Below are 72,089 nucleotides of genomic sequence, written 5' to 3'. Positions count from 1 at the left end.
ATACTGAAGAGAATAGTCTATCTTTGAATATCATAGGTTGCTTTGAATTTTAAAACAGGATGCTTTCATTATACATGCTGTAGGAAATTAATATTATTTTGAATATTTAATACTGTTCCCACTTTAAAAAATCAATACATGTGACATAATCCTTCCAAACATGCATGCATGTACATTTCTGACCTTGTATTAGAGGTGATTAACTAAGCTCATGCTCTTACAATCACAAATTTGTTGCTTGAAGGACAACTACATGATTTTGAATCAACGATCTAGATTGATGCCAATAATTATGAACGATCTGATAAAGATTTGTACAAGTATGTGATTGTTTTAGCTAATATTTTTCCTCCTAACTATAATACAGATGAGACATGATAGCATATTGCCATCTTACATTGCTCTTACAAATCTTTTTTTTTTTTTTTTAAATTTCAGAAACATTGATTCTCACTAAAAAATGTATTTTTTAAAGTCTTATATTGAATGATCTCGTTTCTTGATCAAAACCTTTAGTCCACCGGCCATGTGAGCCGTCAAGAGTGGCACAAAAATAGGCTTTTCTGATCCGATTGGTTTGATTTCAAACTGTCTCAGTATGGAAGCCACCACATATTTCATCTGAATGAAGGCCATATCTCTTCCAAGACAAATTCTTGGTCCTGCCTGAAAAACTGGAAACTTGTATGGACTTACCTTCTTTAGTGATCCTCCCTGGTGACTTGGTTCAATAAACCACCGGCTCGGTCTGAACTCGATGCAGTCCTTTCCCCACAACGCTTCCATCCTCCCCATTCCATAGGGAAAATAGGTTACCCTATCCCCCGCCTGGACTAAAGTACCATCAGGTAACATATCATCCACCATGGCATGCTTTGAGTTCCAAGCTACCGGCGGGTAGAGCCTCATGGACTCACAAAGAGAAGCTTTCAACAATTTCAGTCCCTCCAATGATTCATAATCCGACAATATTTTATCATTTTTCTGTATCTCTTTCAGCAGTTCTTGCTCTATAACTGGATGGCATGAAAGCAACCAGAAGAGCCATGTCATTGCTGCTGAAGTTGTATCCCTTCCTGCCATGATGAAGTTAATGATCATATCTCTTATCACTTCCTCATCGCAACCAGCCAATATCAACCTCGATAGGAGATCTTCACCGCAATTCTCTTGGCTTTCATCCATCTTTTTCTTCCTGTTACGAATGATTTCCTCAATATATGCATGAACTTCTTCAACAGCATCCCTGAGCTTTTTCTCCGATCCAACTCCGAGCCATTTCTTGACCTTCCAAACCAATAACAAAGGAGCGGCTCCACGTTTGGCGCATATCTCCGATGCCATGTCGAAAGCTTTGTTGGGAGGCGAAACAAGCTGAGAAGGGTCTAAAACACAGTGATCCACCCCTAATGAGACCTTGCAGATCATATTGAACGAAAGTCGTCTCAGCAAGTCCTGTAAGTCTACCACTGCTGATGCCGCAGCCAATGATTCTAACGAAGGTAAAAATCGATTCTCTACCTCTTCTTTCAATGTGCTCATCACGAATTCTCTCAAAGAATTGGTGCTGAAAGCTTGGCTTGCTAACTTGCGTTGAATGCGCCAAAGCTCCCCATCCACATTGAATATCCCATAGCCAAGAAAGTCACCCAGAATTTCAGTGAAAGGCTTGCCTTTAGGGAAGTTATTGAAATTGGTTTTCAGCATGTACTCAACGTTCTCCGAGTTTGCGGTCACAACAGTCCTTCGAGTACTAAGCCGGTTAATCACAATTGTATTGGTGTCCGACTCCGCGATGAGCTCTGTATACCAATCTATCAAACGAGTGCGGTTTTTGTAGAAAGAAATCATGCAGCCGATTATAGGATAAGTTGGGGGGCCATGTCCTGCTAATTCTGAAACTCTGCAGACTTTACATAAGATTGCATGCAACAAAGAGAAAAACACTGATATCAACACAAACTCCAAGGGCACAAGCTTAAAGAAAGACATGAAAATTCCCATATTAGCATAAAAATGGCAGAATTTGATGCTTCTGCAACTTCAACATCAAGGGGGGCTTGCAAAACTAGCTTCCTAGATGGTTGTACGAGAATATATATATATATATTCAGCTACTCGTTTCATTATTTTTAAAACATTATGTTTTTTTCTTGCTATAGTCATTAGTACTTTTATCAAAATAATGAATAGGTATAGTTGACCCACTACCAAGGTGGATTAAGAGAGAAAAATAATATTTCTATAAAATATTTTAAAAAAGGTAGAGATTTATTATGATATTGTGCTCTACCTGAGGTTCACCAACAATAAATCAATGAAATTTGAATCAACTTTTAATGTTGGCTTTATTTTCAAAACTTACTTTGTTAATCTTCGATGTGTTGGATATGGTAAATTTAAAGGTTTTGAAATAAGATATAGATGAGTGTGTTTTCTTTGCCAGGTTTTTCTACAAGCTTGTAATTATTTCATTGTTTACTCTATTTCTCTTCTTTTTCAAGAAGATTCTTTCACAAAGTGATTAAAGAATAGGGCATGTTGGTACAAAGCTCCGGTAAGGAAAAAACTCGAACACACGATCGAAACTCGAAAAGAAAAAGAAGAAATAGGACAGGCTCCAAGGCATGTATCAAGCCACTATCTTTAAGGTTATATTCGCCCCCACTTATCTTCAGTGTGCAAACGAGTTCCAAGCAAATTAACCTCGAGGATACAATGAAGCCAATGACTATTTGCGTTTTGCACTGACGAGGATAGTCCACTATGCACTGAGTAATGTATAACAAAAACTCAATTTCTACAAAGGATTTCTGCAGCAATACTTTATAGAATAATCTAATAATATTAGAAAATGGAGGAAGAGAAGAAATAATATTAGAATTTGTTGATATGGTTTCCAAATGAAATCCCATTCCTATTTATAGGAATTTTCATGTCTCTTCATAGAGACATCTTTCAATAGGTGTCTTTATGAATAAATAAATAATAATAATTATTCATTTAATTTTGTAACTATTCAAATAATATTTTTTGAATAGTTATAATTCTTTTTTAAAAAAATCAAATGATATAACTTTTGACCAATGACCAAAAGTTTTATCTTTTGATTAATTACACCCATTCATTTATAGTTATTGGGATACTATAAATATTTGAAAATATTCCAACAGGGCAGTTAATCTTTGTCCAAAGTATAGAACTATCAAAAGTCATTCTTTATATAAAGATTAATGCAAAACTTTGTCAGGATTCAATTGGCTTTTAGCATAAAACTTATTCATCCTCTTCCAAATATTTTACTCGAGTTTCCCATGGTAGTCAAATTGTGACTACCATGCATGTTTTATTATTTGATGCTTTTTATAAACCCTCTTTCAGCTGCTTTATTTTGCTGGTATCAATTATATAAATATGGTGGATGAGTGACAAAGGACTCATGCTCAAATCTTCCATTAACACCAGTCCTGGATTCAAATGAATTTGGAAACGTGTAATTCATTGTATTAATGTTTGAAAGCTGGAAAAAACAAAAACACCTTGTCTTCATGTCTGTTATGTTAGCAGACACGTTTGGACCTGACTTGACTAAATCCATGGAAATTGATGTCTGAACTTCATTGAAAGGTATTGTATCCAAACCAAACCCTCGTGCCTTTAAGATGTTGCAGTGAAGAAGATAAACATAACTATGACATTGTTTGTTTTATATTATATATATGATCGAAATGAAACAATAAAAGATGACTACCATCATTACTAACCACAAAACATGCCCTGCACTACTAACCACGGCTGCCGATCCGTAATGATTTGCCCTCATTTCTCCTATCATATTCTTTTATCTATCTGATATATATGTTATTGCATTGAAGCAGACACGAGTTAACTACAAAGTCGTATTAACTATGCATGCTCTCGACCACACACTGCCAATCTTTTCTTTTATTTTCTTATTTTCTAGTAAGTAATCTCTTTGTTTTCGCTGTAGCCGACCATAAAATGGCACCCCATGTAAGGAAACGTGACTGAATGTACTAAAGAATCATTAAATCAATGGCTCACTGCACCATTCCAATATATAATAGTGGACTGGATGTGGTTTCTGATGGAATGTGAATGATTGAAATGCTAGTGATTAATATATATATTGTTAGCCTATGAATGAGACAAACAATGGGATGGTATTTAACAAATCACCGAAGTTTTTGTTTCCCATGTCCATATGTTAAAAGTTTTTCCTTGCCTGCCAAAAACAAATAAAAAAAAGTGGAAAAGTTTTTTTGTAGTTGAATGGAAGATTCAAAGGGTTAGCATTATTAATTGGTTCGTAGTGCAAATCCAAGTGTTTGTTTTTTATGGCACGTGGTATGTTAGGACAGAAGCAAACAAGCACAGTGGATTGAAGTACATTTAAGTAGATGACAATGGTTTGGTTGGTTAATTGGTCAAATGTATCTACTCAGACCAGGGGAACTTTGGATGGAACCAGTTGAAGAAAAATACAAAAAAATTATCTATCGAAGAGGGGAAAAAGACAAGTTGAAATAGTTTTTGCGTATTCATCAATTCATTAAATAAATTCTAATTTTACATTTAAAAAATATATATTTAAGGATTTAGGAAAAAATTATGAATAATTTTAATTATTGTACAAAAATATAATAAATAATTTATAATGAAATTAAAATTTAAAAAGTTATTTTTTTATCGGATATTCAAATCTAAGATCTTACTAGAAATTGTGCTCAAAAGGATTGAATAATCATGTATTGCTTGATATGGACTTTCTTCTACATGACCATATTTAATTTTTACACAATTCATCACTTTAAACCTTATACCATTTACAAGGTTACTTGAACCATATTTTGCAATTTGATAGTTCAAACTTAACCAACTTGGTATACAGTAACATTTGTATATTTCAATCAATGCAACACTATACTACATGAATGCATTCAACTATCGTTATGCTTAGAACAAATGACAATACCATTTCTAAGATTTCAAAATAACCGTTTACATTACAAAAATCGACTCAACCTTAGATACATGCCATATATATATTAAAACAAAAAGAAACCACACAAACTTTGCTGAGTCAAGAACTGTTGATTGGATGCTAAAATCATCTATTGAAACTTCGAGATCCACTAAAACCTATGAACGAAATAGACAAACCTATGTTAAGCGATAAAGCTTGGTGGTACTTTCATGATTCAAATCAATAAAACATCAACAATATAAAATGATCACATTGAATTTAAGTTCAATATCAAACCAATACATATTTCATTATGCCATGAAGTTACGTTCCCATTTATATATGTATGCATATAACAATTTGCATACAAGTCATATAACATTGCAAAGAAATTTACCTTACCATACCATTCAACAAATACCAAACTATTTACTGTTCCATTATATAACCATTTACAACATTCAATATCATGTCTTATATTGGTGTGTATACAACAATCCATTTAAGTTTCAAACATGTACATTTAACAATTTAATACTCTAGTTTCTTATTAATCAATGTCATTTCATATATTATTATCAATTCTCAAGTTTATACCATTTCAATTCAAATCATACATTATAACAGCTTACCAAAATTCGTTTTATTTCATTTTCTGATTTCAAGATTTGATTTCAATGTTTCATTTTCTGATTTCAAGATTTGATTTCAATGTTTCGCCTAACGGAACCTTAGTAAAATGGACTCGGATACACGGGTGAACTACACTCTAGATAGCTCATATGAGCTTAAACTACACCACATCAAGATTGAATTGCAAAGCCCGTAGGCATCAAATGTATAAACATTTTCAATTACATCCCTCCACCACACCAAAGTTTCTATAAAGAAAAATAATAATCGATGATCCGCAACAAATGCTGGATCTCAATATAACCTGTCATAATCTTCGTATCATCACATATCTCGTAAAAGTGCACATATGACCCTATTGACATGTCAATCGTATCCTAACCTTTTACTAAGTTCATATGGGCATCAATATTCTTATTTTCATTATCATACCTGTAATCACTCTTATTTGCATTTTCATACCCTGTAATCATTTACATTTTCCCACCGTACCCTGTGTTTGTTCACATTTGTATTTTCGTATCCTGTGTGATGTTCTATTTCTTAACCGATCATTTATCTCATTTCATTTCAATTCAATCCAATTTATATATATAATTTCACACTCAATTTCAGAATCACATTTCAATTCATCATCAATACACAATATCTCATACCATATGGCATCTTTTAATTCATTCTTGTATTACAAACCATGTTCCACTAAATCATACTACTTTCCATTTTATTCAATTCAGTCCACATCTCGCTATTCAAAGTCAATCATAGCAAATCAATTCATATGACATGAATATACAAACTGAAATATTGCGTCACTTGTCAACGACTCCCTCTTTCCCTTTCCCTTTCGAAGACTCGGCATCGTCTTTCGCTGTTATCAATAATTTAATAAATAAACAATATCAGATTTCATTCAATCCACATCCAAATACAAAGTCACACATATTTTGCATTTTATTCAACTTAGTCCCTAAACCCGAGATAAGCATATCTTTCGATATTTAGCTTCAGATCAAAATTTGAATTTATATTCTTTCATTCGGGACCTTGTACTTTCTATTCCCAGCATAATTTCATAACATGTTTTGAATTTATTCAATTTGGTCCCTTATGTAACAAGTTTAACTATCAAGCTTATTAAGCTTTACAATTTAGTTTTTCATCATAATCTAAGCTTAATTTCTATCAATTTCAAGTCTAATTCATCAATTTCTCAACAATGGAAATTTGCTAAAAATTCAAAAATTGAACAAATTGATACATGGACTAACTAAATCAAGCTCCCATGATCATAAATCTATAAAAATTACATGAAAAAAGGCTTGGTTATCTTGGAAATTGGCTTGGCCAAATGCTTGAGCTTCAACTATGGTTTTCTTTTTTTTCTTTTTTTCTTTTTTAACCTTAGACGATGAAAGAAGAAGATGTTTTCATCTTTCCTTCCACTAATGCATCATATATATAATTAACCTTTTATTACTAAAAATTAATTAAATTAATTATATAATTTTATCTTTTAACCAAAACCAAATGAGTATCATCATTACCGTTCACTATTTATTATTTATTATTGGTTTGTTTACCATTTTGGTCCATTAGATAATTGCCTTCTTGGCCCCAAGCCTTTTCTTAGTTAAAACTTAATAGCGATTGAACTTTTATAATTTAGTCTCTGAGCTTTAATTAACTACATTTTCGGTTAAATTTCTTAATCGAACTTCAAAATATTTTCATAATAACTCTATAAATATTTTTATTTTATATTTACAGACTTGGTTTACAAAATGAAGTTCCAATGCCGCATTTTTTGACACCATTGAAATTCGAGTCATTACATGCATAGTAGAAACTCCACATTGAACTAAGTAACTAACTTAATAACTCACTCTCCCCCCTTTTTTTAGACAAAAATCCAAAGACCTTTAAGGTGCACCAGCTTGAATATCATCCTTATAACAAGCAATATGACTTGCCTTTATGAGAAACATGATCTGATTATCTGGATATTTAATTATTATATCCAAATGTTGCAACAATCTAGCACACTCAACTTCAATTTTGCTTGTTGTTGCAACTTGAGTTCCATTTGCCCTAAATCATCATTAGAGTTTGAGTTTGTATCTTCTTCACTAGAGCTAGAAAATTAACTTTATGCTTTCCTTTCAACCACTTGTTGGAAAACTTAAGCTTAGATTGTGGCTTTTCATAGATATCATTCTTTGTGAGCACACTCTTTCCACTCGGCAAACTTTGAAAAATCAGAGATGGAAATGACAGCATATGTCTCTTATTCTTTGTTTTTGCATGCTTAACTATCTCACTAGAAATAAGTGCCTTTCTTTTGTCTATTTTTTGTTAGATAATTTTGTTGTGAAAAATCCGGTTTGCAAATGGTTTTCTTGCACAATAAAAAATTAAAAATTTGAAAATCGACCCGGTTTGTGATGTTTATAGTAATAAACCTTAATCGAAATCATACTTGTGTTTTTGGATAAGAGGGGCATTGATGTTTTCTAGCTTTCAACCAAACGATCTTCTCTGCTATTCATGTACCACGAATTGCTTCAAGTGTAAGCTCGAACCAATTGAATCAAAACACAGAACTAGAAAAAGTTTTCCTTTGAGGTGAAAATGTAAATTCTCTCTTTTATAATAGAAACTGGTAAAATTGTTATCCTAAAAAATATATTTATAAGTTGAGAATAAATTCTCTTTATTTTTCGTGAGAAAAACAATCTCTTAAAAGTTATGTAAATAGCTCTATCGGTGCCATCTATTTATAGGAAAAGAAGGTAGAACCCTTGTAGAGTTGTAGAGGTTTATTTTAAATAGAAAAAAATCCTACTTAGAGTAGGAGCTGGTTGAACAAATCACTCTTGTATTGCTACTAGGGTTGTCACCCCCTTCATGTTATATGAGGGGTTTTGGGTCTCTCTCACATCGAGTCTAATTACGAGTACTTCTTGGGCCTTTTTGTCCGAGTACTCTGCAATATGATCCAACCCGATTCAGTTTTTCTATTTCTCAAAATAAAATTTGATATTTACATATTAAATAATTTTCTCATCCTAATTTCACTCTAGTAAAATTTGATGATTTTATCCCCAATAAAATTTTGAGAAAATTCGTTCAATATGTCACAACTCAACATGTTCACTATGACCAAATGGTTTATTTTCATTTTTGGGCTTCAAAATAGTCCAAAAAAAATAAACTCATTCTTCCACCATTTTTAAGTAATTCTATATAGGACTGGAAATTTTCATTTCAATTTCTATTTCCACTTTTCAAAACCTACATTTTTCTCCAAATGTCTCCATTTCTCCATTTCGGAAAAAATCATAATCATTCTTGAATGTTTTCCATTTCTCTTTTTTTTATTCATTCATTTCATTTTTATTCAAACAAGTAATTCATTTATAGTTTCGACGAGCTAGTGGAGGGACCGATTGGACATATATAGTTGAGGTTCAAATGATTTATAATTAAGTTCTGGCGTTTTGCCTATTAATTATAAACTCATTTAGTCACAAAATCATTCCACTATAGTATCGTAGCTGAGCTCTCCCCAACGACTCAGTGCTACCCTCATAGGATATCCTTGATCTCTTTGGGACAATATATGTTCTCTCAATATGATCATATTTGATCTCATGGTAACCATTACATCTTTCTTTATGAAAAGTCAATAATTATCAAATAGTGATCAAGTCTTCCATTACAAAGATGGACGACCTGTGGTCACATTTACTTTTCATTAACCATGTAATGCCAATGACAGGATATCATTTACCTATGTTTTAGGCTATGAATTCCACTGTTGTGAATGACACTACATACTACAGAAGTCGTACACCTAAGGCACCAGTTTTCAATTCCTTATCTATTTGACCTCAGACTTTTACTTACATCAAAGTGTATGAGTCGCACATACATAGTTTTCCATCCACTCAGGATTTAGATATGTCACACTATGAATGTCACAAGTGAATAAGTCTATAAATGAATTTAGGATCTATTCTAATTGGGTCCAATCTGATGTACTGTCAATCCAGTCAGTCACATCTATGTCTCTATCTTCTAAGAGTCATCCACTCTGATGCCCAAGATAAGACATCTCCCCAATTAGACTTGATAGAAAACATATTAGTTTTTTAATCAGTTTGCTCATTTTCGATTAGACTAAGGATATATTTAGGTTTTTTTACTAATACAAGTTGTTTTTTATACTACGATCCGACTACATAATACTGCTTAGTATTAGTTAAATATTTAGACAACCAATGAGAAACATTTGCTTCTATTTTGCTTTTGCGTGCAAAAACCATGTGAGGAAAATATACAAGTATTAGTATAATTGATGAATAATTTTACTAACCAATCTGTTCAGAAAAATTACAAGTGTACTTAGACGAAAATACTACACTTAGGGCACCATATGTAATAGCCCGTTTTCAGTGAAATCGGAATAGTGGTTTTGGGACCATAAATTTGACGAAATTTTTTTAATATTATTATTTTAGTGTCTACAAAATGTTAGTTGGGTCATATTAAATTTCGTTAAGAAATTTTGACGATTGCATGCTTAATTATGTGAAAAGGACTAAATCGTAAAATGTGCAAAAATAGAGTTCTATTAGTTATAAGTGTCAAACATCTATGGAATTTTAAACTGAAAAGACTTAGATGGTAATTAGACCATTTGTGTGGTTAGTGGACATACATGGAATGTAACGCCCCGTACCCGAGACCGTCGCCAGAGTCGAACACGAGGTGTTAACAGACTTAATTCATTATTTAAACAGCTCAAACAATTTATTTTTAAAATTTTCAGTCAAGCTAGCAATCTGCGTCATAGTCGCTTAAAAATTCATATCTTGAGTTCCAAAACTCGAAATCCAATTCTGTAAATTTTCCCTAAAACTAGACTCATATATATATATTTACTAATTTTTTTATAGAATTTTTGGTCTAGAAAATTAGTACAGTTTATTAGTTAAAGTCTCCCTGTTTCAGGGTTCGACTGCTCTGACCTCTGTGTATTACGAATCAGATATCTCCTTGTACAGAGTTTCAATGACTATGCCATTTGTTTCTAATAAAACTAGACTCAATAAGGAATCTGTACATATAACTCATATACCTATTTTGTTCCATCCATATGAAAATAGACTCATAATTCTTCAATTCCATATTTTATTCATCATCTAATTGTATCTCTACTATTTTTAATGATTTTTCAAACTCACATCACTGTTACTGTCTGAATCTATTTTATTGGTAAATTTTACCTATTTCATGGTTTCCATGGATTAGCTAGCAATTTAGCATACATAACACCAAATATGATCATGATTAGCCATTCCAATGGCTAATCATTACCAAGCATTTCCATACCACTCAATAACCATATCATAAGACCATATATACAAAATGATTATAATGCCATACATGCCATACTCAAAACATACAAGCCATTATGCCAAGATGGTATACGGATAGTGTGAGTGTGCCTCCGACCGTTCCCGATTTCCGAGCTAGCTTGTCAACACTACAAGGAATGAAAAGGAGGGAGTAAGCATAAATGCTTAGTAAGCTCACATGCAAATAGCAAGTAACACAATTATATACGCAAACATAAAACATCATTTGCATAATCATCACCGAGACATTCATATCACATTTTCATTTATCATCTTACCATTTTGTTGTTATATCGAGTTTTCAACCCGAGGGTTAAGTACATACCTGTTCAAAGTATTCATTTCACAACACTTACCAATACATCCCTTTCATCTCGAGTATTCCTCCATTTGAGTAGAATTTTACCCGTTGAACACATCGGAATATAATTCGGATACATGGAAAGTTTGCACATAAGTGCCACATATGTAGCCAAGCTACCATGTAACCCGCCCATAAGTGAACTCGGACTCAACTCAACGAGCTCGGGCGTTCGCATCCATAAGTGAACTCGGACTCAACTCAACGAGCTCGGATGCCTAGTTACATCTCTCGAACTCGGACTCAACTCAACGAGTTCGGACATTCGCATCCATAAGTGAACTCGGACTCAACTCAACGAGTTCGGATGCCCAAATATCCTAGTGACATGTCACTTGTATCCTAATCCATTCCTAAGGTTCAACGGGACCTTTTTCCCAATCATGTGTCTCAACCATCTTCTACGGAATGCCGTTACCGATACTCGGTAGTATTTCACATTTTCCAAGTATATCACATAATTTGACATATTAACAAACAATTATCACAGTATAATATTTCATAATAATTATCATATCATTTAAATAACATTAAAACATTTAAAATAATAACTATGTTACCAACATTTACATATGAACTTACCTCGCATGCGAAAAATGGCTACTTTTACCATTTCGTCCACAACTTGGTATTTTCACCATTTTAGCCCGAATTTTAGTTTTCCTTGCTCTATCATTTAAAATATAGTCTAATTAGGACTCACATTATACAAATTGACCCAAAATCATATTTTGGAAAAATTATAGTTTAGCCCCTAAACTTTCGCATATTTACACTTTTGCCCCAAAGCTCGTAAATTAAACTTCAGCCTATTTTCTTATGTTTTATGACATGCTGATCATTTTTCCCTTCTATGGTAACATCAAATTCTCACTCTACCATGTACTTATGACTATTAGGTGTTTTTACCGATTAAGCCCTTTTGCTCGTTTTCACTTAAAACCGAGTAGTACAAGTTGTCTAACATAATTTAAAACCTCATATTCTATCATAAAACACCAAAATACAAAAATTCCACCTATGGGTATTTTTCCAAATATGAACCCTAGGTTGAATTATTGCTAGCATAAGCTTAATCGAGCTACCGAGACTCCAAAAACGTAAAAATCATTAAAAACGAGGCTAGAACGGACTTACAATCGAGCTTGGAAGCTTGAAAAACCCTAGCCATGGTTTCTCCTTGCTATATTCGGCCATGGGGTTGAAGATGAGCAAAATTGGCTTTTAATTTTGTCTTTTAATTCATTTTACCCCTAAATGACCAAAATGCCCTTACTACTAAACTTTCCAAAAATTCCATCCATGTCCAATTTTTGTCCATAGACTTAAAAATTGGTAAAATTGCTATTTAAGACCTCCTAATTAATATTTCAAAACAATTTCATACTAGAAACTTCTATAATGCAAGTTTTACAAATTATTCGATTTAGTCCCTAATTTCAATTTAAGCACTTTATGCATAAAATTTCTTCACGAAATTTTCACACAATCATGCAACCATATCATAGACCTCAAAATAATCATAAAATAATTATTTATATCTCGAATTTTATGGTCACGAAATCGCTATTCCGACTAGGCCCAAAATCAGGATATTACATGGAATGGTTTTATTGAAATTTTAATAAGTTATAAATGTTAATTTAATAAATAATAAAAGAAAACTAAAACAAAAGAAATGAAAAAGATGTCATCTTTTTTAATTTTCTTTCTCCACTAAAATTGAGCATAGAAAACTCCATTGTTGAAGCTTAAGGTTTGATTGATCTCTTTTGATTGCATGGTATGTAATTTTGTTCTGTTTTTAATGATTTCTATGTTTTCAGGATCGCTGTAGCTTAATTTAGCTAGCTTGGGGATCAATTTGCAAAAATGTTAAAGATTTAGGGTTTTTACATGAATATTCTTGCATGATTATTGATGTTTTATGAAAGACTATGAGTCCTTGTTGATTAATAAACAAGTTTTGTAAAGTAATTTTTGATGAAATTGTCATTTAGGGACTTATTTGTAAAAGTAGTAAAAGTACATGGTGAAATTGTGAAATAATAATTTGTATGGGTTGATATAGGTCCCTTGTGTATTCGGCTAGCATGAAATGAGGATGAAAATGCTTATATTTCAATTTATGAGCTTAAGGACTAAATTGTGAAAATTGAAAATATTAGGGGCAAAATAGTAATTTTGCTAAAATATGATATGTGGACTGATTTGAATAATATAAATATTAAATGAATTTAATTTATCTATTTAGATTAAGATAGACCTCGAACGAATTTAGATTGCAGAAAAGCGAAAGCTTCAGATTAGTCGACTCCGTTTCTACGTCTTTGTTATCCAGGTAAGTTCATGAGATTAAATATCGATTTAATGTTATATTGATCTAAATTTTAATATGTTATTTTCCATATAACTAAATTATGTATATCCAACGATGTCACAATGATTATTGAGCCCTGTTTGAACCTCAAGAATTCGTAGGATACAAATGACATGTCATTAGGGTTTTCATGTTTCAAGTGTTGGTCTTGAATGTCCTATCGATGGCTGAGGTCCTGCATTTGTTGCGGACACTACACAGCTCATGTGAGCATCATCGTGTAGCTTACATTCTGACCCATAGCTCGTGAGAGCATGCCCATTTCATAGCTCGTGTGAGCAACGATGTAAAAGAAAAGGAAAGGCTATATGTTTAGTACATTTCGTGTGAGCTTCCCCGCGTATCTGATGTTATTCTGAATGGTTCAATGGGCATGAAAAGGAAAGGAACGGTAAGTGTTCGAATGAACTACATCATGAATCTATGAAAATGTTTGAAATGGAAATGTTCAATGAAAGCATATCTATGTTCATGAAAAGGATGAATTCAAAAGTGGTATATTCATGTACACGTAGCTTACCTTATGATAATTCAAGTGAATTATGTGTTAATGCACTAACATGTGTTGTTGATGGTGCTTAGGCTTGTGCCAAGCTTATAGTTGGATTATATCATGCTTAATTTTAATGCTATGCTTGAAACAGTAAGTTATGTTCATGTTTTACGAACTTACTAAACATTATATGCTTACGTAGTTTGCTTTCATATGTTTTATAGATAATCGGAAGCTCGATCGGATTAGAAGCTTATCAGAGATTTATCACACTATCCAGCTATTATATAAGTATATTTTAATGTTTTGGCCAAAGTTATAATGGCATGTATAGATGGACTTATGTTTGAATGTTAGTTGATAAGTTTGGCATGTATATGTTATTTTGGATTGATGTACTTTTGGTTCTTTTGATGCCTTGTTGGTATGTGCTATATGACTAAATTTGATGCGAATTTTAATGGCTAATATGGTATATGAGGGAATAGTTTCAAAATTGTCAATATAGGCTATACTTTGGAAAGGTATTGAACTAGATGCGTATGAATGAAATATGGCCAAATGTGCATATGTTTAGGTATGTTGTATGTTTGCTTTTGATGTGCCTTGTATGGCATATTGGTTGTATGGACTTGTTCTTTTGAACTGGTCATTTCATACATGTTTTGGTAAGGTTTCGAAACTTTGAAGTTATGCACAAAATGCTTGTAGGTTCATGTTTGGGATTGTGGTGGAAATGGATTGAATTTGGCCAATTTCATGTCCATACGGCCTGAGATATGGGCGTGTGACTCAGCCATGTGTGACACATAGCCATGCAACACGACCGTGTGTCCCTTGTAGGTTTTAAGGTTTGCAAGTTAGGCAGTTACACAGGTTAGCACATGGCCTGGTACACTGGCATGTGGCTTGGCCGTGTGACTCAATTTTGAAAGTTACACGGGCATAGAAACGAGATGGGACACTGCTGTGTGTCCTTATTTCAATTGTTACACAGCTTGAGACATTGGCGTGTGTCTCAGCTGTGTGACTCACACGGCCTGGCCACATGGTTGTGTGACCCCTGTGGTTCAATTTTGTTTCAACTTTTTCTTAAATGTTCCAAATGTTTTCAATTTAGTCTCGATTTGTTTTTAAAGAGTTTTTAAGGCCCCAAAGGCTCAGTTAAAGGACTATGTGCATGTAAATGAATGGATTATGCTATGTTTATATTAATTTTTGGAAATGTATGTTTTTATGTTACATTTATTCGGTAATGCTTCAAAACCCTATTCCGACGATGGATACGAGTTAAGGGTGTTACACCATATCCAACACATTTTCCAAATATATGTAGTGTTCCAATAATTGCAAATAAAAAGTTGTTAGTAATAAAAAGTTATACTTCTTGGTCAAGATTTGTCACTTTTTATGGTGATAAGTTATATCTTTTGAATATCAAAAGTTACATCACTTAATTGAATAGTTGGGTTTATTTAAGAGACATGTCTATCAACAAAGGTACCTAATGGATAATTAGGTCTTTAGAAAGAGACATGATAACTCGTATTAATAGAAGTGAACTTTCATATACATTACACACCAAAATTGAGAAAAAAAATCTATTCTCCTCCATCTTTTGATATTCAAATATTGTTCTATAAAGAATTACTGAAGAAGTTCTGTATAGAATTTGATACTCTTGTTATGCTCGCTTGGTGCTTAGTGGATTGTTTCCATCAATGCAAAACATAAATAGTATTTAAGTTTCATTGTATCATTGAGGTTCATTTTGCAGTAACTCTTTTGTACACCAAAATATAGGTTAGGGCGAAAACTTAAAGATGATGGCATGGTTACATGCCTTGAAGCCTTCAGTTAATTTCTCATAAATTTATTTATATCTCCATGCACCAATATTTTCTTTTTCTGAGTATTAAGAACAACATGTTCTTTATCTTTTTCAGCAACTTTTTCTAAGCAAAGCTTTTTTAACAACTATGTTTATTGTTGAATGATTTACACATTAAGTTGTAACTTTAGTTGCAACTAAAGTTACAACTTCCTTTAGTTCTTCATACATTGTCTCTATTTTTTCTTTAGCAACTTGATGTTATTGATATTACTATGAGAGACTCCTTCAAAGGATTCTCATGTTTCAATGGCATCAATACCCTAGTGTAATCCTTCAATAATTTGATATATGGCCTAGTCTTAATCAATCAAAGGTCTTGAGCTAGGGCACTATATGCTACTTTTTGGTCATTCAAGATCATTATGTTCGTCACTCACAATATATTTAGAAAGCAAAATAATATTTTGGATAAAAAAATCATCATTTTAGGGTTTTGGTATAATAATGCCCTTACCTTTGGATGAGTTGGGATTAATATTTGTACTACTATGGGAGCTATTGGGTTTCAAGCATAGATAAAAGTTCTTTTCTTGAAGATTTCTCTCACCATTGTAACAATCTTGAAGGAAATATTTGAAAAAGCTTGAATGAAATTTTGGCAGTGAAAGAAAACTTTAAAGAATTTTTTATTTAAGGCTTTGGTACTCGAGGCAAAATCAAACTCAAGTAGTGAGTATCATTTGTTCCTTTAATACAAGATATCTCCTACTGAATCTTTCCCAAAAAAAATTTAAGAGAATGGACTTGGAAATAGTAATCTCTTTAAGATAAAAATAAATAATTTTTTAAAATGTTCATCATAATCAAAATGACACTTAAGATTGGAGTTTTGGTGCAGTTTCCCCCTAACCAAGTCAAATGCAAAATATTCCTACATTGTTCCTTAACCTTTCAAACTAAGATGCATTATGGCAAGCTTGTTAGTTTATTTTCAATTCGAACATGCTACAATTTGATATTTTCAACATCTACCAACTCTTTATGAACTATGTTTGGCTTTAATGTGTTTAGTCCTAGAATGTTGTAACACCCCTTACCCGTATTCGACGCCAGAATAGGGTACGAGGCATTACCGGACTTACCACACAAACAATCATACAATTCTGAGCCATAAATTTGCGTTCAAATTAAAACTATTTGCAATTAACCATAAAGTCCCTATTACGAGCCTACGATGCCCAAAACATGCTTTGAGAGTGGTCCGAGACTAAACCGAGAACTTTAGAAATTTTTTACAAAACTTAGAAATTTTTTCACTAATAGGGTCACACGCCCATGTAGATATGGGACACGCCCGTGTGGTCAGGCCGTGTGGTCACACACGAACAAATTAAGATCACACGGCTAGGTCACACACCAGTGTACTAGGCCGTGTGGAAAATTAATTTTCATGAAATAGGTGCAGACTTCACATAGCTAAGGCACACGCCCGTGTTTGAGGCCGTGCCTTCCACACGGCTGAGACACAACCGTGTCTCTGCCCGTGTGCTCAATTCTGACATTCTGTTTCTCAAAATTAAGGTACATGGGACACACGACCAGAACACATGCCCATGAGGCAGACCATGTGTCACACACGGCCTAGACACATGCCCATGTGTCTAGCCGTGTGGACAAAATGAAGGCTATTTACCAAGCCTTTTGTCACCCTTATTCACACATACACTTACACCATTTCAAAAGCACAAAACATAATATACTTAGGTAACCAAAAGATCCACAAATATGACCAACACATGCCAATAAAATAGCAACATCTATCATACTCACAACATTTATTATGCCCTAAATCAATCATGCAAATTTCACATTCATTAAATATCAATTAACTACTTTCAAGACACCTAAGTGTGCTCAAATTTATCACCTCATTAGTAGATCACATTTCTAAACATTTTACATTCATGCTATGAATCACATTCCATCAATAACCAAGCATGCCGTGACTATATCACCAAAGACATTGGCACATATGTGAATATATTTAAGCTTACAACCATGTTAGCCAAAATAAGCCAATTTACATGGCCAAATATCAAATCAAGCCTTTGATACATTACAAGCCAATACTTTGGATAAAATCATAATGACACATATAACAAAATGACCAAGTTCCTATACATGCCATACTTTCAAAATACTAAGATCATAATTACCCAAAATGAAAGTTTGATAGTGTGATTCGAATCTCCGAAAATCTCTGATCTGAGTTAGCTTGGCAGTACTATAAAACATGGAAAATAAACGAAGTAAGCTATATAGCTTAGTAAGCTCGTATGCAAGAAATAAGCAACCTTACCATACATATAACGTTCAAATAATATAACATGATTAAATGTAAATTTACTATAGTCTCATGATCATAATTCATTCCATCACCAAACTTACCTCATGTTAGCCAAAATAAGCCAATTTACATGGCCAAATATCAAATAAAGCCTTTGATAAATTACAAGCCAATACTTTGGCTAAAATCATAATAACACATATAACAAAATGACCAAGTTCCTATACATGCCATACTTTCAAAATAGTAAGATCATAATTACCCAAAATGAAAGTTTAATAGTGTGATTCGAATCTTCGACAATCTCTAATCTAAGTTAGCTTGGCTGTACTATAAAACATGGAAAATAAACGGAGTAAGCTATATAGCTTAGTAAGCTCGTATGCAAGAAATAAGCAACCTTACCATACATATAACATTCAAATAATATAACATGATTAAATGTAAATTTACTATAGTCTCATGATCATAATTCATTCCATCCCCCATTTTCATCATTTCAAGCATTTATTAAACATGAGCTTTACGTACATACCTGAACCATCTCGAAATGGACTTACATATATTCTCATCTTTGACATATCCATGAACCACTCAGAATAACAATGTCGGATACTCGGGAAATTTGCACACTAAGTGCCACCTATGTAGCCAATGCTACCTCAATCTCATGTCACATAGTTGCTCACTCTTGAGCTATCAACGGGCCTGCTCACACAAGTTGTCAGTCAAGACGTAGCTACGCGATACTGCTCACACTAGCTGTCAAGTATCCGCAACATATGCCAGTATACTCAGCCACCGGTAGGACGTACAAGACCAACACCCGAATCACATAATCACATAACACATAATGACCCTAGTGACATGTCACTCGTATCCTACCCTATTCCTAAGATTCAACGAGACTTCTCACTTGCCGAATCGTTGTCGAACTCATTCGTAGAATTATACTCATTCATATAATCAAACATACAATTCATGCAATATTAAAGCATTTAAGTACAATTATTCTAAAGCTTATTTTTGACATACGAACTTACCTCGGTACAAAATGGCTAATAGTTCAAATTAGTCCACAATGTTGTTCTTTCCCCGGTTTAGGTCACAAACTCATCTTTCTTGATCTATAATACCACATTTAACTCATTCAATTATCACATTATTCAATTTAGTCTCAAAAACACCTTATTGCAAAAATTACATTTTTACCCCTAAGTTTTTAACTTTTTACATTTTAGTCCCTAGGCTCGTAAAATGATTTTCATTCAATTTCATCATACCTAAGCCTAGCCAAACCTATTCCTTGCTCATAACAACCTACATTTTTCATTTATTCGCATTTTTACACACATTTTACAACTTTTACAAATAGGCCCCTATTTGACATTTCTATAAAAAATCACTTGGTAAATGTTGTTTATCTAACACCAAACATGCATTTTCTACTATTAAACATTAAAATACACAAATATTAAACATGGGTAAAATTTTATACTTTGATTTTCTTTCAAATTAGTCCTTGAAATAGCTAAATCAAGTTACAACATTCACAAAAAATGTAAAAATCATTAAAAACGGGACAAAGATAGACTTGCAATCGAGCTTGGAAACTTGGCCAAAAACCTAGCTCTGGAGACCTTTCAATTTTCGACACAAGGAGGATGAAATTGAGAAGATGACATCTTTTATTTATTTTATTTTGTCTTTATTAGCCAAATGACCAAAATGCCCTTAATGTATAATGATCTAATTACCATTTAAGGACCTCCAATTTAAAATTTCATAGCAATTAGACACCTCTAGCTTCTAGAACACATATTTTGCACCTATTGCAATTTAGTCCTATTAGTCAAATTGGACGCTCAATCGATAAATTTTCTTAACAGAATTTTCACATAATCATTCAATCATACTGTAAACCTTAAATAAATAATAAAATAAATATTTCTACTTCATATTTGTGGTCCCAAGACCATTGTTCCAATTTGACCCAAAAACGGGCTGTTACAAATGCAACATAGGATTTTTTTGAGGTATTGGTGGAACTAAGGTTGTCATAATAGTTAGTTGCAACTAGCGAAGCAACTCCAAAGTCCTCTAACCTCTACTTGATCCACAACATATGTGCATAAGAACTTCTTATAGTTATGTACTCTAACTTGGCTATAGATAAGGAGGTTGGATATTGCTTTTAGCTGTACCAAGATACCAAGTTGGTTTCAAGATAAAAATAACCCCCAACGGTACTTTTCCTATCATCTATATTCCATGCCCAATCTGCATCACTAAAGCCTACCAAGACATGTTTGTGTCCTTAATAGCCAAGTTCCAAGATCAAGATTGTAACGACCTGAAAGTCAGTAATGTCGAAAAGTGTGGTTTCGAAACCCCATTTTCATAAACTGAAATCGTAAATATTTTTTATTAAATATTTATAGAGTTAGATTAGTAGTGAATTGAATTTTGGTCCAATAATATTGTTGAAATAATGTTTAATTAGTGTATAGGGACTAAATCATAAAAGTGCCAAAAGTTTAATTTTTATTAAATCATAATGTAAAACATTACTAAGGGACTCATAAGGTAATTAAACCATTAGTTTAATAGTAGTGGACGGTAAATGACCATATTACTTATGTATTTGGTGTTGTATTAGTAAAATAAATAAAAATAAAATAAATATAATAAAACATATATTAAGTTAATAATAAAGGAGATGTTGGAAAGAAAGTGAAACCAAAATTTCTCATTTCTTTCATTTGGCCAAAACTTTAAGGGAGAAGAAAAGGGACAAATGGCTAGGCTCCAAAATTTTCAAGCTTCAATTTGGTTAGTTCAATTTAGTCATTTTCTTGTAATTTTTATGTTTTCGGAATCCCGAGAGCTTAAGCTAGCTGACCCATGTTGAATTTTTTGATACTATTAAAGAATTAGGAAGTTGCCATTGTTAGATAGTTGAAGCTTTTGGTGCTATTTTGATAGATTTTAAGTTTGAAGTTGAAAAAGGACTAAATTGTAAAGTCAATTGATGATTTTGTGCAATAGTTACTAAATTGCACAAATTTCAAATTTTGTGGTAGAAATTAGAAATAGGAAGTTTAATTGGGCCTATAGTGAAATCGACATGAAAAGTTATGGTTTAATCTGAAAGTTATATTAGTCTCGATTTTAGGGACTAAATTGAATAAAATGCAAAAGTTACATAATTTAGCAATTGAATGTGAAAATGGTTAAACATTGATGAAATACCTTGTTTGTTTTAATTCGTAGCTAATGTCGACCCAGATTCCTCGAAAAAGAAAGGAAAAGATAAAGTCGTCGACGGATAGCTCGGAGTTTATGATTTGTGTTTCTAGAATCTGAACTATTTGTAAATTGCTATATGTTGAACTATTGTTGCATACTAAAAACATAAGGTGAGGCAGTTTGATATGATAAGCTGTTTTTAGGTTGATTTGAATTGAATAAGGTTAGGAAGGACTAAATTAAAATTTTATGAAAAATGTATATGTTTATATAAATGTGTAATGAATGCATATAAAGATGATTGATGTTTTCATGAGTATGAATGAATGATGTAATGATGAATCTATATATGAAACGAGATGTTGATTGATAATAAATTAAGTAATGAGTACCCTGTTAATTGTTTGGGCAAAGTCAGATATAGTTGGCAAGCCACAGGATAGGAAGAGTTTAGGGTTACTTCAACTACAAGTCGATAAGGCACTAGGTGCCAATTTGCTTCGGTTATACCAATGAGACATTGGGTGTCAAACTTATTGATAAGCACTGGACGTTATTTGCTTCGAATTTATCTGATGAGGCACTAGGTGCCAAAATGATATGTTGGTTGGATCCGTGTATTCATCTGAGTCTAATTCATGTTAATAGGGAGTTAAATGATAAAAATGAACTGTTTATAATTGAAATGATGATATTAAATAAGTCATCACATCCTTGTGTTTGGAGAGAATCTATATGAGATGTAATTGTTGTTGTAGTGGGCCAAATTTTCCCAGGCCCACTAGAAACCAAAATATATACAAAATAAATAAATAATAAAAAAATAAAAAAATAAAATCAAACCAATACAACAGTCCAGTTTTATAACAGACCCAAACCCAGCTACATAACCCAAGTCCCAAACAAGCCCAATAACTAAACATAGACCCAAACCACAAGCCCGATAAGCCCATTGTTTGGAGGACAGAAACCCTAGGGTTTCTTCCCCACTTTTGCGCCACAACCAGGCAGCCAAGCCCCAGCCCCCACGCCAGCTACCTCCATACCCTCCAACACAGCCCCCGTACCCGCGCCAGCACAGCCCTGTACGCCTCGCGCCAAGGGCCAGCGCATGTCCTCTGCTCCGTACCTGTGAACAAGACAAACACAGCAGCAGCAAAGCAAGGAAATATTGTAATTTTCTATTTTAGTTTCGGCTATAAAGCTAAGAACGCACCGATTGTATTTTTTTTACGAAGGCTTACACATTTACGCATACAAAAAAAAGGAATCAAATAGCAAAGGTGATTTTTTTAGTTCTCCGGAATTGCTTTAGTTTTCTATGAATTGATTCGTTTTCTCCTCGAGCCTTCCATTATTTTTTTTGTTAAGAAATAAAAGAACAAGAAAAGAAGGGCTTACCTGTGCGAATGGGCCATCGAAATCCCTTTCCACTTCGCCGAAATCGAAGCTTGGGGTGGGATTTCTGGGGCTGAAATCGGTGGTCTTTAAGCCGAGGTTCTAGGTGAGGGCGCGCATGTGGTTCTCCACCGTTCGCAGTGGTGGCGGTTGGACTGCGCGGATCCTGGGGTCGGCCGAATGGGAGCAATAGGCTTTTGTTTTTTTTTTTGTTTGTTTACTTTGGTTTTCTGGAAAAAGAAGAAAGGGGAAGGAGTCCCATTTAGGGTTTCGTTTTTGGTCTGTGAGGGTGCACAAAGCGACGACGTTTCAAGCCAAGTTCATTGGCTTTGAAGCGACACCGTTTGCCAAGCCCTATACCTGGGTTCTTGAGGGTTATTTTCGCGTCAGACCCTCCCTTTTCGCATGTATGGTCAATCGCGTCCAATTTGCCTTGTTTCCCTTTTTAAATTTGGACTGGTAATTTGTGCTCATTTGCAATCGGATCCGCGCCTAAACGCAGCACTCTGGGATCTGGTATATTGCCAATTTTAGTCCCCATGCATTCGCGCGCGTTAAGCTTTAGTCCTTCTTCTTATTTCAGCAACTTATTTTATTTATCAATTGTCCTCTTGGTTTTACTTCTGTTTCAATTGAGTTTTTCTTATTTATTCATTATTTTCAGCATTCTTTTTTTGAAACCTTTTTTTTTAAATTTACTTATCAATCACCATTTAATATATTATTTTGGAGTATTTTATTAAGTTTTGCATGGTCTTAATTCGTTAGTCTCACTTTCATTTATATATGTATATATGTCCCTATATATAACTATATATCTATTTATTTATTCTCCTTTAAACTTGTTTGTTTAAAATGTTCTTTTATATACATATATATATACTTTATAATAAGGTCAATTTCATGCATATCATTAATATTATATTATTTTACACATATATTTGCTTTTAAATTTATTCTCATCTCTTATTATATAATTTCACGTGATATACATTTTAAGCTATTATTATTATATATATATTGTTAACCTTATGTTATCTTATTCATATGTTTTCTTAAATTTATTATTGTATTTTATTATATAATCCTATATAACACATCTTCTAAATTATTTTTATATATGTATATGTTTATAGATATCTATATTTGATATACACGTTATTAAACTTATGTATTTTATACACATAGTTTTCTTTATATATGTATACATAGTTAGGTTCTTAAAACTATTATATAATTGGTTATAAAATTAATTTAATCATGTATGTATTTTTATGTTTTTACAAATAATTATTTTTAAAAGTTATTTATATATATATATATACATATAATTTGTAGATCCATTATGTTTTTAAAGATTATATCGTATTATACATTTTTATTATTTTTATTTTTAATATATTTTACACATATTTTAAATTTTTATTATATAAATCCTCATTTTTAAAACCAATATTATTCAACGTTTTGGTATGATATTCGATTTAAACATTCATTTTATAATATGTTTTTTAAATGATTAGATGTATATCCCTAGTTTTTTTTCACAAATAAATTTTAAAGTTAACCAATCCATTAATTCGCATGTCGCATAAATTATTGATTCATTAAATCGTCTTTGATTCGATATCGTCTTATACTACTTTGACTCTTAAATTTAATTTTGTTCTGAATATATTTTGTTGTTTGTTCTATATTGTAGCATATACGTTGTTATTGCATGGTATTCATCTCATTGATGTGATAATTATTCTCCATGCATGATTGAAATTGAATTATATTTCCAAGCTAGTTATGCTTAGTCATTTAAGTTCTCGTTAGTTGGTTAAATAAATTGTATTGCCTCCACTCTTCCGTTGTCACGTTTTATGCATACACATATTACCCCATATCATCGTTTTCCAATCGATTTTTGAAATGTGGTTTTATAAGATCCAAATTTTGTGATTAAATCCGTCTTATTTCAAATCGAATTAATGCTTTTTTAAGCTAGTTTCACAACTATTAAGAATTCTTTAAAATGAAGGCGACATTCGATATTTGGTATTTCGCGGAATCGTGCCCTAACGTGTTGGGTTGCAATTTCTCATTTGCTCAAAGTAATCGAAGGTTCCTTTAGAATTTCACCCATATCTTTTAAAAATTCCTTAAACGAAGGCGATGTGCGATATTTGGCAATTCACGGAATCGTGCCCTAACGTGCTGGGTTGCAATTTCTCGTTTGCTTAAAATAATCAAATATCCCTTCAAAATTTCAGTCATGTCTTCTAAAAAAATCCTTTAAAACGAAGGCAATACTCGGAGTTCGACAATTTGGGAATCATGCCCTATCGTACTGGGTTGTGATTTCTCGTTTGTTCAAAACAATCGAATATTCCTTTAGGTTTTCACTCATGTTTTTTAAGAAAACCCTTTAAAACAAATGCGATGTTCGATGTTTGGCAATTCGAGAATCGTGCCCTATCGTGTTGGGCTGTGCTTTTTCATTTGTTCAAAACGATCGAAGATCCCTTCGGAATTTCACTCGTATTTTCTAAGGTGAGGCAATGGTCATTGTTTGGAAATTCGAGGAATCATGCCCTACTGTGCTGGGTTTCAGTTTTTCGTTGGACTAAATAGTTGAGCATCCTTTTGTGATTTTCTAATTATAAATTTTAGGACGTCGAAACAATAAGATTTTTGGCAACCAACTCGGGTTATTCAAATGTTATTAAAAAAGAACCGCATTTTAAAAACATTTTTAATTTTAGACATAAGGACAGTATTTAATCGATTTGGTACCAATTTTGGGCGTAGTGAGGGTGCTAATCCTTCCTCATGCGTAACTGACTCCCGAACCCGTTTTCTCAAAAGTTCATAGACCAAAATCGTTGTTTTAGTAAACCAAAATGTTTTATTAAAATAACCGAATTCCTAGGTGACCTGATCACACCAAAATAAAAGATCGATGGTGACTCCATGTCTTATTTTCAAAAAGTCGATTCCCCCGTTTTTCATGAAATTTAAAATTTTTCATAAAAAGGATGGTTTCGACACCTGTGTTTGGAGAAAATCTATATGAGATGTAATTGTTGTTATTGAAATGGCAAATGGATGAGAAATAGAAATGAAATGTGAAATGGGATACTCAATTGTGAAATGAGTTGGAGCATTAATAAAAATGTTCATTGAAATTATGGATTTAAAAATTGAGATGGAATGTATCATTATATGAATTGAGATATCTAATTATATGTAAAGATGATTTGCCATGTTATAACATTGGTAAAATGTATTAGATTTAAACAATGAATGTATGAATTGACATAATTGACATTTTAATTGCGTAGCATAATCTAATTTAAACTTGGGCATTTTAAATGTATTATGTTATGTTTTAATGTTTAGATGATAGAAATACCACTGAGTTATAATTAGCACACGGTTTTGTTTTCCGTGCACAAGTTAGGTACTTTACAATTCAATCGTCGACTTAACATCCAACAACAATCTCTGACTCAAGTGTTGGTGATGATTTAATTTTGGTCTCGACATGTACCTAGGGTGTCATTTGGATAAATATATAATGTTCTATGATGGATTTATGTTGGCCATTTTGAGAATTATATATATATATGTGTGTGTGTGTGTGTGTGTATCTTAGCAATGATCGTGATAATGATATTTTGTTAAGTAGTTGGCATGTATGTTATTTGGTTATAAGGTATTTAGGTGATATGTCATAGAGTATATATGGAAGATTGATATCTATGCCTATGCAATGCTTGAAATGATTTGGTAGATTTAGTGCATAAGTTATAAGGTTGATTTGGAGCTAATTGTGAAATGGTTTGAATGGTTAAATGAATGCACATTTGGTTTTTTGTTTTCAAATGACATTGAAGGCATATTGGTATGGTTGAATGTGGTTGTTTGGTTGATTTTGAATTGTTGGTTGAGGTGAAATCGTGGCATATTGGTTAGACACTTAGGGTGATTGTTATAAGTGATATTTTTGGTATGATTTTGATGTTTTTGAATTGGTTGAGATATGGTATAATGGTTGCTTGAGGCATAAATGAATTAAGGTTAGAAAACCTGTAACCTTCCTAACTCCGCTTAGACATTATGGCTAGATTGAGAAGGCTACATTAGCCACATAAATGGCTAAGCTAACTTACATTACTTTTGAAGACTTTAAATAAACTCATTTTAGAGAAAAATCGTATTTGCACTTTGAGTTAGTTTAAAAGAGTTCATTTATTTGATAATCTATGCTTAAGACTCATTTTATTATTGATAGTATTGTTTAAGAAAAAAATCGTTTGCTTGTCACTTTTCTTTGTAAAAACTCGATGTTAAACTAATGCAGCGGAAAAATCATTTTTCAAGTCATTTTGGAAACTTAGTTGCCTTATTGATTTTTTTTAATAAATAGTTCCTTTGTAGTGCAGCGGAAATTAGGGATTAATGTCAAATTTTACTTAAGCTCGATATCATGCATTATCAGGTTATTATGCTTAAGTAATCCATGCATGCGAAAATCCCCAAAAGAAAAGTTACCAAGCCACAGACCAGAAATAATTAAAAATTACTAATCAAAACCAATAAAGACTTAATAATACTTATTAAGAATAGTCCGAGGTTCAAGGTGATTCTCTGAATGCGAGTCCAGTCCTAATTTCGAGGTTTACCTAAAAAGTTAAACACTTTTGGGGGGTGAGCTTATGATAGCTTAGTGTGAGTGGAATAGTTATTTAAACAGACATAAATATCGAATACAGTGAAACATATTAGCTTTAACAAAAGAACATAGAACCATCATTGGAATTTCATATCATTACATAGCCATTATCAAATTGATGTCAAACGGTGTATGAGCATGAGTCATCATTCATTCGAGTAACAATCATTAATTTCGATACCATTCAATACAACTAGAGGTGATCATGGGCCGGGCTGGGCCGGGTTCAGGCCGGGCTCAACTAAAAATTTAGGCCTATTCATTAGGCTCGGGCTGGGCCAGGCCCAAAAAATGGGCTTAAAATTTTGCCCAAGCCCGATCCAAATAAAAATACTAAAACCCAGGCCTGGCCCGGCCCGCCCGTATTTACTTTTATATTATTTTGTATAATTTTTAAATATATATAATACATCAAAAATACTAAAATAAATCAAAATAAATATTTTCCAACAAATTGAAAATAAATTTTAAAAAATATGTAGACTTAAATAACACTAAGATAGATGCAACTTAACAAGTAAATACCTCTAAAATAATAATAAAATTAACAAATTCCTTTAAAATAATAACATAATTAATAATAAAATAATTTTTATACAATATCTAAATAATAACAAAATAGGAGCAACTAATAGTAATATGGTAGCAAAATAGGGAGAAAACAACAAGAAAATAACATTCAAAAACAAAAAAATAGCAGAATTTTTTTGTCATTTAGTGAATTCGGGCCGGGCCGGGTCGGGCCCGGGCCAAAAATACCTTACCCAAGGCCCGACCCATTTTTTAAACGGGCCTCATTTTTTTTCCAAGCCCATTTTTCGGGCCTATATTTTTATTCAAATCCTCCCACATTTCGGGTGGGCCTTCGGGCTAGGCGGGTAGCCCGACCTATGAGCAGGTCTAAATACAACACAATACAATGCGTAGCATAAATCAATGAGCAGGTCTAAATACAACACAATACAATGCGTAGCATAAATCAATAACATTTGAATATGTCGTGAGCATGATGTAATGCAAAAACGTTCCAACCCATACCATCCGCTACACACCACGAGTTCTCCAGAACCCATCTGCCAAACTCCAACAAATGTGAGCATAGCTCGATGTGGTAATACCACTAATAATCAATAATGCAGAAAATCTATCGGATAACAAATAGTGCGATACAATCACCAATAACATATAATATGCAATAAAATCTCCAATCCCTTCGGTACTCCAGGTGCAGTGCACTGACTACATATAAACGCGAACTTAATATGCCGCCAGTACCACAGAACTTATTCGTCAACCACAATATATCCCATCTCAATGCAAATGCTATTTGTCACACTAAATCATACATAATCATATCTTAATACTTTTCACATTTATTTTAGATGTTTAACATGCCCTCAATAATCACATACTTTCAGTAAATGGAAACAGTGTTCCAACTTTCAAATTACCATTAAAATGATATCATTCAACAGTACACAATTTCACATACTTTTACGGTTTTCCAATGAGCATGTATAGCAACCATTCCAATATAACATAACAAACTATCCATGCAATTATATCATGCATAAACTCATATCTCAACAAATCATGCTATATATACAATCAATCTCATACCAAATAACACAATCATGCATCACAATATCATTCACATAGTCACACTGTCAAACTAGTAACTTTGCTAACATATCAATCTTTTAGGGCTCGAAAAGTATTTGGTTCGGCCACTTACAAAATTAATTAATTGGCTATTAAGCCTATCAAAAAAATAAAAAAAGCTAATTCTTCAAATATAACATGATAATTATCAATTTCAAATAAACTTATGAGTTTAGGACCCACACCTTATGTTATGCTCTTTCACAACACACTAGCGAATCTTCCGATTTCTTTAATCAGCTTTAAATTGAACCTTAATTAAAAACCATTATAAATTAAATTAATCCAGCTCTTAAAAATTCCCCTAAAGACCTACTTATGGTTTCAAACCAATCTTCACAATTACAACTATGTTACGAATCCAAACTAGTTAGATTTCTTACACTATTTGTCGTGAATCGTGCGCACAAACATTTTTCAGCTTTACGATTGATTTGGGGTGTTCCAGTCAGCACCTAACACAATTACATACTGGAAAATAAGTAGCTAATATTGATTAAAATCCCTCATTTAATCAATCTATAACCTTTTCCCAACAACTTTGTTGAAACAACAAACTAGTTTACAATTAATCGCACTTACACTTCCCAAAGTGTGAAATTCGAATAGCTAATTGATCAAGAACATCTTTCGTTAATTAATATGTGATAAGGCTGATTAGGAGGGTTCAAGAACTCAAATTAATTCTGGAAAATATGGGCAAGAATTAAGAAAAAAAATAGCCTCCTTTCTTGTACATAGGCGCACACACCACCACCCATGGTGGTGAAATTCAAGGCTAATTTAAAAATAATTTAAAAATCCATTAAAAATATAGAAAAATACCTTTAGAATATTTAAAATTACTCTAAATTCTAGATTTTGAAATTTGGGCTTTTAATTGACAAGATTAATCAAGAAATTAAAGAAAAAAATAGATCTTACACAAGCTACTTGAGAGAAACGATAATGACACTTTCTTGGCAATATTCGGGATAGATCTTAGAGTTCAAGATTTCATACATGGGACTAAATTCAATGAGGAAAAATGATAGCGATGTGGTGGAGAATATGTCAACAAATCTTGAGCCAAAAAGAAAAAGAAAGAGATGATCAAAACTAGGTGTAAGCGACGACAATAATGGAGAAAGAAGAAAAAAAATTAAAGATCAAGGAGGATAGGAGAGGGGAGGAACGGCTAGGGTGAGTAAAAATTGAATAAAGGCTGATTATTTTGTATAAAATTAACATATATTGTAACAACCAGTTTTCAATGATATCGAAACAGTGGTTTCGTGTAACATCTCGATTTCAGGCCTAGTCGGAACAGTAGTTTCGGGACCACCAATCTAAGGTCATAAAAATTATTTTAATATTATTTTGAGGTCTACGGCATGATAAAATGATTGTGTAAAATTTTTGTTAAGAAATTTTACCATTTGAATGCTTAATTTGTGAAAAAGGACCAAATCACATAAAATGCGAAAGTTGTGTTCCATTAGCTAAAGGTGTTAAATAGCTATCGAACTTAAAATTTGAGGTCATTAATGAGTAGTTAGGCCATTATATATGTGTATGGCTGTACATGAAGTGTAATAAATGAAAAGTCAAAAAGTAAAAAATGGAGTATGGGTTGGTATTTGATGACAAAAACAAAAACTAATAAAATAAAAACCAAATGGTCATCTTCTTCTCCATATTTTTCCACTGAAATTTTAGGGATAAAAACCCCATGCAAGCTTGAAATTTTCAACACAACAAACCCTCCACATGTAAGTCATTTTGGTGATAGTTTTTGATTTTTTTGAGATCCTTGAAGCATAATATAACTAATTCTACCATTATTTTGAGCTAGGGTTTATGTTAAAAAATTTACCCATGTGTTTCATGCATGTATTTTGATAATTAATGGAGAATATGGAAGTTTGGTGTTCGATGAACATATTTTTCTAAGCGATTTTTCGTGAAAACACCTAAAAAGGGCTTGTTTGTAAAACATGTAAAAATAGGTGTTAAAAAAGATGGATTATGAATCAGCTATACTTGGGTAACAAAGAAATTCATCATATTTCATTTTACAAGCCTAAGGGCTAAATTGTAATTATGTGAAAGTTTAGGGGAAAAACTATAATTTTGCCAAAATATGATTTATGGCTGTTTTGAATAATGTGGTAATTAAACAAGTGAAATTTTCTATTATAGATCAAGAAAAATGGAGTCCGGGCGTCGACCGGGGAAAGAGCAAGATCTTGGACTAAATCGAATTAGTTGCCCATATTTGTACCGAGGTAAGTTTGTGTGTAATTGGCGTAACATCCTATTATGTATTTAACATTTAATGTTGCATGAATTGTTTATTTTTCTTTGTGAGTATTATTGATATTGTCCGATAAAGAATTGAGGTGATGAAAGCTGGTTGAACCTTAGGAATACTTAAGGTACAAATATCACGACATTCGGGTTAACAAGATCCCGTATAAGACCATATCTGGGATATGGCATCGGTATCGATATGTGTTATCCTGTAAGACCATATCTGGGGTATGGCGTTGATATGAGATCCCATGTAAGACCATGTCTGGGACATGGCATTGGCATCGAGTGGTGATCTCATGTAAGACCATATTTGGGATATGACGTTGGCATCTTATTATGTGAGCGGGGTCTATCGGGTATCTGTTAGTATTCCAAATGGTTCAACGGGCAGCCCGAGGATGTGTCAGAGAAATGACGAGGTAGAATCATGTTGAAAGAGTACAAGGATGTACGCTAAGCTCGTAGTATTGAGATTACTAAATGATAAAACTTTGGTAAGAGGAGAGTAAAGAAATTATGATATTGAGAATGAGACGAGTCAAGCTATGTTATGTATGTGAATGGAAATGAATATTCTTATTACTTATTAATTACATACAAGCTTACTAAGCTTTATGCTTACCCTCTCTCTTTTCCATTTTCTTATAGTATAGTCAAGCTAGCTCGGGAATCAGAATACGTCGGAGGCACGTTCACACTATCAATTGGATTATTTGGGTATAGTTAATCTCAACGTTTTGAGTATGGCATGTAGAGGGACTTGGTCTTTTTGTTATATGTCATATTGGTTTAGCCAAATGTGTTGGCTTATGATGATAGTTGATTTATTTTGTGTATGGCCATGAGATATGGCTTAAAATGAATATTAGGTTGTAAATCTATTCATCTATGTATGTATGTGCCAATTCCATTATGATATGGCCTATGGTTATTGATGATTGAATATGGAGGAATGTCATGTGTGTGTATAAAATGTTATGAAAACGCATGTATGCAAGTCTAAGAAATATTACTTTTTTGTTTACGTGTGTTTGAACAAATAAGGATGGCATTTGGCTTGGAAAATAGCCTTGTCCACACGGGTAGACACACGGGCGTGTGTCTAGACCGTGTGTGACACACAATATACCCCACGGGCGTGTGCCCAGGCCGTGTGAAGTCTGCAACTGAATTTGGAATTTAATTTGCCATACGGCCTAAAGACATGGGCGTGTGCCCTGGCCGTGTGACCTTAATTGGTTGATGACATCATAGTTAGAAAGTTACAGGAGCTGAAGGCACAGTCATGTCCCAAGCCACAAGGGCGTGTGTGTCCACACGGCCTACCTACACTGGCGTATGACTCTCCAAAACATGAAAATTTTCTAAGTGTTGTAAAAGCTCCAAAAATTTTCGGTTGAGTCCCACATCTTTCCTAATGTATGTTTTGGGCCTTGTAGGCTCGTATAGGGGATGTTAAGTATATGTTTGAATGACCTTAATTGGAACAAAATTCTATGGTCCGATTTTTAGGTATTTGATTGCATTCAAGTATAGTAATGCCTCGTACCCTGTTCCGGCATTGAGTACGGGTAAGGGGTGTTACATTTCAGGATAAAAAATTTGACGAATAAATTTTTATTTTATTATTTTATTATTATTTTAATGTTTATGGGATATTAGTAAGGTCATATTAAAATTTCATTAAGAAATTTTAATGTTTGCATGATTAATTAAGTGAAAAGGACTAAATTGTAAAAAGTGGAGTTCTATTAGTTAAAAACGGCTAAAAGACTATGGAAAGGAAATCTAAGGGAATTAAATGGTAAATAAACCATTTAAATAAGACAGTGAATATGCATGGCATGGTTTTGATGAAATTATTAAAGTTTTTAAAGGTTAAAATGGTAATTAGGTAATTAAGGTTAAAACAAAAGAAAAGAAATTAGTATCATCTTCTTTAGTTTGTTTCTCCACTGAAATTAAGGATAGGAAACTCCATATTTGAAGTTTTAAGGTTCGGTCAAGCTTCTTTGCTTGCATGGTATGGTTTACAACCCCGTTTTTAATGATTTCTATGTTTTTGAAGTAGTTTAGCTTAATTTAGCTAGTTTAAAGATTTAATGTTATACCATGAATGTTCTTGAGTGGCTCTTATTGTTAAATGCTAGATTATAAACCTTTGTTGATAAATAAATAAGTTTTACAAAATGATTTTTGATGAATTTTGGAAATTAGGAACTAAATTGTTAAAGGTATGAATTCTAGGGTTTTAATGTAAAATGGTGATAAACATGAGTTGTTTCAAAGTCCCTTGCATGTTTGGTTAACATGGATTTTGATTAAAATGGCTAGATTTTAAGTTATTAGTCTAAAGACTAAATTGTAAAAAGTTAAAATGTTAGGGGTAAAATAGTAATTTTACATAAGTATTAAATGGATTGTAATTATCTATTTAGCTCAAGAAAGACCACGTACGGACCTAGATTAAGGCAAAACAAAAGCTTTGAAATAGTTCAATTTAACTTTTACGCCCTAATAGTTAAGGTAAGTTCGTATGGACAGTTATCATATTAATTCTATTTAAATTACATGTAATTGTGTTACTTATAATGTTAATTGAACGATCAATGCTATGATGGTTATCGAGTCCTTGTTGAACCTTAGGAATTTGTAGGATACAAATGACATGTCTTAGGGATTTCATGTTTCAGGTGTTGGTCTTGAATGTCTTATCGATGACTGAGGACCTGCATTTGTTGTGGATATTCCACAGCTCGTGTGAGTAGCATCGTGTAGCTTACATTCCAACCCACAGCTCATGTGAGTAGGCCTATTTCACAGCTCATGTGAACAATTATGTAAAGGAAAGGTTACGATTATGTAAAGGCACATTTCGTGTGAGCTTTCCCGAGTATCCGATGTAATTTTTGATGGTTCAACGGGAGTGAAAAGGAAATGAAATGGTAAGTGTTCAAATGATATGTATCATGAACTTATGAAAAAGAAATGGTGATCTAGATGATGAGAATACATGTGTAAATTACTTGTTATGGATGAATTCATTTAAACCATGTACAAATGTACTAACTTGTGAAGTTTGTGATGTTGTATAGGCATTATGCCAAGCTTATGCATTAGTTGGTATTACATTTATGCTATTTACATTATGCAAATGAAATGGTAAGTTGTGTTTAAGTTATACGAGCTTACTAAGCATTAATTGCTTATGTAGTTTTTTTCCTATGTTTTATAGATTATTGGAAGCTCGATCGTTTTGGAAACTTGTCAGAGATCCATCACACTATCCAGTATAAATATCGATAGTTTTTGAATGTTTTGTCCAAGGTTATAATGGCATGTATAGGTGGACTTGTAATGGTATTTAGTTGAATGTTTAGTTGATGATTTGGTATGTATAATTTGTTGAAGTTAGCTTGGTTGGTACCATTTGATATCTTGCTAGATTGTGTCATTTTGGTTAACTTACGATGCATGTTTTGAATAACTTCTATGGTATATTTGAAATGGTATGGTAATGGTCAAGTTGTGGCATGTTTGGTAAGTTTTGAACTAGAATTGAATGATTAAAATGTGGTAAAATTTGCATGTTTAGGTAAGTGGTGATGAATGCATTTGAGGTGCCTTTGAATGGCTGATTGGTTAGTTGTGTTAGGACTTTGAAATGGTATTTTGATGTATGTTTAGGTTCTTTTAATGTATGCGTGAATGGTTTGAGAAGTTAAGCATGATATGGTATGAAAATGGTTTGATTCTAGGTGAATTTTAGGTCCACACAGCCTGAGACACGGGCATGTGACTTAGCCGTGTGTGGCACACAGCCTAGCGACATAGCCGTGTGTCATTTGGGAGTTCCTTTGTATGCAAGTCAGTGAGTTACATGGCCTAACACACGGCCCTACACACGGGCATGTGGGGCAACTCAGAGAGTTACATGGCCTGGCGCATGAGCATGTGACATGGCCGTGTGACCCTACTCAGAGAGTTACACAAGTGAGGACACAAGCTGAAACATGGCCTTGTGCCACTAATTTTAAGGTTACACAGCCTAAGACACGGGCTTGTGTCTCAGCCGTGTGAGGCACACGGCCATGTGACACCAATTTCTAAAATTTTTTAACTTTTTCCTAAACTTTCCAAATGATTTCAAATTGGTCCCAAATCGTTTCTAAGTTATTTCTAGGGCCTCGAGGGCTCGATTCAAGGACAGTATGTATATGTATGATTAGTTTATGATATGTTCATGTTATTGAATGAAATTATGTTTAAATGTTTTGATTGTATAGTAATGCTCCGTAACCCTATTCTAGCGACGGGTACGGGTTAGGGGTGTTACATTTATACCTAGGTTTACAAGGGTATTCATGGCACACACATTAAAAACATGGGAATTTGTAAAAAAAAACATAGTTATTTTACATAAGAAAATATTCGAACTTGGGACCTTAATTTAATTTCCATGCCTTTGCATTTATCAATTAACCACTAAACTATTTCCTTATTTTTGAAAAAATTTTGCAATATTTATTCTAAAAACAAGGCATGTCACATCCTAGGATTAGAGGCAAAACTAGCAAAATAATAAAAATGATAAGAGAGAAGGGATTTGAATTTCGGTTTCAAGGAATGTTTCACTAACACTTATCTAACAAACCAATACCTCATTTATTCCTAAAAATGCATAAATAATCTCAAAAATTAGGGCATGACCACACTCTCTCGATTCCCAAACCCGATTCTACTAACCCCCAATTTTTGGGAAGTTATAAAACTTGTATTAAAAGGTATTTTTAGGTACACACGACCTGGCACACAACCGTGTGCCATGCACGACATATGGCACGACTGTGTGATTTTTGTGTTTTGAGTGATTTTTTGCACACACTACCACAGTCTGTTACACGATCTAGCGACACGACCATGTGACATCTTTTGAATATTTACACTTTTGACCCATACGACATCTGTGAGTTACACAGTTTGTTCGCATGGCTGTGTGACTCCAAACCTACACGGGCTTAGGCTGTTACACAAATTGTCCACATGGCTATGTGATCCACCCCACATGGCCTTAGCTTTCTACACGGTCAGGTGACACGGTCGTGTGACTCCTATTTACAAATTTTTCTTATATATATATTTTTTTGTTTCAAATTGATCTCTGTTTGATATCAGGTTGGTTTTAAGCTTTCGTAAGCTCGATATAAACTCAAAATTGATTGAATTACATGTTATACTTTTTCATATATGATGTAATGATATTTAATTGAGATTTTTATTAATAAATTACAAGTAATTGATTTGCAAATTGTTTGTAACATCCTATTACTCGAGTTTGGCAATTTTGGCAACCGGACTGAGTAAGGGGTGTTACAAAGAATTCCATTAACTTATCTAATAATGTATGTAACAACTTTTAAATATTACTTCTTAAGGCTTAGATTGATGCTTGGCATACATACCTACACTATAGTACAAATTTGGCTTACTTGTAGTGAGATAACAAAAAAACTACCTATCAATATGGTAGTTGGTAGAGTCAATTGCAACTCCTACTAAATTTGTGCTTTGTTTTATGAACTCCCATTGGTGTCTTCTCTACCTTTGGTATCTCAAAACCAAAATTCTTAACCAAGTTATAAACATACTTTTCTTGGGATAGAAATGTTTCATCTTGAAGCTGCTTGATCTAGAAACCCAAGAAATAAGATTATTCTTCTATTGTACTCATTTCAAATTCAAGTTGCATCATTATAAAAAAAGGTTTCTTTAGCTTGATGGGATGTTAAGCCTAATATAATATTGTCTACATATATATATATTTGCAACAATCATTTCAGTATTCTTTTTTTTATAACCATAGTTTTATCTACATTGCCCCCATGTAAACTTACTATAATAGAAACTTCGAAAGCCTCTCGGACTATGCCCTTAGTGCTCGCTTCAGGCCGTACAAGACTTTAATAAGCTTATAAACAAGGTTGGGATGTTCCAAATCTTCAAAACCTTTACGTTGCTCAACAAAGACTGCTCCATGTGCAAAATTCTCATCAAAGTAATCTTCCTCCACTTGAGCACACCCATACGTTTAAGCTTAAATTTATTCCTTTTAATATTGCCATGTTTATTTATTTTACTATTAAAAATTCACTTTGTCCTAATCACATGCCACCTTCTAGTATGGGAACTAATTGTCATATGCCATTCTTCTTGAATGGGTTCAATTATTCTTACATGTCCTAAATCCAATGTTCATCTTTAAGAGTTTCGCCCACTTTATATGGATTAATGAGGGATGTGTAATAAGCTATCCTAACCATGTCATATTAGTTTGGTCTAGTCTCATCCTTGGTCTTTATGCGACTATCAAAACCACCAATAACATCATCAAAAGAGTAATTTTTACATACCTTGAAGGATAGTTGAGGCTAAGATAGTTCATCCACATGTTGACTTCCATTGTCATTCGATTCAATTGCTTATTCTATTGCAACTTTTTCTGCAATTGTCTCTATTAGTTAATCGTCAGGATATTCATTTGTTGAGGGGTTTACTGGTTCGTTTCTAACCACCATAGAACTCCATCACAAATTCAATGCATTTTCTATAAATTTTATAAGCCTTTTTATTTGTGGAATAACCAAGGAATATGCATTTAGCCTTTATTATTGCGAGCCTCAAAATTCCCTTTTGTACTCTTTGTTTAAAATTATGTAGCATACACTCCTAAATACATGAAAGTACCCAAGGTTTGCTTTCTTTTTCCCAAATCTCATAAGATTTCATCATAGTCTTTTTTACCTCAACAAAGATAAATTAATTACATGGAAAGTTTTATTAACAACTTTTACTCAGGACATCTGAGAAATCCCATTGCCATTTAAAATGACTCAAGCTATATTCCAAATGATCCTATTCTTCTTCTCAACAATTCCATTCTACTATATATTTTTTGGAGTGAAAAAAATCTTGTTGAATGCCTACTTCATTACAAAAATCTTCTTAATGAGCTACCATTTTTCATTCATTAATTTCTTGCATAATTTCTTAAAGGAATCAAATGTGTTATATTCTTTACACAACCCAAGTATACTTAGAATAACCATCTACACATACAAGCATATAAATATTTACCCCCAAGTTCTTGATATGCAATAGCTCCGTCAAATTCATGTGCAAAAGTTTTAAAGGGTTAGTTTTTTGAATAAGTTGTAATTAAGGATGTAACTCATGTTGTTGTCTACCTTTCAAGCACTTACCTTACAACTTGGGTAATACTCTCCTGAATTTGGTAGTCCATACCTTACTAGTATTTACAAACCTTTGAAGTGTATGTGGCAAAAGCCTATTGTGCCATAACTTCATCTTTGAAAATTTGTCTCCATTGTGAGTGAATGGTTCCACTAGCCTATAAAAAAATTTCAAATGTCCTTACACCCTTCAAAATTAGTTCATTTTACTTTTTAGTCACCTTATAGCTATCTTTGGTAAAGTTTACTAACTTGTCCTGATCTTTGGTAAATCAGGGTGGCTTTCAAGCCCTTACCAAGGAACAAATTCTGGAGTTCAAGCATCCATTTATCATAACAAAAAAGTATTATACCTTCTGGTTTTCTTGAAACTCTTTTAGATGTCTCTACTTCTAGTCATATGCTTGGAATATTTGCTACCAAAATATTAAATATGCTTTATGGATGCTTTAAAAGATACGTGAACAACCAAAAAACACTTTTGGTATTTTCTTCTTCAGAATTTTTTTTATTATGTTTTCTATCAATTGTAACGCTAGTTGCAACTATAGATTAACTAACTACTTTCTTCTAAGATCTTTTAGTAGTTTGTAACATTTGGACCTAATATTTCTTGTAAATCTACAATAATGGCACATTACTTTTCCTAGTGTGAACAACTTTGATCTTCTTGGAGCTTTCAGGTTTGTTAGCATTCTTCTTGACTTTCATAAAGACTATTGAGGTTACTATTTCATCACATGTGTCAACATACACCAAGCCTCCATGACCAGGTTTCCTTTTTGCAACAACAAGATTCCATCCAACTTCTTTTGTAACTTTTCGACATCTTTTTTAAAATAAATTGATCTGCAATCAACTTCTTCACAATCTTCACCAAGTTTAGATCCTTTTTGTCAATAAGGAGCCTTTATCTTCAAAATTTTCAAAAGCATTTAGTTTTATTGTTTTATAATAGAATTTACAAGCCTAGACTCACTTATCAAGCATAGCATTCTAGGTATCTATAAAATCTTCAATGGATTCAACACTACTATCACTACTGTTCTCAGAGTCATTTGCAAGTTCAATTACCAACTTAAATGTAAAGGAAACATAATTATTGATATTCTCCTCATCTTCATCTTTCTTATTGGTTGAGTCATCATCACTCCATGTCACAATTAAGGTTTCTTCTTTTTCAACATATTGACACACTCAACTTGTATGTGTTATACCCTCACATTTGTGACATTGTATTATTTTTTCCCTTTTGTGTAAGGATTTCCTCATTGGCTACTTCTTTTCCTCTTTTTTTTTCCTTTATTGAAGCTTCAATCTCCTTCATAATTTGTGCTCTTTTTTGATAAAATTTTAAATGTTTTGTTAAAAATTTTAATAAGTAAAGCTAATTGCTTTTACATATCTTCAGTGGTAGCTTCTTCATTGATTACAACTAAAGAAGCAACTTGCAAAGTAATGTTCTTTTTTGTCTTTACTTTTCTCCTTTTGGCATCTTTCAAATTCATCTCAAATTTTTTTTATGGACACAATCAACTAATCAATGCTCATCATGTGATGTTCGTAGCCTCCTCTATGGTTATCACCTTGATTAAGAAATGTCTTGAGAGAGATATTAAGAAATTATGCACCAACTTAGCATTTGAGTACTCTTCTACAATAGAAAATGCTTGGTTAGAGATATCATATAATTTAGTATGAAAATCATATAAAGTTTCATCTTCTTGTATTATTAGATTCACAATCTAATTGTTGACATCTAGAGTTTGGATTATTTCACACTTGTAGTTCCCTCATTTTTTTTTTCAAGAATAGTCCAAGCCTCACGAGCATTGGTGTATTTTGAGATTCTCTTGAATTCCTAGGGATCTATGAAAGTTTTCAAGAGAGCTTTTAATAAAACTGTTCTCTATTATTAACTAAAGAACTGAACTTAAATAGAGAAAAGAGTCCTAATCCTAATTGGGAAGATAGTTCCCTTATTCTAATAAACTACTAAAACATAAAAGAAAATAGTTCCCTTATTCTAATAAACTACTAAAAGATAAAATAAAAATATTCCTAGAATATGAATAAAACTTATCTACCTAAATAAGATTTATCTACCTAAATAAATTTAAAATATATACATATTTCAACACCCTCCCTCAAGTTGATGCATATATATCAATCATGCCCAACTTCCTTACAAGAAAATCAAAGCTTGTCTTAGAGAGTCCTTTGGTAAGTATGTCAGCAGTCTGTTGTTTTGAAGGAACAAATGGCATGCACACTTGGCCTTCTTCAATCTTCTCCTTGATAAAGTGTCTATCAATCTCAACATGTTTAGTTTTGTCTTGTTGGACTGGGTTGTGAGCAATACTAGTGGCAGCTTTACTATCGCTGTACAACTTTATTGGTGAAGTTATTGGTTTCCTCAGCTCTTTCATAATTCTTTTTAACCACATTAATTCACAAATTCCTTAAGCCATTGATCTAAACTCAGCCTCTACACTACTTCTTGCTACAACACTTTGTTTTTTGCTTTGCCAAGTCACAAGGTTTCCCCAAAAAAATGTATAGTATCCTGATGTAGATCTTCTATCTGTTATTGAGCCTGCCCAATTTGCATCTATATAAGCTTCAATTCCTCTTTGTTTGGATTTCTTGAAGAATAAGCCCTTTCCAGGTGAACTCTTCAAGTATCTTAGAATTCAAAACACTGCTTCTTCATGTTCCTCCATTGGGGAGTACATAAATTGACTCACTAAGCTCACTGCAAAAGCTAGGTCTGGCCTTGTATGTGATAAGTAAATTAACTTACCAACTAATCTTTGGTACTGACCTTTATCAACTAATCAACCTTCTTTATTTCCATATTTTACATTTGGATCAATTGTTGTGTTAGCTGGGCGACAACCACTCATCCCAGCCTCTTTTAAAAGATCAATAACATATTTTTTCTGATAGACCACAAAACCCTTCATTGATCGAGCAACTTCCATTCCAAGAAAGTATTTCAAAGGACCCAAGTCTTTGATCTCAAACTCCAATGCTAGATGCTCCTTGAGATGCCTTATTTCATCCACATCATCTCCTGTAAGAATGATATCATCGACAAAAACTATAATAACTGCTATTCTACCTTTTTGTGAATGTCGATAGAACATTGTGTGATCAGCTTGCCCTTGTGAGTAACCTTGTTTTTAACAACTTGAGTAAATCATTCAAACCAAGCTCGAGGAGACTGCTTTAGACCATACAAAGATTTCTTGAGTTTACATACTCGAGTTCTAATTTTTTCTTCAAAACCTGAAAGAGGATCCATGTAAACTTCTTCTTCAAGTTTCCCATTTAGGAAAACATTCTTCACATCTAGCTGTTGTAAAGACTAATCAAGATTAACAACAATTGATAAAAGAACTCTAACGGAATTTAATTTGGCCACTTGAGCAAACGTTTCAAGATAATCTATCCCGTATGTTTGAGTGTACCCTTTAGCCACCAACTGGGTTTTGTATCTATCTAAAGATCCATCTGGTTTGAATTTGGTTGTGAACACCCATTTACAGCCCACTGTTTTTTTCCCTACAAGTAATTCTATTTTTCCCATGTACCTGTTTTTTTAAGAGCACACATCTCCTCTAAAATAACCTCCTTCCACTTAGGAACCTGTAAAACATCTTTCACATTTTTGGGTATTTTTGCAGTATCGAGACACGAAACAAAGGTTGAGAATGTCGAAGACAAGACTTTAGAGGATACAAAGTTAGACATGGAATATTTTACAATATTTCTAACACCTTTTCTTTTGGCAATTGGAATATCTAAATCAGAAAAATCATTGGCTGGATTATGAGCATTACCTGGACTTTTGACAGGATCTTGTAGGTCGGATTCTTGGTGATGAATCTAGTGGATTCCACTTTCTTAATTTTGATTTCTTCTTTAGTAAACAATTAACTCCTTTGTCTGTTCTTTATTCTCATGATTAGACTCTACACCTTCATACTCCTTTTCATTAACATTAACATTATTAATTTCTATGTTAATCATAAATTCACCTTCCCTATTATTAGAATCCCTATGTTGTATATTTCTAGTCTTTTCTTGATCAATTATAGAATCTTCCTTAGTATAATTCCCTCCCTGAAGATTAGAATCAAAATAAGATTGCGTGTCATTAAATGTGACATCCATGGTAACAATAATCTTACTATCAATTGGATCATAACATTTATAACCCTTTTTATTAGAAGCGTAACCAACAAAGACATTTTTTTTTGCTCTAAGATCTAGTTTACCTTGGTTGTTAAGATGAACAAAAACACTACACCTAAAAACTCGGAGGGATAAATCTATGATCAATTTAGAGTTAGGAAAGTTATCTTTAAAGAGACAAAAATGAGTTCTATAATTTAGAGTTTTTCTGGGCATTCTATTAATAAGATATGTAGTTGTTAACAAAGATAACGTGGTACCTGACTAGTGAACATCAAGGCTCTAGTTACTTCCAAAAGATGTCGATTTTTTCTTTCTGCAATCCCATTTTGTTATTGTGTATTTGTACAAGAACTTTGGTGGACTATTCCATGTTTGGTTAAGAAAACACTTAATTGGTCGCTAAAAAATTCCCTACCATTATCAGTCTGAAATACTTCTATTTTCACACCAAATTGTGTTTTCACTATAGTATAAAAGGACTGAAACACATTTTTAACTTCAGATTTAATCTTTTAATAAAAACACCCAACAAATACGAATATGATCATCAATAAATGTGACAAACCAACGTTTTCCCGAAAAAGTGGAGACTCTTGAAGGTCCCCAAACATCACTATGAATTAACGAAAAAGGTTTGGAGGCCTTATATTTTTGAGATGGAAAGAATGATCGGTGATGTTTAGCCAATTCACAAAATTCACAATGATATGAATAAGGACTTTTATTTTTAAATAGATTAGGTAACAAATATCTTAAATAGTAAAATGTCCAAGCCTATAATACCAAATCATAACCTTATCAAAATCAGAACCAGAATTTAAACATAAAGTAGTTGTTAGTTGACTTAGATGGTAGTCTTCAAGAAAGTAAATTCCACCAAATTCTTTAGCATTGCCAATCATCGTCCCCGAGACCATGTCCTGAAACTTACACATAGAGGAGTCAAATATAACATGACAATTTAAGGACTGGGATAATTTACTGACCAATATGAGATTACAAGCTAGATTTGGCACATGTAAAACATCTTGTAAAACCAAGGAAGATGAAATTTTAACAGTGCCTTTCCCGGCTATTGCCGAGAAGGACCCATCTGCTACTTTGATCTTTTTGTTTCCTGCGCAAGGTGTGTAAGTTGAAAAAAGAAAATGACTACTAGCCATGTGATCACTAGCTCCAGAATCAACGATCCATTTGTTTGTTTTACAAGGCTTGACACTGAAAAAAATAGAAAAATCAGTACCTGATTGGGCAAAAGAGGAAGAAGGATTATTGGATGAGTTAGGAATAGAAGAATTTATTCGAAATTGTGGTGATTGAAAAAACTTGTGTAGATGCTCTAATTGTTCCTTAGTGAATGGAGACCCTTCCAGAAAACTTTAGCCCTCATAATTTCCATTAGTTGTTTGAAAAGCTCTGCTATCTCCTAATTGTGAACCACAACCATTGCCACTCTTTTTCCTTCCATTTGTCAGTTTTCCATGGAGCTTCCAACACGTTTCTCGAGTGTGCCAATATTTTTTACAGTGATCGCACCAAGGTTTTTTCTTTTTTCCACTATCATCATTATTTTTAATAGTTACAAGAGCAGAATTATCATCATTGGCTTCAAACCCTAGCTTTAACATTACTTTTCTCCTTGTCTCCTCTTTTTTAACCTCAGAATAAATCTCGCTAAGTTTTGGAAGCATTTTTTTCCTAGGATCCGAGATCTCACTTCATAAAATTCTTTATTTATACCAGCTAGAAATAAATAAGCTCTTTCATTCTCTTCTTTTTTCATAGCTTTTACACCATCTCTAGGACATTCCCATTCATCATTATAACACTGATCCAATTCTTGCCAAAGAGACATCATCTCGTTACAATAAAGAGTAACTTCTTTTTTCCCTTGCCTAGCTTTCCAAAGTTTTATTTTTAACTCAAAAATCTGTGAAGCATTTTTTAAATCTGAATAGGTGTCTTTCACAGCTTCTCAAACATCTTTACCCGTTGGGAGAAAAAGAAAAGGTTTACCTACGGATGCTTCCATGGAATTAATAAGCCACACAATTATCATAGAATTTTCTGACCTCCACTTGCTCATCTTTGGATAACCTACCTGTGGTTGCTCGACTTCTCCATTTAAATGACCTAGCTTGCCGCGCCCATCAATTGCTAATTTTACGGACTATGACCATTCCAGATAATTCTTGCCATTCAACTTGTGAGATGTCAGTTGAAAAGAAAGGTGAGAGGCTTCTGTCCCTTGAGTTATTGTACTCTCAGTAGTTGTTTCAACGGTAGAACTTTCTTCCTCTGTTTGATTGCTGGACCTCTTATCTCCAGTGAAGGCTATTTTAACCATGATGTTACTAGAGATTTAACCTAACTCAGATGCCATGAAAGTTTTCAAGAGAGCTTTTAATAAAACTGTTCTCTATTATTAACTAAAGAACTGAACTTAAATAGAGAAAATGGTCATAATCCTAATTGGGAAGATAGTTCTCTTATTCTAATAAACTACTAAAACATAAAAGAAAATAGTTCCCTTACTCTAATAAACTACTAAAAGATAAAATAAAAATATTCCTAGAATATGAATAAAACTTATCTACCTAAATAAGATTTATCTACCTAAATAAATTTAAAATATATACATATTCCTAGAATATATACTATTAAAAATTACATTTTAAGATCCTTAGTGGTCCAAGTATTATTTGGTTTAAGAGCACTGACACCATTAACAATATCAAGTAGTGGTTCCTAACCTGTAAGAACAACTCTCTACACTCTCTTGCCTATTGACTTGATAAATGCCCTTATATATATTTTTCAATAGGTGTAATATGAGCCAATGAGCATGGGTGTCTTGGAGATCGTGTTTCCTTCCATGTTTTAGAAAATCAAAAGCAATATCATAACCAAATTCGTTGGTATCTAGCTCTAATATCAATTGAAAGTGTTGAGTTGTGGATTTAGTTGTTATTTAAGTTGTAACTAATTGAACAATTAAAGACTGAGAATGTAAATAGGGACCATAGTAAATTGATTATGCAATTCGGATCCAATTTTACGTGTGTCAGCTTTGCTACAGAGTATCCACTATAATATCAATAGTACAATAAATGATTTAAGCTCTACCTCACTCATACTAATTATAACCTCACTCCTGTACAATTATAAAAGATTTAACTCTCTCACTAGTACTTTCCCTTGTGAAAGCTTAGTCCAAATTGATAGAACAATTTCTTTACAACATAAAAACACTTGCAAATGTTTAGAGTAAAAAATAAAGTAAGTTCTTTAATTTTCACACACAAAACGTAAAAAGTCTCTTTTATATAAGCATTTTGTAGACTTGTAAACCAAACTAGTGTAATTAGAATTAACCAATGTGATTTCGTCTCAATCAAAATTTTCATTATGGAATGAGATAAAGTAAAGATCCCTTACAATTGAACTTTTTTGATTGCATATCTTTATAAATAAAGTTAGCCAATCACATTAGATTACTTTGAATTGTACGTGGTTGACTGAATTTCTTCCTCAGTATTAATCATGAAATTTGCTACATGAGATTCCTTAAAAAGATGCACAAAAAGAAACGCTTTAATTCAGTCAATTATGCAAACAAAATAAACAAATTATAACTTGTTCAGTTGCAATGTGAATTGATACTAAATATTGCAATTGGCAGCATCAATAAGTTTTTTTTTTTGTATATTTGGAAACATCATTTATCTATTGTTAGAGTTGTGTGACCCAAATTCCTATTAACTAATATAAGAGATTGCTTGCAAGTTAAGTTAAACAAAATATATTTTCTTTCTACAAGATTTAGTATTTATTAGTATAATATATTAAGCATTTATTAGCATAATTTATTTGACATATAAATTTAGCTTATAAATAAGCTCTTTTACAACATTAGAAAACACACCCATTAAAAGATTATAACTCATAACACTTTTAGAGAATTTTGTGATTACGTTTTGAGGGTTTTTTTTTCGGGTTTTGAGATTTAATTTTTATCTCCATCTTTTGTACTATTCGTTCTTTTGCCATTATATTAAAATTATCTTTATCCGTAGTTTTTTATTCTCTTTGGAGGAATTTTTTCACGTTAAATTTGTGTGTTTAATTTTTCAATTTCTTCCACTATTTTTATTAGTTTGTTGCTTAATTGGGTAGATTCCAATCGTTATACTCATGTTTGGATATAAGTTAGGTACCATAGTCGAATTTTAATGCTTCGAGAACAATAAAAGGTTGAGGCAACATAGGTAGATTGCATACATGTCATCCGAGTGGGGGACAATAATAGTGGGGGGGAGAGACCTGGCCACAGATGCAGCTTTCTATACAACAGTCAGCAATTTAGCTACTTGACTACTTGGCTAAGACAAGGAAATCCCATTATCATACCAATGACCCTAGAGTAGAGCTGATCATGGGCTGGGCGGCCCAGCCCGGCCCGAAGGCCCGCCCGAAAAATGGGAGAGTTTGGGTAAAAATATAGGCCCGAAAAATGGGCTTAGGCAAAAAAACGAGGCCCGTTTAGAAAACAGGCTAGGCCTCGGGTAAGGGTTTTTTGGCCCGAGCCCGGCCCGAATTATATATTAATATATATATTATTTTTAATTATTTTAAATTTTTAATATAACTATTTTTTATTATATTTTTAATTTGTGTATTGTTTTAAGAATTGTTTTAGTATTATTTTTATTTGTTTTAATATTTGTTTTTATGTTTTTAAATATATTTGATTTATTATATTTTTAAACTTTTTTTATTTAATGAAATAAAAAAAATTTAATATGGGCCGGGCCGGGCCGGGCTCGGACTTAGTAATTTTATTTCGAGCCGGGCTTGGGCAAAATTTTAGGCCCATATTTCGGGCCGGGCCGGGCCCGAGTCTAATAGATGGGCCTGAAAATTTATATGGGCTCGGCCCAAACCCGGCCCGGTCCGGCCCATGATCACCTCTACCCTAGAGCTGCTTGAGAGAGTTTTTTTTTTTTTTTCAGCAGATGCCATTATTGTAGGATGGCACAATATGAGCCTCAAAAACAGCATTAAATTAGCAATACTAGGGAACAGTGACGGTCACATGATCTTAACACAGAATATGAAAGCGACCAAGATGCAAAGTTTTCAACCACTCAATTTTCTTCCATAGATTACATAAGAAACCACTAAAACAGCATTACCGGGACTACGTAATACTGTTCTTTGCACAATCAGGAAAGTTAGCCACATACTTGAGGATGCTAGCCAAGTTATTTATCTGTTCCTAGTGCCCCACGCGAACATGAACTCAGTCCCATCGAGTGTTTGGAAATGGCTCTTAGGTTCCACAAATATCTAGCACCTGTTCAAGTTGGACATATGCAGCTGAATCCATCTGCAATTCAATGAAAAAAAACAAAGAGAGACATAAAAACAGCTACCCAATATACATGGATGGGCAATTGGACACTTTGTTGTCATAGCCTCATAGGTGTTCCATATTAGTAAGATCTGAGGGTTAGGGTCCTACATTTATCTTTCTCTAATATCAAAAGAGTTCCAACGAAATTCTTATACTAAAGGCAGTATCTAAATCTAAGGCCTAACAAGCTAACAGCTATGGAATTCTTTATGTGAAGGGCCTGTGTCCATCCTTGAAAAAGGCTTCAAGAGATGGCCTTGTAAAATGCAACTAAATCTAGGGGCAAATCTGGTAAAATACTTCCTTCGTCTGAAATATCCCCTACGTTGTCGTTTCTAGGTGACGGTGTAGGCCGAGGAAAAAAATTTAAAATCCCTTCTTTTTTTCTTTGGTTTCTAGCTGTTTCGAAGTACAAAAATTTCTCCAATTTCCTCACAAATTTTCATTTCTATTTTGAGAGATTTAATTTAACATCATGTAAGTAAATTTCTTGTTTTTTTTTTCTTCAATTTAACTAAATCATAATCAAAATCGAATCTTTAATTTTTTTTTTTAAAATCCCTCAACAGGAAACATTCAGTAAATCGGCCTCCAACCCCTGATGGTGCAGAAGATCAAGGGAATGAACCCATCCTTCAAGAAATTATTAATATCAAGGTTCTTTTCCCTTCTTTTTATTATTTCATATTTTCTTTTTTCTTTTTTTTTTGGGGGGGGGTGGGGAGGTTCTTATTTATTTACTATGATTTAATTGAATTTGGTAGTTAATTGAAAGCGGGGAAAAAGAGAGATTAATGGAAATGTTAAGAGAAAGACTTATAGAATGTGGATGGAAGGATGAGATGAAAGCTCTTTGCAGGTTTTTTTTCTTTTCCCCACTATTTTTACTGTCTCCTTTGTATCCAGTTATTGTTTAAACTTTGAACTGCCTTGCTTCAAATATTAATTTGTGTATTTATCTGCAATTGATCTTCTTTCTAATCGTTTAACCTATCATTTTTTGTGTTGGCTTAGTTATAATTAATCTAAGGATTAAAATTCATAGTATCCGAAAATTAAGAGAATTTTCAAGTTCTTCTTAGATAAGGAAATTAGAATTAAGTCATGGCTTGTTTAATACTTTATAAATAGTTTCTTTTTTTAGAAAAAGTGGATCAAATTAAGTAGTTGATCAATGGGGAAAAAATTTGTCATGGGGTTCTTAAGACTTCACTTGTTGCTTCCTACTTTGTATTGATGTGGAAGTGGATAATCTTAGAGCCAGATTGTGATGCCAGTGCCCGGTCCCAAATATAAGTGATATGCTGAGTTTTTCTTACTTTTATGTTTTCTGTTACGACAATGGCTAAAAGATGTTTAGGATGGTGATGCGTCAAATTGTGTCTAGCGATGTGTTGTGGTGTTTTAGATAATGACTAATCAATGCCGCAATAAGTTTCTTTATAGTTATGTAAAGCTGTATAGCTTTTGTGGGCTATTTATTTTCATGGAAAGAAAACCAGGGGGATGAAGTGCCGTGAGATAGAGAAATTAGTTCTTTATCCAAGAATCGATTTGTTTTGCTTGGCATTTAAGTTGATTGCAACGTATTCAATTTCCTTTTATGCATCATCTCTATGTGAAATCTTTATGATACTTTATAGAAATCTCTTCCATTTTGATGAATGACAGAGCATATGTTAAGAAGAAAGGAAGAAATAATGTCACTGTGGATGACCTTGTTCATTTGATCACCCCAAAAGGCAGAGGTAAGAATTAGTATTTTTTTTTTCCCTCTATTGTTATACTTGCCCTTATCAGCATTCCATAAGTTGAAGCAATGGATCAATTAGAGTAGAGAGAATTAGTTCATACCAAAGAAAGATCCTCGATTTTGTTCTTGGTATATGCTTCCTCATGCTATGATGTTCCACAGTCCTAGCTGGTGGTTGATAATAAATTGGATTATGTCTGATTTACCCATTTTTAAGCTCATGATTTTTGTCTCTTATACTATTTGCATTTTATTTCCTTATCACCACAGTTAAATCATTGTTTATGCAGCTTCTGTCCCAGACTCCGTAAAGGCTGAGCTATTGCAAAGAATTCGTTCTTTTCTCACGTCCGCTGCTCTTTGACCATCACCATGCATTGATTAGCAAAGAGGGGGGAAAGTTAGAGAGCTTTCAACTGTCGCTATATGGACTTCAATGAAGCCTCAATAGGGTTCGTCTTTAGCATCTTGTTGAATGATTACACCAATGGAATGAATAGGGTTTGTAGCCGTGAGGATGTAATTTCATTTAACCATTCTTGCTGTGATAGGATCAACAAATTACAGATGGTTTCGGTTGTCTACAAACATTTCTATTGCTGGGTTTAAGGGAGGAAAACTGTGCATTAGATCAACATATTTGACCTTGTAAATCCTCTGATTGAAGCTATACTTCTTTCCATGATGAGTATCCTCTTTTTAAGCTATTGCTACACAAATGGCAAGTCAAATGAAGTCATGGTTCAATTATTTTAGCTTGTTCTCTTAGGTGATTGGAATGAGAGATTGAACAAACCTTATTTGGAATTTGCATATTTGCATGCACTTAGAACTTCACTTTGAAAATGAGATTGAAGAATAAGACAGGAGAAAGTTCATATTATAAGCACAAAAATAGACATCAAAGCCTTCAGTTGTTGAGGACTTGAACATTACACGTAGTTGCCATTTTCTTTTGACATCTTGCAAATATATCTTTGATAGGATTTTAATTCATAGCATATTAATGCAAAAGTTTTACAATGCATCTTTCACATGACATGAACGCATTTATTCATATGTGGCTAATGCCATTTCCTACTTTTTCCCCAACTGGATTTAACACCCACCACAGCTTGCGCTCTATGGAAAAATCTCCGGAAACGTGCATCACAAACCCTACTGCTACTACATTTGCACTCGGCTAGCATTTTGTTTATGGGGAGCCTGCTTGTTCACAAAGGTCCATTAGATCCAAAGTCTGCAAAAGTATGATATGGAACTCGTGAGCCACGGCTACAAGAATTTGATTAGCGAAAAAAAAGAAAAAGAACTTGCATAAAATAGAACAATTCCGATACCTCAGGAACTGAGAGCTCGAGACGGAACTTGGGACCGTCATAGTGGTGCAAGACTGGCCTAAAAGCATCCTCTTCCAATGCCTTGCATACCTTCCTTATACGGATTCTCACCTATTTATATGGGGGTAAAAAAAACATAAGAATTAAGAGTTAATGGTGTCTTCTATGACAAGGAACAATATGTACAGTTCTAACAAACCATAAACTCTTATCTTTACCTGAGCAGGAAACCTCGACTCGCCTTTACACTTTTTGTCTTCCCAAGCAGTTGGATCAATGTTAGAACCCCCAAAACTTGCTGCCTGTAAATATGGAAGAAAACATCAACAATACAAGAGACGCTAACTGACACTGCCTGATCAACCATTAGACTCAGGTGAACTTACCTCAAAAATACCATGCAATTGATGAGTGGTGTAGTTATAGAGAAACAATGGCAGGCCAGGTGTGATTGCCCGAACAGAGTCCCTGTATCTTGGCGGTAAACCTAGCAAATGAGATAACAGCAGCAAGTAAAAATTCTCAACTACTAAGGTTCATAATATAAACTAATTACGTGACAATTACATTTATGAGAATGGAAGTCTTCAAAAAGAACAACAATTACCAAATAGCTGACGCTTAAGATCTTCTTGCATTGTGTCATTATTGCAAACAAAGATGTATCCACCAAGCACCTCATTTCTAGGGAGTGTCTCGGTGGCAGGCAAAGTCTTGAACCTTTTATCGACAGCATTGTTTGCATTGCTGTTCTCGTTGTTGTTGGAGTTGGTGTTGCTGTTATTATTAATATCTTTGTTGCTATGGTTGTTGCCGCTATATTTGTTGGCAGACAGGTTCCCAATGTTGTGGCTGTTATTTTTCTGGTAAACAGCATCGGTGTTGTAAATACCATTTCGGAAGGTACTTTTGCTTACACTATCTCCGATCTTGGAGTCCAAGTTCAACATATTGAAGTTAAGGTTCTCGAATTTGTTGTCTTCATGGAACCCAAATTTATCCCTTGTCCTTACTTCAGCTGGACCCTTTGAAAGATCGAGATTGTTCATTCGCTCACCCTTTATCCTCGTCTGTTCAGCCAGTTTGGAGGCAACCATCAACCATTTGTGATCCTCTGAGGCTTTAGATTGTCCCCGGAGATCATCTCCTAACTGCCAAAAGCTATTCATGCTTTCCATCTTGCAGATCCTAATAAGAGAGGATAACAGAATTTGAAAAGATTTGTCAATTACAAAACAAGACATAGGAGAAAATTGGAGACAATTAAGTCACCAATTGATAAGCAAATCTTAAGCATCAATGAAGGAGATTCAATTTCTACCAACAGCCACAATAACCCAAAGAAAAGAAAACCAAGAATCAGCACATGAAATCCAAGCAAACGCTGGAAAATTCCCCATTTCCTTTCCCACCATTTTCTCAGCACACAAACAAAGCCCAGAAATCCTAAAACTCTTGAAGTCAACTTCACATGACACAAACAACAACCAAATTTTATCCCAATAAGAACACCCCCCCCCAAAAAAAAAGAAAGAAAAGAAAAGAAAACCCAAAAATATAATCACCTTTAAAACAATACCCAAAAATTCAAAATCATCCATCAATAAAAATCAAACAAATAGTACGGCATTTAACAAAGAACCAAAGAAATAGATGCAGACTTTACCAACTAAGCAAAATACAATTTCAATGTTTAGCATTAAAGATGCAGATTTAAAAGTATTTTAGAAGCTAAGAACTCCAGATTTGGGATCCAAAAGAGAAACAAAGAGAGTCCCTTTTTTTTCTTTCTTTCTTTTTATCTTTTTTACCTTTGCTAGCTGTGAAGTGAAACCCGCAAGACACGGCACAGAGGGGGACAGCGAGAAATTATGTAAGAAGGGATTTTCATTGTATTTATAGAATTATGTGACGAGAATGCCCCTCATTACTTGAGTATTTACTGTCTTTTGCCAGTTTGGTTTTTACCGTTTTTCTTACGAACTTTGTGTCAGTGTCTTAAAATTAAGGAAGTGCAGTGCTGGTGAAGTTCTCGTTTCCTACGCGCCTCAGTGTCCGCGTGTAAAAACATTTTATGTTTTTAAAAATATAATAATCGTAAAAATATTTACTTCCAAGTAAATTTTCTTATCCGATCTATCTCGAATTTTGTCAAAAAAATATATTTTTCTCGTATTATTTCTATTGATTATTTATTTAATAAAAAATATTTTAAATGTTTTATGTATGATATATAAATTTTTAATTAAAAAAAATCATGTGAGTGTTTGAGATTAATGTCTCTCAAAATAATTCAAAAGTTTACAAATATTTATTAGAAAATATGAAGTTCGCTTTTAAGTGTTAAGGAAGTGCATGCTTCTCTAGTATTAGAGCTGTTGAGTGATAATTTTCATATTAAGTATTGATAATTTATTGAACAGTTTGAATAAGATATGATGAACATATAGACAACATCTAGTCTGTCAATGAATATCATATTACTTAATAAACTCATATTGAAAATTAGATCGAATTAAATCATTCAAGTTAATCCCTTACAACATGGACATTTGGATTGGATTGGAACTCTATGTGATTAGTTGCCAAGAGCCCACATTTGTTTTATTGTTATTATATTGTAAATTCTTTATTGTATTATTATTGTAATGGGGTTATTATAAATCTTCTATGTTAGCAAGTCTCGAACATAATCTATTTAAGGAAGAGACTTGTATAGCTTTTTGTAACTGGAATTAAGAGCACTAAATCTGTTCAAGTGAGGAACTTTTCTATGAGTGCATATTGATAATAAAACCTTTTGTGTTGTGATTTTATTTGCTGAACTCACAAGGGTGAATTTAGTGGTGAGAGTATCAGTCTTCAAGGTGCAAGGGTGAGAAAAATTATCATGAGGTGTGTGATAGATTAAGTTCACTTGTGTGTTTGTTTTGTTGGAAAAAATCTAGATTGAAAATGATTTTCTTGCACAGCGGAAAATTTAAAATTTGAAAACCGATTCAGTTTGTGATATTTATAGCAATAAACCTTGAACCGAAATCATACATATTTTTTCAGATAAAGGGATCCTTGATGTTTTCTAGCTTTTAACCAATCGATCTTCTTCACTACTCTCATACCACGATTTGCTTCAAGTGTGGGCTCGAACCAATTGAATCAAAACATAGAACTAGAAAAAGTTCTTTTTTACTTTTGGATGAAAAGGAAAATTCTTTCTTCAAAATAGAAACTGACAAAATTGTTATTTCGAATATATATAATAGTAAAGAATAAATTCTCTCTATTTTTTGACAGAGTAATAATATCTTGAAGTTGTGTAAATAAATTTATCGATTCCATCTATTTATAGGGAGAGAAGATAGAACCCTTGTTGAATTGTGGAAGTTTATTTCAAATAAAAAAACAACTTTCAGTCCAACTAGAAGAGGCAGAGGGGCTAATAAGGTGTGTTTCCCCTCATATGTATTATGATGTAGATTCAAGCCTCTCATTTTATTAAGCCCAATTATATGTGTTTTTTGGCCTTTTAACCCAACACTTCATAATTTAGTCCAACCCAATACATAATTTTCTATTTTCCAAAATAAACATTATTTTTCCAATTAAATAATTTTCTCATCCCAATTTTACACATTGTAAAATTATGACAATTTAACCCCTGTTAAAATTTACAAGAAAACATATTCAATATTTCACAACTCAACTTGTTCACTATGAGCAAATGGTTTATTTTTATTTTCAGGCTTTAAAACTACTAAAAAACATAAAATCATTCTTCTGGTCATTTCTGAGTAATCCATATATATATTTTCAAATAGATCATTTCTTATGTCCATTTCCATTTCCATATTTTGAGAAACCTACATTCATTTTCAAATGATTTCTTTTCTTCATTTTGGAGAAAACCATAACTATTTCTGAATGTTTTCCATTTCTCTATTTCTATTCATTCTGTTCATTTTCGGTTCAATACGCAATTCATTTTTGATTTCAACGAGCTTGTAGAGGGTCAGATTGGATATATATAATTAGAGCTCAAATGATTTATAATTAAGTTCTAGCTTTTTTCCTATTAATTATAAAATCATTTATTCATAAAGTCATTCTACTATAGTATCATGACTAAGCTCTCCCTAATGACACGCCATTACGAAATCAACTACTCAGTGCTCAACCAGTGACCTTGTCATAAGTGTGTTACCCTCATAGGATATCTTTAATCTCTCTGGGATTATATCAGTTCTCCCTATATAATCTTATTTAATCTCATGATAACCATTACATCTTCCTTCGTGAAAAGTCAATTACTATCAAATAGTAATTAAGTCATTCATCACAAAGACGAACGACTCATAACTATGTTTACTTCTAATCAGCCATGTAATGCCAATGAGAGGATATCATTTACTTATGTTTTGGGCTATGAATTCCACTATTGTGAATGGCGCTACATATTATAGAAGTCGTACACCCCACATACCAGCTTTTGATTCCTTTTTTATTCAAACTCAGACTTTTATTTACATCAAAGTGTACGAGTCACGCATACATAATCCGCCATCCATTCAAGATTTAAGTATGCCACACTATGAATGTCATAAGAGAATAAATCCATAAACAGATTCAGGATCTATTCTGCTTGGGTCCTGTCCAACTGCCAGTCCAGTCAGTCACATCTTTGTCTCTATCTTCTAGGAGTCATCCGCTCTAATGCTCAAGACAAGGCATCTCCCAAATTGGACTTGATAGACCATATATTAGTCTTTTAATCGATTTTCTCATTTTTTATTAGACTAAGGACATGTTTAGGTTCATCTACTAATATAAGATGTCTTTTTGTATCATGGTCTGACCACGTAATACTACTTAGTATTAGTTAAACATTAGACAACCAATAAGCAACATTTGCTTCCATCTTACTTTACGTGCAAAACCATTTGAGGACAATTTATACAAAGTATATTAATTTAATTAAAGAATTTATTTTATTGAAGAAAATACTACACTTAGGGCACCAAATCCAACATGTTTTTGTTTTTTTTTTCTAGATTTGGTGCCAAAGAAGTGCCTGTGCCCATTTTTTATTACTCATTCCAAGAATTTTGTCTAGTTTCTTAGTAATAATATTAAAACTTCAATTGGTATTAGAGTCTACCACTTAAAGTAGCTTGTGGAGATCCATGGTGTTGCTAGATTCAAGCTATGAAAGGTCATTCTACTTCAAGACCCCCTATGCTTGAGGTTGATAATTATGCTTATTGGAAAGCATGCATGAGTGCCTATATTAAGTTAATTGATGAGAAAGCATGGTGTGTTGTGTTGACTGGTTGGGAGTCATCCACGATGGACTCTAAGAATGGTAAAGTTACCAGGCTAGAAGCACAGTTAACTTTCGTAAAAGAAAGGTTTGTAAATGCAAACTCCAAGGCCTTATATGTAATATTTTGTAGAGTGGATATACAAGAGTTTAAGAGAATTACTAAATGCACAGTTACAAAGGTTGCTTTGGATATATTAAAGGCTGCTTATAAAGGTGCCTCTATTGTTCAACAATCAAAGATGCAAATGCTAACATCTAGATTTAAGAGCTTGAGAATGCAATAATCAAAAACTATTAGTGAGTACTATGCAAAGTTATATGATATTCCCAGTTAGGCATTTGCATTGGGAGAGGAATATTCAAACACCAAGCTGGTTAGAAATGGGTTGAGATCTCTCCCTGAGAGATTTTCTACTAAGGTTACTATTATTAAAGAGGCTAAAGATTTTGAGAGTTTGACAATTGATGAATTTATATGTTCTGTGCAAACTTTTGAGATGAACCTTGTGGATTTCAAACACAACAAGACAAACGGTGAAAGAAACATTGCTTTCCAAGTAGGCGAAGGAGTGTCAACTTTCCAAAATGTTGCAATTGATAAAATCCAAGAACAAATTGCCTTACTCACACAGAACTTCAAGAAAACATTCAAGAAGAAGTTGAGGAGAATAAAAAAGTTTGAAACCAGTACAAATGTTCCAAGAAATGAATCCAAAGGGGTGGTAATCAAAGAGGAATCTTACAAAGCTAGGAAGAAAAAAGTCCAATTCTATAAGTGCCAAGGATATGATCATATCCAATTTGAGTGTGTTAACACTCTAAAGAAGAAGATGAAAAATTCACTTTGTGTATATTGGAGTGATGGGGACTCATCTAGTGGATCTAAATTAGATGAGGATCATTACAATTGTCATTTTTGTTATTGGTACTGTTGATGATGGCGATTTTGATCTTGGTTCAGATGAAGAATTTTTGAAAACCTACAAGGAGATGTTGGGCAAATAAGGGAAAGTGTATGAAATCAATTCTCAATTATTATGGAAAAATAACTAGTTGAAGGATGAGAATGTTATGTTGGTTAAACAAGTAGAGGCTAAGGAATTTCTTCTTGTAGAGGAGCTTGAGAGTTTTGTGAAGGTGAAGAAGGAACTTGCTAATACAAATTTTATTCTTGAAAAGTTTAATACCAGAAACAACCAACTCAATGAAATCTTAGTAGCTAGAAAGAGCGATATAGGAAAATGAGGAATAAAGGTAGAGTTGTTATTTCTAGTTCTACAGTTTTTGAGAAAGTTTTTCGTTTGAAGGAAGTTGGTGAAAGTTCAAAGCTTGTGATACTCGAGTCATCCAAGAAGAATGTTTATTCCCACAAGGTGATTTGTCACTATTGTGGTGCCCTTGATTGTAGCAACCCATTTATTAGTGAAATCGGAATATTGGTTTCCGGACCACAAATCCGATCAGAAAATAAAATTTATTTTTATTTCATTACATGGTCTTTAATATGTTAAAAATGTCCTGTGAAAATTTTGATAAGAAAACTTTATTGATTATGTGCTTAATTACGAGAAGGACTAAATTGCATAAAATGAAAAAGTTGAATTCTAGTAGCTAGAAAGATTAAATAGCTATGGAATTCAAAAATTGAGGTCTTTATATGGTAATTAGACCATTAAAGAAAAGTATGTAGATATTTTAGTGACTTATCCATGGAAATTTAGAAAAAAAGGGTAAAGACTAAATTGGAATTTGAAATAATTTAATTAATTAAAAGATGAAAAAAGAAAATATAACCTTATTTTCTCATATTCTTCCCCAAAAATACATGGAAACCCTAGGAGAGAGAGAAAAAACTTTCATGGCTTAATCAGGTAAGTTTCCTTGTTCCGTTTTTAGTAATTTTGATATTTTTGAAACCGGAATAGCTTAATCTATCTATTTGGGGGATCAATTTGAAGAGTTATCAAAGTATGGAAATTCGTTCATGGATGTATATGCTAAAAATTAGAAATTTATGGTAGAAAATGAAGGTTGTTGATAGATAAACAACTTTTACAAAGTGATTTTTTATGAAAACATGATTTAGGGACCAAAATGTAAAGTTGTGAAAATTGATGAAAAATTCTAAAATTTATAGAAAGTATGTGCTGTAAATTTTATGTTGAAATTTTGGTTAGGCTTGGAATAGGGAGTAAATTGCATAAATTTCATTTTTCGAGCCTAGGGACGAAATTGGAATTTATGGAAAAGATAGGGGAAAAATGGTAAATTTTCCTGGGACGTAAATTTAGTCCAAATGAATATGAAATGTGTGAAATTAATGATTAAAGTTATTTATATAGATCCAGACAACAAAAATTCGAGGTTAGATCGAGGAAAAGAAAATGTTTCGGATTAGTAGATTTTATATGCGAACCAGTGTCGAGGTAAGTTCGTGTAACTTAATCAAGTATGTAAATATGTTAACTTGAGTGTTATGATTGTATGCAATATGATTTATATTTATGTGAATATTATAAATGTGTGAAATGATTACATGTTCAGAAAAGTCGAAAAAAGGGTAAAGTCTCGTTTGAATATTGGATTTCGATGGATAAATGTGATTGCCTTATAAAATGAGGTCCTGCATTTGTTGCTGACAGGATTTAGCTCGGACGAGTAATCCTATTGATCTCATTATAGAAAGGATTTAGCCCGGACGGGTAGTCCTGATATAATCTCTCTCGAGCATATGTTACAATTAGGATTTAGCCTGGACAGGTAATCCTAATTGAGCTTTTTCTGAGCATATGTTAGATGAAAGATTTAGCCTGGACTAGTAATCCTGTAATACGATATGTGGCTCGATATTGTGTTCTTTGATTAAATGTCCTAAAGGGTACTCTTGAATAAGAATTTACGGGTTATTGAATTGTACACCTTGAGTGTACTACTTGAGTGTCCATCGGAATTTCAATGATTCAACGAACAAAACTCTTGGCATGATGAGAGAATTATAAGATGAAATGATAATGTCTTGAAAGAATATTGCATGATGAGCTCATCTATGTTTACTTGATGTATATGAAATTTTTGTCACTAACATGTTTGATTGAATGCATGTGTTTAGGCAATTTTTCCAAATGGATGGAAAACATGATATTGTATGCTTAGATTTAATAAACGGGATTGGTAAGTTTAGTTTCTGTTATACGAACTTACTGAGCATGTAATGCTTACTCCGTTTTATTTTCCCCTATTTTATAGTGCTCGGAAGCTCGCGAAGGTTGGAGATCATTGGAGCATCATCACAGTATCCACTAGCTTATTTTGTGTATATATAGTAAAATCATTTTGGTATAATAACATGTATAGGCTAGCTTGGCCATAGATGACCAATATATGTGGTTTGTAATCTAGCCATTGGAATAGCTAGTAATAGTTGTTTTTGATATATTTGTAATGTCATACTATGGTAGCTACATACATGTTAATGGTTGTTCAAATAATGCCTAACATATGGAATATGTGAAGGTAAGATTATAAACATGTATGCATGTAATGATATGCCATGTGGAATGATAGAGTTTGCTTAATTTGAATGCTCGAAATGGTTGGTATTTGGATATGAGTTTAAGTACAGGTCATTGGTGTGATTTTGGGTGAGAAATGAAGCTAGAAATGGATTCAATTTGTCTACACGAGCAGACACATGGGCATGTGTCTAGACCATGTATGACACACAGCCTGGTATATAGGCATGTGGTTAGGCCGTGTGTCCCCTGCACCTCAAAAATTGAGAAATAGAATGCTTAGAATTGAGCACACGGGCAAAGACATGGGCATGTATCTCAGTCGCGTGTGCTACATGGGTGTGTGTCTTGGCCGTGTGAAACCTGCACCTAATTTCAAAAGAATTTAATTAACCACATGACCTAGCACACGGACGTGTGGCATGGCTGTGTGCACAAGTCAGAGAGTTACATAGGGTCGAACACGACCTACAGCACGGGCGTGTCCCAGGGTCACACAAGCGTGTGAGCTCTGTAACTTAAAATTTTTTTGTAATTTCACGAAAAATTCTTAGAGTTTTCGATTAAGTCCCGACTTGATTCTAATGCTCGTATTGGGTCTCGATGGTCCATTTAAGGGAAAATAAGAATAAACTCGGTTAATAAATAGTAAATTTTGTGAATTATCTAAAAAAATATTCTCAAAGTTTCGGTAATGCTTCGTAACCTTGTTCCGGCGATGAATACGGGTTAAAGGGTGTTACACTGATCATAAAATACCACATTGCTTTAAGATGTTGCATGATCTGAGATGGAGGAATTCAGTGCCTAAGGTAGTGCCCACTTCCTGTAGCACTTCGGTAGGGAAAGAGAAAAAAGAGTATGGGTGAAGAATGAGATTAATTGCCTATAACACCCCTCACGCGACCCGATTGCCAGGTCCAAGCTATAGGATACTACATTTGTTTCTATAACAACTATAATGAATTTACAGTAAAATATTCATACGCACATGTAAATCAATGTTAATCATACTCATTTCATGTTAAACAATCAAATTTGAGTCTTAATCGAGCTTATGAAAGCTCTTTATCAACCCAAGTATGAAACAGAACCAAATTGCAAAATTTTAAAAGTTTAGGGTTGATGTCGGGATGTCACCTCTTCCACATCGTGACATCACCAAAAAGTTTGTCACGTTGTGACTTTAGGCCACTCAACATTGCGACGTGACTCACTATCGGATGTTGCGACGAAGTAAATTGCTCGTCAGAATATGGACCCTGTTTTTGGTAATAATAAAAAAGAACCATTTGGTACTTATTTCAAAGATTCCAACAACAACCATTCATTACGTACACAAACCATCATACTTACTTGATTCAAAAGTTACCAATTCATCCGAAACAAGCTCAGACATTCAAATTCAACATCTTAACAAGATAAACAACATTTATTCATCAATTAAACCTAAACATTTTAGTGCCATTTCAACCTAATATTCAAATCATGAAACTTCCAAACTATACCTATGTCATTCCGTTTGAAACTTACCTTTCCACTTCATTTACCTAAACTTATGAAACTTATGCACATATATGGCATATAAACTTCAAGTTCAACCATTATTCATAACAACTAGCCACATTTTTACAAGCATATTTCAAGATGCAAATGTTCAAATGCATTTCCATTTCATTCACCTATCAAATAAACTACCATCTCTATCTCATTTCATACCATTCCATAATTCATACACATAGATATAGAATATCACATCTTCAACGTAGGAGCACATATAAGTCCAACACCATATGTAATCCAACACCAATTCAAACATGTTAAGCAATGGTTCAAACAAACTTGCCACAAGTAAACACATTCACATATCAATATATACACTTTATGTCACATATATACATGCCACAAACTCTGATTCAAAATGACGATTCAATTATAGGATCGTGTAAGTTTCGAAACGATCCAGCCTGACGCATTCCATAAGGTGATAATCTACAAGAAAAAGGGAAAACCAATGAGGTAAGCATATAATATGCTTAGTAAACTCATATGGTAACTAAAACTTACATTGATCATTTAAGCACAAACAATTATTCTATTTGGCTACCAAATTAACTTTCCTTAGCACATTAACACATATCTCTACACGCAACATCATCATAAATTGAATACATTAGTTACACTCTCGAATCGTAAATATTATCATATAAAATAGAATCATATAGTAACGTATATGTCAAGTATCATCAATACCATTTCATTTTCAATTCATGATTTAAATTTCATTTCCAATCAATTGAACATCGTCTAGTGGAACTATAGAAAAACAAACTTGGATACACAGGAATGTAATGCTCACACAAGCTGACAATATTTCAAGTTTTTTCACACAAGTTGAGATTTTAACAGAATTACTCACACAAGATTTTATCATATCGAGGTTACCTATCCGGAATATGTAACACCCTATACCCGACCCAATCATCGGGTCCAGGTGCCAAGTTTTACAAGAAACTTGAGTCACTTAACAAAATTCTACCCAATTACCTACCGCCTTAATCTATATCAGGTGATACATCTATTACTACTCATTAGCATTTCTCAATTCCATATATAACATTAGATTAAGATTTAAATCTCAATTACATTTGATATTGTACAAGTTTTTAATCCTTACAATTGTCCTACTTTATTTAATAAGAATAATTATTTATAATGATTTAAATATTAATATTTTATTACAATAAACTCAATTAATCCCCGAGGAGTGGCCTTTAAGGGCACCCTTCTATATACACGAAATAATTACCATGCCCATCACTTGGATCTGGTGGTGTCTGGTTTGGGTTCTTCACTTGAATCTCGAGTCTTCATCTATCTTGCAAACAAGTGGTAAATTTAATAATTAGAACTTAGTGAGGTACTATACATTGATATTTATAAAAGACTTCTTAAATTTTGGGAAAAAGAGATTTTATGTACAAATGCAAAACTTACTGAATTTCGTAAGAACATTTCTAAATTTCGCTGGCATAGCTAATGCCTTGTTTTCTCTAAGCTAACTGTCAATGTTCATAACCACTAGCCATAACTATGTTTTATCAAGAATGCTTTCTTATGTGTTTTGACCCTGTGTATTGTTATTCTAGACTTTCCTTATACCCTTTATGATATGTCTCACCATTGATGCCCATATTTGCCAACACGAGTTGACAACATCTATTGGCGTTTTAACCTAGACTTTGTCATAACTACAAATCCCTTCCTTGACCCCTTAATCCATATTAAACTTCATATAGATTTGCCATACTATTTCGACAGAAATTTGTTTTTCAACCTAGCCTATGCTTGGTCCTTTTCTTAAATAAGGTCCATTTCTTGAATAAGGTCCCTTTCTAGTACCCTCATTCGAGGACTTGGATATGATACTTGGCTGAATAAATCAACACCCCCTATTTTTCTTGGCAGACATGTACCTGTAGTGTAATCCCAAGGTATTCATTCATCTTAGTTTGATCTTTTAAGATACTTCAACTAATATGTTGTTCTCCACGAACTATCTCCCATTCAAGTATCATTTGGCGGTCTCCATCTTTGATAGTCTCACATGGTCATCCCCGTGCTATATAGCCTTGATAGACTTCTGTTTCTTTTGCTACTTTCTAGTGGACTTTCCACCCAAGGTAGTCTTCAGCGGACTCCCTCATGTGATAGTTCCTATAGGCTATCCCACTTTACTTAGTCTTATTCAGACATCCTTTTTCTCTGTAATTCTCTGGTGGACCTTTCTAATTGAATCGTTTGGGTAAATTCTCGCCTTAAAGTGATCCTTGGTAGATTTACCCATTTTTGGTAGCTTTTTTATACACAGAACCTTAAGGTTAGATTTTGTTTGATTGTCTCACAATCATACCCGATGCCGGTTTACTTTGCCACACACTAGTGGACACATGTTGTTTGATACTTAAATGCCTTGGAGAAAGTATTCCTTCCATAACATCTATCGCGTTAAACTGTTTCTACCAATTTATCTTATTATCCCATTTGCCTGCATTCCCAGACGTAACAAGTCCATTTTCTCTTGTAACTTTTCATACAAGTCACACCGTGACTTCTTCTTAAAACCTTGACAGGTCTCCTGGTTTATTGATTTACAGACTCTACATGCTAACATAGCCAAGCTATGGTCTTACACACATAACCCCATGTTTAATGTCCTGGCGGACTCCACACATTGCCATAGTCGAGCTAAGGTCTTACACATGTACCCCATGTTTAATGTCCTGGTGGACTCCACTCGTTGCCATAGTCGAGCTAAAGGCTTACACATGTACCCAATCTTTAATGTCCTAGCGAACTCCACATGTTGCCATAGCCAAGTTCATGTCTTAACATGTAACCTCTTTTGAGGTCGCCCCGAAAGACCTTATTGTCATCATAGTGTCACTCCATAGAGTCAATAGATCGTAGTTACAATGTCACTGTAGCGAGCCAGTCGATACCATCTCATGATGCCACCCAAAATCCCCTTGGATTCCTATTGTAGTTCGCCCATTCCTCCATTACGCTAGTTTTTCCTATCTTCAACTAACCCCTCACAGTAATTCATTCCTTCCTCTGCATAAGATAAACATGAATATCATTCAAGTTCTTGCACTTATTACTATGTCATACAATACGCCATTGATTACTTAGCCTATTCATATTCATATAACATCCAGTGTACATAGTTACACGACATGATTCATACTTAGCGTGCTCATGCACCATTTCCAAACACAACCAATAGATTCAGACAAACTGAGAACAACTCAAACACAGACCATTAAAATAATGCAATATTAACAAACACCCAGGGTAGTGCATAGAAACTTACTTGAACTTCTTCATCCTCATCAACTTAGCCTTTCCAAGTGCCTAAGCCTCCATCGTCCTACCAACTAAGCAAGACAACCACATATATCGATTAAATCAAAGGTATTCTAACCTTAAAACCTAAAACCCTTTTATACAGAAACTTATTAAGAAACCCTTACTCTTATTCATCGTTTAATTCCATGAGTACAGAAGGACAAAAAAGCTTACCAGTTTCTCAAATTCACTACTTTCAGACTTCAAATCTCACGACTACTGCTCTATGTAGAGCTCTTCCAAATTTTCCTCTTCTTCAGAACAACCGAAGAAGACGAGGAAGAGGAGAAGAAATTTGCAAACATAGTTGAGAAGAATTCCTTTTGCAGGAATATCCTTTCTCACCCAAATTTATAGCTCTTATTGCACGGTCTTCGGCGCTCAAATAACCATCCATCGACAATCATTATGTCTCCTATTATGGAATCAGTCAGTTCCATTTTAACCAAACCAGATTTGAAACTCAACTAATTGCTCAAAAGTCACAAAATTTCCAAAATTCCTCAACAAGGCCAGTAAGAATCTATTTTTATTTGATTTTTTCTCGTCTCTTCTTTAAATTCGGTGTTAGAGAAAAATTCGATTTGAAAAATATTTTCTTGCACAACAAAAAATTAAAATTTTGAAAATCAACCTATTTGTGATATTTATAGCAAAAAACCCTAACTGAATTCATACCTGTGTTTTTGGCTTAGTGGACGTTCATTGTTCCCACTTTTCAACCAAACAATTTTCTTCACTATTCTTGCACTATGAATTCCTTCGAGTGTGGGCTCAAACCAATTGAATCGAAACACAGGACTAGAAAAAGTTCTATCTATTTTATTTGGGGTGAAAATGGATATTTTCTCTTCTTTGTTAGAAACTTATAGAATTGTTATTCTTGAAAAATATATTTAATAGTTGAGAATAAATTCTCTCTATTTTTTGGTGGAGTAACAATCTATCAAAGTTGTGTCTAATGCCCTACCAGTGCCATCTATTTATAACAAGAGAAGGTAGAACCCTTGTTAAGCTGTAGTGGTTTATTTCAAATAGAAAAACAACTTTCCACTTAGAGTACGAGTGGGGTGGATGGCACACCCTAGTATTCCTACTAGTGTTGCTGCCAGGGGCGAAGCTAGAACAATTTTTTAGGAGGGCCGAATGAAGTTTTAATTTTTTGTAATCTATATCTTTATAATTTTTAAAGGATTAAATTGAACTTTTATAATTTTAGGAGGGGCCAAAGTGCAATCTTACTTTTATTAATTTTAAATTTTAAAAAAATTTAGAGGGCCTAAATAACAATTTTCCATTTTATGAGGGGCCGGGGCCCATGCCAGCCACCTAGATTCGCCTCTGGTTGCTGCCCCCTTCATGTTATATGAGTGGTTTTGGGCATCTCTCATATCAGATCTAATTATGAGTACTTCTTGGCCCTTTTAACCTAGTACTCTGTAATGTGATCCAACCCAATTTGGTTTTTCTATTTCCCAAAATAAAGTTTAATATTCTATATTATACAATTTTCTCATCCCTATTTTACCCTAAATAAAATTTTTACAATTTTACCCATAGTAAAATTTGAGAAAATATGTTTAATATTTCACAACTCAACATGTTCATTGTGACTGAATGGTTTATTTTCATTTTCATGCTTCAAAAATAGCTCAAAAACATAAACTCATTCTTCCAATCATTTTAAGTAATCCGTAGAATTGCAAATGAATCATTTCCATTTTGAAAAACTACATTCATTTCCAAATGATTCTATTTTTCCATTTTGGAAAAAAGTATAACCATTTCCGAGTATTTCTCATTTATCTTTTCCTATTCATTACGTTCATTTCTATTCAAACACGTAATTCGTTTCTGGTTTCAATAAGCTAGTGGAGGGATCGACTGGGCATATGTAATTAAGGCTCAAATGATTTATAATTAAGTTCCAGCTTTTCGCCTATTAATTATAAACTCATATAGTCACGAAGCCATTCCACTATAGTATTATGATTGAGCGCTCCCTAATGACATACCATTACAAAAGTATCTACTCAATGCTCGTCCAATAACCTTGTCATAAGTGTGTTACCCTCAAAAGATATTATTGATCTCTTTGGGATAATATCCACTCTCCCAATATGATTCTATTTTATCTCATAGTAACCATTACCTCTTCCTTCATGAAAAGTCAATCACTATCAAATAGTGATCAAGTCATTCATCACAAAGATGAAGAACCCGTGGCCACATTTACTTTTCATCAACCATGTAATGCCAATGAGAGGATATGATTTAACCATGTCTTGGGAAATGAATTCCACTATTTTGAATGACGCTAAGTACTACAAAATTTGTACACCCAATGTATCAAATTTTGGTTCCTTATCTATTCGAACTTGGGATTTTACTTACATCAAAGTGTACTAGTCACACAAACATAGACCACCATCCACTTAGGATTTAGGTATGCCACACTATGAACGTCACAAGTGAATAGATCCATAAACGGATTTAGGATCTATTCTACTTGATTCCAATCCGATGTATTTTCGATCCAGTCAGTCACTCTATGTCTCTATCTTCTGGGAGTCATCCGCTTTCATACCCAAGACAAAACATCTCCCCAATTGGACTTGATAGCCAACATAATATTCTTTCAATCGGTTTGCTCATTTTTTATACTAAGGATATGTTTAGGTTCATCTACTAATACAAGTTGTCTTACTGTATTATGATCCCACCATGTAATACCGCTAAATATTAGTTAAACAATAGACAACTAGTGAACAACATTTGCTTCCATTTTGCTTTGCGTCCAAAAACATGTGAAGACAATATAAAAAGTATTTATGTAATTCAAGAATAGTTTTATTAACTAATTTGTTCGAAAAATTACAAGTGTACTTAGACGAAAATACTACACTTAGGGCACTAAATCCAACATTCGGGCCTTTAATAGGAACCGAGTGTAACAGGATAAACCAATGATACGTATAGTATGAGAATCTACAACAAATTCTAGATCTCGTAACATAATGTAAATTCCTAATCAATTACATATATAACCCTAATGGCATGCTATACATATCCTAACCTTTTACAAAGTTCACTTGGGAATCATTCCCGAATAATGACATTATCAATTCTTGTATTCAGTTTTATTTCTCATATGAGAAAAATATTCAGTCAACAATCCCGTTTACATCTGGTTCTATTTCCATATAACTAATATTCTCAAGAATTTTACACTTAAGTCTATTTTGAGCTATAAGTTCCAAATTTACTAATTCATTCCAATGTAACATATAAATGAAATAGAACACAAATTAACATAACATAAAAATGAATAGTAAGTTCCATATGAACTTACCTAACCAAAACAACAAAAAACTTGAATCTTCAAGGACTAATCGACAATTTTGGCTTTTCCTCGATTATCATCGGTTTGATTCAATTTTTAACCTATACAATTATTCCATTCAATTCATCAATACCAAAAATGTATTCACTATTTCATGATATGAATGAACCTATGAAACTTTATTTTTTGATACCCCTAAATTTTTACGTTTTATTCGATTTAGTCCTTAAGATAGAAATAGTTATAACTTTTAATTTTTAGCTTCAGTTTAAAAATCGGATTCTATTACATCCCTTAAGGACTCTCTAATTTATATTATTACCGAAATTTTACATCAATTTTACAATTTATTCACTTTAATCCTTAAGTACAAAACTAATAATTAAACATTATATTCTAGTCCTTTTTCACTTCTAAGCTTAAAATCTATCAATTTAACACCAATTTCTTCAAGAAATCATCAATGGAAACTTTCAAAAAATTTAATAATTTTACGAATTGGTACATGGGCTAGCTAAATCAAGCTCTTATCGCCTCAAAAACATAAAAATTACAACAAAAAGACTTGAATACCTTAATTTCACCATGGTCAAATGTTAAAAGCTTTGAAAACCTTATTCTCTTTTGTTTCTTATGAAAGAACAGTGGAGAAGAAAAAAATGACAAATTTCTCTTATAAAAGCCTATTATACTCTAATTAAGTCTTAATCACTTAATTAATTCAATTTAATCAAAATTTATTAACTTGATCCTTTATTAAGAATCCTAAGTGGAAACTTACATCATATCCCCATAAGATATGTTATAAAATGGTTTAATTTCCATTTTGTACCTTTGGTTAATTATAATTCAAGTCCCTAAGTCTTTGGCCAATTAAAAACTTATAGTTATTAGACTTTTACAATTTAGTCAATGTACACTAGTTAAGCAATTAATAGACAAAATTGGAAGACGAAACTTTGATAAAATTTTATAAAACCTTCATAAATATTTTTAGTTAATATTTACGGACTCATTTTACGGAAATGGGATTCTGAAACCACTTTTTTTGGCACCATTGTAAATCAGGTTGTTACATTGCTTGCTTGTTTATCATCGTTCTTTGAAGTCCATTGTTGATAGGATTTGGTATTTTGAAAATGGTTGTTTTCAACACAAAATAGGTAACCTATTTGACTAATTTTGAAGATTCTCCTATTGAAAATGTTACTTTTGAAGATAGGAAGAAAGGTCAGATACTTGGTAAAGTCACCTAAAACATTCCAGGCATGGCTCGTTTGAAGAATGTTCTATTGGTGGATGATCTTAAAGCCAATTTCGTAAGAATCGGTCAATTATGTGACCAAGTTATACTTTTAAATTTCAATAAAATCAAGTGTATTGTTACTAAAGATGCAACGTCCAAATTTTTAGTGGTACCGGAAAATGCAATTTCAGAATCTCATTTTTGTAAACCGAGTTCATAAATATTAAATAAGGATAATATAAAGATATATTAAAGATTGGTCTAGTAATTTTGCCTAGTTAATATTTAGTTAAAGCCTAAGAATCGCTATAGTTTTTTAATTGAAAAAAGGCGTAGGGATTAAAATAACAATTAGCCAAAGGGTTAAAATGGTAAATAAACCATTTTTCAAGAAGAATTGGCAAATGATGATGTCATCTCCATTAAGTTATTAATAATATTAAATTATCTTAATTAACTAAATTAAATTAATTAAGTTAAGTTAAACTAAATTAATAAAGTTAATCTAAAGTATAAATAGAAAGTAAGTGGGAAAAGATGGCAAAACATTGTCATCATCTTCTTCTCACTGTCTCTTTTTTCTAAAGAAAACCTAAACCTTAGCTTGATATTTGAACATTGATTTTAAGGTAAATTCAAGTCATTTTCTTGTAATTTTTATAAATTTGGGGTCATGGGAGATTGATTTAGCTAGCTCATGTACAAATTTGTAAAACTGTTAAATCTTTAGAAAGTTACCATTGTTGATTTCTTGGAAAGTTACCATTGTTGATTTCTTGAAGAATTAGGCTTGAAATTGACAGATTTTAAGCTTAGAATATGGAAAGGACTAGATTGTAAAGTTAATTTAGCTTATTGTTAACATTGTTACAATAAGGACCAAATTGAATAAGTGTAAAACTTGACATGAAATTATGATAGAAATAGAAAGTATAATGTCCTTAATGAAAATATATGAAATCGAATTTAATCCGAAGCTAGGAATCAAAAGTTAAGTTTTTCCCGAGTTTAGGGACTAAATTGAATAAAATAAAAAATTTAGGGGAAATTGAAAACTTAATTTCTATAGGATTATGCATATCATAGTGTAGTATGAGAATGTTTGGTATTGATTAGTGATATAAAATAATTGTTTAGATCAAGATTTGGATTAAAGTGGAGTAAATCAAGGAAAAATAAAATTAGTGGATTAGTCCCTAAAGTATCCTCTCTTTTAACATTTTAAACAAGTAAGTTCATATTGAACTTACTACCTTATTTATATTAGTTATGATTTATATATATATGTTTAAACATACTGAATTGTAATATTTTATGATTGGTTATTACGTAATAGCTCAGGGTATCAATGTGAAAATTGATTGATTACGGGGCAAGTAAATGAAATATGTGATAATGTACATGGTACGTGTTAAATTATGGATATTTATAGAGATTGATAATGATATACATACATATATATATATAGAAATGATGCTCGTATGAACTTAGTAAAATGTTAATATAAGTTTGACAAGCCAATAGGGTCATACACAGGATAGAACATGGATTTTACATGTTATAAAGAGTTCTAGCATTTTTTTTGTAGATTCTCAGAGTTATATTTACCATAGGTTTAACCGAGATGGGCAACCTCGATATAACATTAGCTTGTGTGAGCAACTTATTTACCCATGTATTTGGGTCCATTTTACTATAATTCCACCGGAAGATAATGTGAATTTTAAATGAGATATTATATGTTCGATATGATAGGTGTGTGATTTCATTAATATAGTGACATTACTCATGATATGAAAACATGACTAACATACTTGATTGGTAATGTTGATATGTCACTAGTTATGCCATTATGTGCCAAGGATAGCCATGTTGAGTGCCAAAATGATTAGTTTAATTATGCTTATAACGATCAAGCTAAGTATGGTAATTCCATTTGAAATTACTAAGAATTTGTATGCTTACTTTGGTTGTTTCATTTCCCTGTAAATTGTCACCTTGTGGAACTTG

General features: G+C 33.0%; 3 protein-coding genes and 1 long non-coding RNA gene across 5 annotated transcripts; 1 reads left to right on the top strand and 3 right to left on the bottom strand.

The window, feature by feature from the left end:
* Positions 1-139: 139 nt before the first annotated feature.
* On the bottom strand, positions 140-2,354 carry LOC107960454 (cytochrome P450 94B3). Its single transcript, XM_016896802.2, has one exon. The coding sequence runs from the start codon at positions 2,002-2,004 to the stop codon at positions 478-480; it is 1,527 nt and encodes a 508-aa protein (XP_016752291.2). The 5' UTR covers positions 2,005-2,354; the 3' UTR covers positions 140-477.
* A 20,010-nt stretch (positions 2,355-22,364) lies between these two features.
* On the bottom strand, positions 22,365-23,692 carry LOC107956988 (uncharacterized). Its single transcript, XR_001700312.2, has 2 exons — positions 23,109-23,692; positions 22,365-22,836 (listed from the first exon to the last, which is right to left on the bottom strand). It is a non-coding gene; the product is annotated as an uncharacterized lncRNA (long non-coding RNA).
* A 24,691-nt stretch (positions 23,693-48,383) lies between these two features.
* LOC107956987 (transcription and mRNA export factor ENY2) lies at positions 48,384-51,092 on the top strand. The gene is made up of 5 exons (XM_016892413.2): positions 48,384-49,131; positions 49,224-49,311; positions 49,419-49,513; positions 50,326-50,402; positions 50,698-51,092. Coding segments are annotated over exons 1-5 (336 nt in total). The 5' UTR covers positions 48,384-49,129; the 3' UTR covers positions 50,772-51,092.
* A 166-nt stretch (positions 51,093-51,258) lies between these two features.
* LOC107956986 (B2 protein) lies at positions 51,259-53,725 on the bottom strand. Of its 2 annotated transcripts, none has more exons than XM_016892412.2 (6): positions 53,559-53,725; positions 52,355-52,935; positions 52,134-52,234; positions 51,966-52,049; positions 51,748-51,858; positions 51,259-51,647 (listed from the first exon to the last, which is right to left on the bottom strand). In XM_016892412.2, exons 2-6 carry the CDS (start codon positions 52,923-52,925, stop codon positions 51,603-51,605), a joined length of 912 nt encoding a protein of 303 aa, XP_016747901.2. In that variant the 5' UTR covers positions 52,926-52,935; positions 53,559-53,725; the 3' UTR covers positions 51,259-51,602. The 2 variants fall into 2 exon arrangements, with proteins under 2 accessions (XP_016747901.2, XP_016747900.2); XM_016892411.2 differs by lacking the exon at positions 53,559-53,725 and adding an exon at positions 53,414-53,552.
* Between the last annotated feature and the right edge of the window lie 18,364 nt (positions 53,726-72,089).

Source organism: Gossypium hirsutum, chromosome A05 (assembly GCF_007990345.1).
Source record: "Gossypium hirsutum isolate 1008001.06 chromosome A05, Gossypium_hirsutum_v2.1, whole genome shotgun sequence".
In the NCBI taxonomy this organism is placed as follows: domain Eukaryota; kingdom Viridiplantae; phylum Streptophyta; class Magnoliopsida; order Malvales; family Malvaceae; genus Gossypium; species Gossypium hirsutum.
Note: the sequence above shows the minus strand (reverse complement) of the source record. Positions and strands in the feature narration are given on the sequence as shown.

Excerpts from the sequence above, each read along its gene's own strand:
- LOC107960454 (XM_016896802.2), bottom strand. The coding sequence starts at position 2,004 with ATGGGAATTTTCATGTCTTTCTTTAAGCTTGTGCCCTTGGAGTTTGTG.
- LOC107956987 (XM_016892413.2), top strand. Across the intron at positions 49,514-50,325 it reads GAGATGAAAGCTCTTTGCAG|AGCATATGTTAAGAAGAAAG; the intron begins GTTTTTTTTCTT and ends GATGAATGACAG. Across the intron at positions 50,403-50,697 it reads GATCACCCCAAAAGGCAGAG|CTTCTGTCCCAGACTCCGTA; the intron begins GTAAGAATTAGT and ends TTGTTTATGCAG.
- LOC107956986 (XM_016892412.2), bottom strand. The coding sequence starts at position 52,925 with ATGGAAAGCATGAATAGCTTTTGGCAGTTAGGAGATGATCTCCGGGGA. Across the intron at positions 52,050-52,133 it reads AATTGCATGGTATTTTTGAG|GCAGCAAGTTTTGGGGGTTC; the intron begins GTAAGTTCACCT and ends CCATATTTACAG. Across the intron at positions 51,859-51,965 it reads AGTCGAGGTTTCCTGCTCAG|GTGAGAATCCGTATAAGGAA; the intron begins GTAAAGATAAGA and ends CCATATAAATAG.